At 56.4% G+C, this 68780-nt stretch overlaps 1 protein-coding gene across 1 annotated transcript; it reads right to left on the bottom strand.

The window, feature by feature from the left end:
- Window positions 1–16832: 16832 nt before the first annotated feature.
- On the bottom strand, window positions 16833–54114 carry LOC147600350 (axonemal central pair apparatus protein HYDIN-like). Its single transcript, XM_086751240.1, has 38 exons — window positions 54042–54114; window positions 50926–50989; window positions 50486–50744; window positions 48431–48574; window positions 47136–47279; window positions 45987–46300; window positions 44230–44377; window positions 43317–43526; window positions 42296–42433; window positions 40440–40617; window positions 40120–40250; window positions 38928–39061; window positions 38310–38446; window positions 37330–37457; window positions 37030–37221; window positions 36494–36643; window positions 35593–35832; window positions 35146–35314; window positions 34418–34603; window positions 33402–33578; window positions 32588–32764; window positions 31221–31414; window positions 30331–30483; window positions 29848–30031; window positions 29249–29390; window positions 27836–27986; window positions 26660–27073; window positions 26300–26527; window positions 25605–25817; window positions 25131–25333; window positions 24771–24953; window positions 24405–24524; window positions 23874–24033; window positions 23592–23768; window positions 23270–23464; window positions 22235–22342; window positions 21492–21896; window positions 16833–16865 (listed from the first exon to the last, which is right to left on the bottom strand). The coding sequence occupies exons 1-38, from the start codon at window positions 54112–54114 to the stop codon at window positions 16833–16835; spliced, it is 6756 nt and encodes a 2251-aa protein (XP_086607366.1).
- Between the last annotated feature and the right edge of the window lie 14666 nt (window positions 54115–68780).

Raw genomic sequence — 68780 nt, 5'->3', positions numbered from 1 at the left:
GAGTGCCCCTGCCCAGGGCTCTTGGGCAGGCTCTGGCACGGGGCTCAAGGGAGGTCAGTGCCTGCTGACTGTGGCTCAGATCCCTCATCTTCATCTCACGGCCAGAGATGCTTCTGCAGCTAAGGAAACAGAACTGCTTGGCTGGCCGTCACGAGCACAGCGGGAAACTCCAGTTGCATAAGATGGCAAACCAGAGCACTTCCAAACCAGGTCTCTGCAGATTAACTTCTGCTTCACAGGGAGCATCGCCGCTATTTCAGTAAGACTCCGTCCACGACACTGCAAACCCTGAGCCCTGGGCAAATCCCACGGGACGTCCAAGTGGCAAATACTTAAAAACAGCGCGTCGGCTATTCATCTTCCCCACGTTTCCTCTCAGACAAAAAGGCCTTGCCTCAAGAACTGGCCCTGAGAAGCACCGCAGTCATTAACGCGCTTCCCCTGGGAGCGTGTGCACTGCGATCCTGAGCACGGCCTGAGCTCATCCTCCGCCCACCATCCTTTCAGCTCAGAGTCAGATGTTACCTGTGGGCCAATCCGTTATTCCTTCTCTTCCCTACGCTGCTGCAGAGATGAGCCAGACACAGGGAAACACAGGGCTCCCAGGTCGGGTCAGCAGGGCAAGATATGACCTGCAGTTCTTCCCAGCCACTGCTTTCCGTCCGTCAGCCTCAGAGCAGCAGACAAAGGACAGCGCCTTCAGCCCCGTTTCACCAGGCAGACATTGCCATCTGGATACCACGGCCTGGTTATTTCCCTGCATGTTCTCATCCAGATGAAGACCCCGCAAGACCTGACAGAGGTTGCAGCAGCTTGAGGCAGGTCAGTCTTTCTGGCCGGGAGCTACATTAGCAGCACAGAGAAGCACCTTCACCTCTTCTCTTCAGGGCAGCAGTATTCCCCTGGGAACTCCTCCTGGCTCATGACATGGGGCAGGGTCACACAGCCAAAGGATCTGTAGGCACAAGGCAGGGCTTCACACAAGGGCAGTTGGGCCAGGACCTGGAGAATTCAGATGGCTCAACAGCACAAATCCAGGCCCAGAGGGGCCCTTCGGGGCCCATGAGCTTGGCAGAAGCGGCCGTTTCAGCCACAGGCACAGCTCTGTGTCCCCACAGACGCCGTGGCTGGCACTGCCCACACGCCAGCGCTCTCATTTCAAGGGACCCCACCTCCCTGGGGCTGAAGCAGCAGCAGCGGCCTCTGGCCTGGTCTGACACCAACCGACGGCGCTGCAGACGGAAAGGCTGGGGACGGATGGGCACACTGTGCGCTGCAGAGCACTGCGCCCAGCTGTTCTTGCAGGAGCACAGGCCAGCGGGTGAATTTGGCCTCAGCGCGCAAGAAATCCTCTTTCTTCTGCCGGCCAGGCCGCTGCGCTGCACAGCTCGGCCTCCATCTGATTGGCGGCCCGGGCTGTCACTCTCTGCAGGCACAGTGCCCGCCCTGCCCTGGGGCGATGCTTCCTGGGATTGGCTCTTTGCTCACTGTCAATCACGTGACTTGGCCCCGCCTACTCAAATGGCACTGGCTGTCCTGGGCCCACTGGCGCCCCCCTGACTTCTGGGCGGGCGTTGCCAGGCAACGGGCTGGGCCTCCCGCGTTTAGGCCCTCAGGGTGGAATTTGGGCCCCCAGAAAAGGCCGGGGGTCAGAGCAGACGGGTTGGGACCCGAATAGTGAGGATTTTGGCCCTAAAAGTGGGGCGGTGGGCACTGACAGGATGGGCTGGTGCTACAAATGGCGCTTTGGGCCCTGAAAACGAGGGGAACCTCTTGGTTCCGACCCGAGCTGGCTTTGGTGCCCAATGGCTCTCCGCCGTGCACCACCCAGAGCCCTCAGCTGCTCCTCTGGGACACGCCTGCCAGCCCCGCCACCAGCTTTCCTGCCCTCCTTTTGACACCGCGGGTATGGGACAGCGAAATAAATTGCTGTGGGTAATGAAAGACACATTGTCCCTTAAAAATGAGACTTTCCAGATCACGACTCGGGGAGGCTGTGCCAGCCCAGAGCACACAGGAGGTGCCCACCTCTGTGCACGGGGACAAACTTGGCAGGATGCGAGTGCTTTTTCGTGCTGTGGGCTGTCTCAGGAGGGGGCAGGTTGCCTAACGCGCCTCTCCCCTTCCTCCCCTCCGGGTTCTTGTGCTCCAGTGGGGCAACGGGGGCTTTGCTGCAAGGACACCCCGGGTCAGCGTGACGCGCGGATCAAACTCTACAACTCGGAGAGAGTTACAAAGCAGGCATGTTTATTCGGCGCCGGGTGCGTGGGGGATCGCTCCTCCAAAAGCACGCACACCGACAGCACATTTTATCCAAAATTTATCTGGTGCAGGTACACACATCCCTAGGATTGCACAATACAGACATACATGTGCCTGAGCGAGGCGGGGCTATTAAAAAACCACTTGCGTTAGCATTTCAGAGCTGTCTCTGGTGGTCGTTCCCTTCTCCAGGGGTCTGATCTTCCTGGAGATGAGCTTCAGTCGTTCACCCACGCTCTCCTTTCACTGGGGCATTTCAGCAGTTTCCGACTTCTGACCGAATCTGAACTGACATTCTGTCCTTTGCTAGACATATCAGTCCTTGACAAATACCAGTTTCTTGACAAATTCCAGTCCCTGACAAGCTGAAGTGAGTTTCAAGGCAAACAGGATTGCTAGGCATTGTCTAGCAGTCTCCTAAATCAAGCGATATTTCGCAGTCAGTCTCCTAAATCAAGCGATATTTCGCAGGCAGGCAGTCTCCCAAATCAAGCGCTATTTCGCAGGCAGTCTCCTAAATCAAGCGATATTTCGCAGGCAGTCTCCCAAATCAAGCGATATTTCGCAGGCAGTCTCTCAAATCAAGCGATATTTCGCAGGCAGTCTCCTAAATCAAGCGATATTTCGCAGGCAGTCTCCCAAATCAAGCGATATTTTGCAGGCAGTCTCCTAAATCAAGCGCTATTTCGCAGTCAGTCTCCCAAATCAAGCGCTATTTCGCAGGCAGTCAGTTCCCTGTGCCCGCCCCGGGCACCCTCCTGCGGCCAGAAGGAAGGACGGAGCCCTCGCTCTCCCCAGGGGGGCCGACCACGGCCCCTCCCTTCTGTCCCGGGGGCTCCCCAGCGCTGCCAGGCCCCGCGGGGCTGCAGGGCCCAGCGCAGGCCGAGGCGCCAGGGCCTCCTGGGGCTCAGGGCAGCTTCAGGCGTCTCTGGAGCGCAGGCGCAGCTGCCCCCGGGCTCCTGCAGATGCACTTGTTTGCCTATTTGAGGGGAGGGCCCGGGGCTCTCAGGGAGGGAGCGTGGCCGAGGATGCGGCTCTCGCCGCGGGGAGCCAGGGGGTACAAAACCCAAACGCCCGCTCAGGCTGGGAGGCCCACAGGAAAGGTGGGAACAGCCAGGAGAGCTGGGCCGCCTGCCGGGGCGGGGCGTGCCGGCGGCACCAATCACGGCTGGCGGGAGAGCAGCACGCGCACGATTGATAAGCTGCCTGACCCATCACTTGATGGGAGGGGCAAGGGGCACATCCCATGCAGCCAATCAGAGGACGCAGCGCCTCAGGTGAAGGGCGGGCACTGCAGCCCAGCAGCCTGACCCCCCCCGGGGGCCAATCAGAGGCAGCATCCACACAGGGAAGGGCAGGCCCAAACCAGGGCAGAGTGACAGCCAAGGATCCAATCAGAGGAAGACGAGGGCAGAGTGACAGACCTAGGGACCAATCAGAGCCAGAAAAGAGAAGAGTGACAGCCCAGCGAACCAATGAGAGGCAGAGGAGGGCAGAGTGACAGCCCAGCAGACCAATCAGAGCCAGCTTAGGGCAGAATGACAGCCCCGGGTACCAATCAGAGGCAGATGCGGGCAGAGTGACAGCCCAGGGCACCAATCAGAGCCAGCTAAGGGCAGAATGACAGCCCCGGGTACCAATCAGAGGCAGATGCGGGCAGAGTGACAGCCTAGGGCACCAGTCAGAGCCGGCACCCCCGCAGGTGCAGGCCCCGGGCTGTGGCCGCCCGCTCCCCGACGGTGGCTGCGTGCCCCAGGCCGGCGCTGGCTCCTCAGATCCCCGCGGCCAGGGCGGCTCTGGGCGGAGCCTGGGCTGTGGCGGCGGCGCCAGGCCCGGCTGTGGGTGCTGCTGCGCGGTGCCCGGCCCGGGGAGGGCTGCTCGTGTTGGGGGGGCTGCCTGCTCTGGCCAGGGGGGCGCAGCTCGGGCTGCTGATGGCTCAGGCCCACGTTTGGGCACGCGCCACGGGCTCTCTCCTCGCCCGCAGCGTCCGAAACCAGGACAGCGAGTGTGTCCGTGGGTTCCAGAGGGGACAGCCAGGACAGCCGCTGCTCCTTGGGCTGGATGCTGGGACAGCGGGGTTTGCTGCAGCGGGGCTGGAGCAGAAGGTACCGGCTTCTGGTGGCTTCCCCAGGGTGACCCTGACTCACCAGTGCGCTCAGTCAGTGCAGCAGAGCTCAGAAGCGGTTTGGCTCTGAGCGCGTGTCGCGGCTGAGACTGCCTATTTACGTTTCAGCCGCTGCCTTGACTCATCCCGTCGCTCTGTGCGGCTGTGAAGTGACCTGAACGGCTTCCTGAAGGAAAGAGTGGCAGCAGCGGTCTCCGCAGCGTGAGGGGAAAGAATGAAGCAGCAGTTAGCAATTCCTAGAGTGCGATGAAGCTTAAAATGAATAACGACTGGCCTGGCCTGGTGGCCTGGCGCTGGAGTGAAGCAGTCCTTGGAAATCTACAGCTCTGAAGCTGAATTCCTGTCATTTCCTTTAGGCACCGCCTGCGCTTACAGCCCACTTGTAGATTTGTGTTGTCCCCCGGAAAGTGCAGGAGGTTTTGAGGACCCCACTACTGGGCCTTTTCACAGCAGAGATTAAACTGAAGCTGGGCTGAAGATGTTTGAAATGGCCCGGACACGGCGTTTGGTTTGTTGAGTTGTTAACGCGGGTGCAGCAGGCGGTATGAATGGATGCACAGACACCTCCTTGCTGCAGGGTGAGCACCTCAAGTCCCAGAGGTGTCGGTCCTACTCTCAGGGCTACAGAAGAATTTTCCTGCTGCAAGGCTCAAGTGGCATCTGCTGTGCAATGGTCTGTGGTTCCATGGGAGCGGAAGATTTTTAAGAGCTCTTTCTAGTTTCCTTACCCCAAGTCTGGGCATTAAGGTTCTGACCAAGCGTCTGCATGCGGACCCACGGGGTTTCCTCCTAGGCTGGGGGCAGAGGTGGAGGGTCAGAGCTACTCGTGCGGCAGGGACTGCGTTAAGCCCCTCGCCTCCTGTTGCAGGAATGGCCGCAGACAGAGGTGCTAGGAAACAAACATCCAACCTGTAACGAGTTAAGAAAGAAGAAGAGGTCTGGGAGAGGGCTGGGGCTGAAGTGGGTGAGTGCAGGTGACGTGTTGTGGGGGATTCGTGCTCCTCTCATTCTCTGTCCAGGTACCAGCAGCGGTCAGGGGGGCGTGGGGCACCTTTCCCCCCGGCAGCCCCCCGGGTTCTGGCTGGCTTGTTGGGCACGTTGTTGCCATCCATTGCTTTTTGCTTGTTGCTGCCCGCTTGCTGCCTGCTGCTCCTTGCCTCCACCCCGTCCTTGTCTGGCTTCCCCTCCCACGGGGCTTTCGAGTGTTTTCCCACGTGGCACAGCCTCCTCTGCTTGGGTGAGCTGTTGTCCCACGGGGAGGTCTCTTGTGGCTTGGAGCCGCTGGCTGGCGCGGGGCGCTTGGCCTTCTTGCCGCCCGCCTGTCCTGCTGTGGGTGCCAGCTGGCAGGAGATGCTGGCCGGCAGCAGCGGCAAGCGAATTTGGGGCTTCCTCCGCAGCGCCTCCTCCAGCAGCTGGACCAGGCATGGCGGGTGATGCTGGGAGGAGCCGGGGGGCTGGGCAGGGGACTCAGCAGTGGGATGCGCAGGGGGCTTAGATGGGGACCCTCTGAAAGGTACTTCAGAGGAGCCTTCTGGGGACTGTCCCCAGCACTGTCCTCTGAAGTCTCGGCGGAAATCTCTGGAGACCTCTCTGGAGAGCTCTCCGCAGAAGTCTCTGGCCAGCTCTCCCGGGAAGTCTCCCAGGGGCTCAGTGGCAGCCAGCTGGGAAGGTCTGCCGCCAGCCCGCCCTGCTTCCCCTCAGGGTCCTGCGAGGGGGACGCCGCCACTCCCCAGAAGGGGTCGGTATCCCCCAGCATGGCTTTCGCCAGGCGGTCCCTGGGGCAGCCCCCCTCCAGCCTGGACTCCAAGAAGTCAGGGACTTGGTTGAAGGAGGTGCTGCTGGCCGGGCTGCCGGAGACATCGGGGAAGGTGGTTTTGCTGTCTGTCAGTGTCGCCTCCCGATCGGCAACACGGCTTAGGCGCCCGTCCATCTGCACACCTCCCTACGCAGGGACACAAGAGACGGACACATGGTGTCTAGCTCTGAATGCCAATTTACTGCTGCGTCACAAAGCCTTATATACCCCCCGCTACTCGTACACCCGACCACCCCCTGACCCTGTGATCCCTAGGTCCGCCCCCTGGTGCTCGCAGGCACCTCCCACCCGCCTGGCCCTGTATCCCGCATCTCCCCCCTCTTTATGCCCTGCGGTGTAACCCCATTACCGTTTCATAATCTCTACATTCTTGTTGCTAGTTCCCAATTGAGCAAATTGCCTTTATTAGAGCTGCTTGTATGTGAGAGTTATCTCGGGTTTTTGTGCCTCTGACTCTTCACGCTCTTTATTTGTGTCAACATCTACCGGAAGCATCATAGAATGAATGCCTACAACGTGTTTGCGGATCATACCTTCCAGGAATCGGAGAAGCATAGGCAAAAGGCAAATAGTGAGGAGGCCAATGATAACCCACGTCAGTATGGTATCAATGAGTCCTGTGAGCCAGGTCCAGCTCCAAGAGAATCCATTTAGGTACCTAATTTTTTGTGAGGTATCGCCCAGTTCCTGGCCCATTGCCGTAGCACGAGCTAAGAGATTTTCGACTGTGCCGTTAGCGCGAACACAGCAGTAGGAAGCCAGGGCTGGCGGCAGCGATGCAGAGCAACCAGAGCCCAATGCAGTAAGAGCATAATCAATAGCCTGTGTATGTGCATCTTTCCAGATTTGCAACGCTGTCGTGAGCACATCAATAACTTCTTTCGTACGGTTTGCGTTCTTTGCCACAATGCAGGCAAGGCTATCAACATTATTGGCGGTCCAGGCCGAAAGGAGAGGAGGCAGAAACATGGAGAGGAAAATACGGAGGCCGGACTTCGGCAGGTTGACGCGCTCTTGGCAGTCTGCCACGATGCTTGTTGTCTGTGTTGTAATCTCTCGCTTTTTTTCTGGCCGCCGTACGCTCGTCAGGCCAAAGTAACAGCCCAAGAGAACAGAGGCCGTAGGTTGTGTTCTTCGCTATCGTCTTGCAGCCAGTGCCGTTTGCACAGAATAGCCACCATGGCTCTGGGAGGCGGATGTTCTGTGGGGGTTGGTACCCAGGCACAAGCATAGAAGTCTCCACCTCACTGCCTTTGCTAGAGCTTTTCATCGGAAAAGACCATCTATGCACGCCGTCTGTCAGTAAAAAGTCTATAGGGCACTTCGACAGACCAGGCGGTCCTATCCAGAGCCATGGTACCGAGCGATTCTGGATCATGCCTTCCGTGATCCAAGGTGGTTGGAGCTCCGCGGCTGAAATGGGAGTAGCGTTCCTTAGCAGCTCAAAGGTGCCGCACAGATAACAGCCGCCCATGACACGTTTTTCTGACCTGGTCCATTTGCTGGCTGTACTGTTTACGTCACTGTGAAGTGTGATGTTGAAGCTGTTTGAATTTTCCCAGAGGACCGTGGCATTCCAGTTCGTTGAGAAATTGACCTGAACGTCCACCGTTGTGAAATTGTATTTCCAGTTCCAGAGGTTGACTCCTTTGGATATGTCAGCCAATGTGCATTTCTTGTAGCTGGCATCGCCTTAGATGCAGGTGCCATTAGGGGACGTGCGGAAACCTACTGCACAGGTGATGATTGGGTCAGCCAGGCCATGCATCAGAATACAGATGTCCGAGTGCCATTGCTCGGCATACCTCTGCCAATAACCCGCTTCCAGATCCCCACCACTTAAGAGCAGGAGTGGTATCATCTGAAACGACAGGAATATATGTTAGTAGCAAACAGCCTTGTTCATTATGAGTGGCTGTCGTGGTTTTGTTTAGTGAGGGGGGCCTAAGGTGGCAGCTTCTGTAGGAAACTGCTAGAAGTCGCTCCCCTTTGTTCAGTGGACTCAGCCGGGCCTAGGGCGGACCTGCTGCTGGCCAGGGCCGAGCCAATTGGTAGCAGAATGTTCCCTGATAACGCCTCTGCGATAACGTATTTAAGTAGGGGAAAACAGAACAAAAAGGGAGAAGAGAAGATGTGAAGAAGCTGAGCGGGGGGCAGAGAGGGGGAGGCGCAAGCCTTGTGGGCCTTGCAGGCCTCACCCTCTGGCCTCCCGCCAGGCAGCCGACTGGGCCCAACTCGGCCCGGCCTGGCTGCAAGAAGTGGAGAGGAGATGAGAAGTGAATAAGATGTAAAAAGATCCTGAAAGACATCTGCCAGCCTGTTGTGAGGAACGGCTGCAGACACCAAGGTCAGTGAAGAAGGAGGGGGGGGAGTAACGCGGGTCCTGGCCAAGATTCCCCTGCAGCCTGTGGTGACGACCATGGTGGAGCAGGTTGTCCCCCTGCAGCCCATGGAGGTCCACGGAGGAGCAGAGATCCACTTGGAGCCCATGAAGGACCCTATACCGGGGGAGGTGGATGCCTGAAGGTGGCTGTGGTCCGTGAAGGGCCTGCTGGGACAGCCGTTCTGGAGAGACTGCACCCGTGGAAGAGATGACCCACGCCGGAGCAGTTTCACAAAGGACTGTGGCATATGGGAGGGACCCCACAACGGAGCAGGGGAGGAATGTGCGGAGTTCTTCCCCCGACCATGAAGCAGTGGCGTAAAACAACGTGTGATGAAGTGACCGCAACCCCCATTCCCTCTTCCCCCCTATGCTGCTCGCGGGGGTGGGGGCGGGGCGAAGGTAGTAGAGATAATGTTAAGCTTGGGAAGAGGGAGGGGTGGAGGGAGGTTATCTTGTTCTCTGTCTCATTATCCGGCTGTTTGTAGTAATAAATGAATAGTTTTCCCCAAGTTGAGTCTGTTTTGCCCGTAACGGTAAGTTTAATGATTTCTCCCAGTCCTTATCTCAAACCTCGAGCCGTTTTTCTTATATCATCTCTCCCTGTTCTCTCGGAGGGTGGGGGGAGTGAGAGAGAAACTGCGTAGTCTGGTCCCACTCGGGGCTGAACTACGACAGTGGCGGTCACCCAGTGCCGGCTTAACCCATCGAGCAGGATACCACCGTGGCCCCGCAGGGGTCTGCACACAGGCATATCCTCGTCCTAGGACCAGCAGGGGAACAGGGTCTGTGGTCCACGACCCGTCCTCTTTGAGGACAAAGACCATGCCCATGGGAGCCCTCTCCGTCAACTGATGGTCTTGGGCACGGCGTTCTAGGTGACTGAGACTGTACAGGGCACGTAGCAGTACCGCATGGGGACAAAGTTCAGGTCCCGTCAGGTTTCCCCCCTCTTTAAGAGCCCGTAGCCGTGTCTTCAGGGTCTGATGTGCCCGCTCAACATAGGCCTGACCCGTGCTGTTTCCAGGAGTGCCAAACACGTGCCGGATTCCCCATGCAGTGCACCAATTCTCAAAGGTGGCACTGCGGTACCCGGGCCCATTATCCATTTTCAGTTCTTGTGGTGCTCCCAGAACCGCGATGGCCATGCGAAGAGCCTTTACACAAAGATGCGCTGTTTGCCCTGTCAAGGCGGACGCCCATATCACTCCACTGCAAGTGTCTACTGCTACATGCAGATGGCGAAAGCGGCCAAATTCTGGGTAATCTGTGACGTCCATCTGCCATATCTCATTGGGGTGTAATCCTCTTGGGTTAACTGCCGGGGCAAATGCCGGTGCCGTACGGCATCCTGGGCATGCCTGTACTATTTCCCGGGCAGCAGGCAGGGGGAGGCCAAACATGCGGTGTAAAGCAAGGGCCGACTGGTGGAACTGAGCATGCGACTGCTTGGCTACCTGCAAGTCACAAAGGGCCACATAACAGACTGCATCGGCCTGAGCATTCCCTGCTGTAATGTAACCTGGGAGTTGGGTGTGGCTGTTGACATGCATAATAAAGACAGGATGTCGCCGGCGCGACAAGGCATTGTATAGCAATACTGCCGTCTGTGTTCGGGGTTCAGTGCAGGAACAAGAGAGACGAGCAGAGCGAAGACAATACTGGCTATCGGTAACAAGGTTAAGGGGTTCATCCTGAAAAGCCTCCAAAGCTAAGCATACTGCTTTTAGCTCAAGCTGCTGCAATGAACAGGAAGGGTCTTCTTGTACCACAGATCTCCACTTGCCGCGGTCGAGCCAGGTAACAGCATAGCGTGCTGTTTTCCCTGCAGCGTCAGTGAACGCCGTGCGGCCTGCCACCGGTTGGTCTAAGACAGGCAGTATGGGCATCACCGTCGCCAGGGAGAACAGGTCTGCATAAGGTGTGCGTGGTGAGGCAGCGAAGCAGCCCTGATATCCCGCAAGAGCGGTTTGCACAGGCAAGGAGTATCGCAGCATGCTGTCTAAGGAGATCGGGTCTACCTCTACGGTGATTCGTTGAGGCTCTGACCCTGCAACAGCAAGCACCCGATCCCTAGCCCAGCGAAGCGCTAAGGCAAGTAGCGTATCCCACTGAGGCAAAGCAACTTTAGGTGCAGCGACATAGCCAAACAACAATGCGGCTTGAACCTCCCCCTGATGCAGCTCAATGACAGCTCCCGCCGCCTGTAGTAGGAGATGCGCTGGGATGCCCCGTGTGGCATCCCGCCACCGTAAGGCACTGCGTTGTAGGCGTTCAAAGAAAACAGCTAACAACTGTCGGTGTTTTGCTGTCAGTCTTCGTGGAGCTGCCAGATCCGTGTCACCTTTTAGGAGATCTGTCAATTCACGCATTTCCTGCGGACTTAAGGGAGCAAACTGCCGCAGCCACTGTATACCGCCCACCAGTGTTTGTAGCTGATGGAGGGAGGTCACAGTCGTTGTAGGTACTAAGAGCTTTTGTGGTTTTACTATGCGGGGAGAGAGCTCAGTACCCAAATATTTAAACGGTGGCACTGTCTGCGTCTTTTCTTCTCCTATTGCAAGGCCAAAACGGGCCAAAACCTGTCTGATTGTGGTCAACAGGGCCGGAGGCAGACAGGCACTTGCGAAGAGGAGGTCATCCATATAATGGATGATAACCACATCAGGATAACGCTCTCTCACCGGCTGCAAAGCAGCATGTACAAACATTTGACAAATAGTTGGGGAATTTTTCATGCCTTGTGGCAGCACCACCCATTCGAAGCGCTGAGCCGGCGTCTGGTTGTTCACGGCAGGAATGGTCATGGCAAACCGCTTCATCTCTTCCGGATGTAGAGGAATGCTGAAAAAACAGTCTTTCAGGTCAATCACAAGACATTGCCAATCTTGGGGTAACATTGATGGAAGAGGTAAGCCTGGTTGCAACGCCCCCATTGCCTCCATGGTGGCATTGACCCCTCTCAAGTCGTGGAGAAGTCGCCACTTACCAGATTTCTTTTTTATGACGAATACCGGGCTGTTCCAGGAGCTAGTTGATGGTATTAAATGCCCCTGCTGCACTTCTCTTTGTACAAGGTCCCATAGGGCAGTCAATTTTTCTTGGGGTAGAGGCCACTGAGGAATCCACAGAGGGTCATCCGATCGCCATTGCAGACGCCAACAAGGGATGTCCCCAGCGGCCCCCACGAAAACCCTGCGGAGGACCAAGATGTATGACAGTGCCAGCACCGACCATGGCGTCCTTGCCCAAAAGGGTGATCGGTATGCTCAGAACATAAGGACGCAATGGGCCGGAGGTGCGTGACACCCCGCCATCCTCCCACCGCAGGGTGAGGGGCAGAGCACTATGATGAGCCACGGATTTTCCTCCCACGCCCCCCACCGTTACTGATCCCGTGTCCAAAGGCCCATCTCGGGGCCAGTCAGTAGTTGAGATGGTAGTCACGTCAGCCCCAGTGTCTACCAAGAAGGTGATCGTAGCTTGAGCAGGTTTGTGGTGTCGTGAACCTACCAGAGAAACCTGAACCTGTACCTTGGGTCGAGTAGTCATGTCAAATGTCAGTGCAATCAAGGGTAAGGGTTTTTTCTCTTGAGTCTCTGTATGCAGGGATGTAACTGCCACCCTCTGTCCATCGGTTTTTTGTGGTGGTATTTCATACCCCTGTTCAAGAGCCGTATGTCCCGCCACCCATGCCCTGGCCTCAACTTGATTGGTGAGGGGCCCTAGTGTAGAGGAGCCACCCCCCACCTGGGCTGCCTTTGTTGCTATTCTTGCTCGGGTTCGGGCCCCGCCCACGGGCCCGTCCATGCGGCTGCTTGTGGGGTCCAGGCGTTTTGCCGGGCAGGCGACCCCTTGTTCCGTCCGGCCCCCCCATTTCCCTGATCACCTCGGAACCTCTGCGGACACTCTCGTGCTCGATGAGGGCCTCCACACACCCAGCAAACGATGTTTCCTCGTCCTTTCTTCTTTGGGCACTCCTTTACTCGGTGACCTGCTTTTCCACAATTAAAACAAGTACCCCCCCCCGCTGGAGCCAGTCAACTGCGCTGCAAAAGCTTGCAAGGCCTCAGCTAGTGGTGCTGTTTCCTACGTGCGACCAAATTCGCACCCTCGCTGGATGATATCCCTCACACTAGCCGTAGCCAGGAGCGCTGCAAGAGCTTGCGTGTACGCCGCTAAGCAGTTTGTACGCAAGCAGTCTCGCACTAGCACTTCCTGTGCAGCTGCTGGGAAAGAGGACCCTGCTATTGCAGTTTGCACTCTGTCTGCGAAGTGGCCGAAAGTCTCATTTGAGCCTTGTCTTATATGGAGATAACTCGGTGTCCCTGAGAGCACAGGATTCATACGCTCAAAGGCTTGTCGCCCGAGCCCAGCTGCAGCAATCAGCACAGGAAGTGGCAACTCAACTTGATCTTGCGGAGCGAGCCAGGGTCCCGTGCCTAGCAACATATCTATGTGGGCCCCATAAATGGGATGGTCTGGCTCATCTCTCGCCTGCAATAGCAGCTTTTCCCCTTCCTCTCGCAGCATCTGCTCCCAGATGGGGACTTGAGCAGGAGTAAGGCAAGCACGAGCGCATTGTCGCCAATCAAATATTAATGGGCCGCCCATGGCGATGGTGTCCAACAGCAGTTGTGCAGAGGGTCCCATGATACGCCCTTCTGTCACAGCTTTCCGCAACTGCATTAAAAGCTTGTAATCAAGCGGATTCCAAGCACGGTTTCCCCCTGGTTGGATCAGCACTGGATATGCCGTTCGCGCTGGCCCCTCCTCAGGCTGCAGCGTGCAATCAGCAAGCACGCACTCCCGTGCGGTGATCGTCCAGCGTTCTGCTGCTGCTCGCTTCCTGTCCTTATTCGGTGCCCCCTCTTTGCACACCAAGCGCTTCATTTCTTCTCGTAACTCCTCTACCTTTTCCTCAAGCCTTTTCTCTCTTCCCTCTTTCTCCTGTATTTCTTCCCTTGCTCGCTCTGGGAGCAGCGCCTTATCCTCTCGCCCTGCTATCGGTACCCCATATGGCGGGGGCACTGAAGAGGGGACTCGTCCCCTTGGCTCCGGAGCCGGTGCCCTCTAGAGGCGCCTCAGGAATCCGGACCAATCCCCCTCTTCCCAAACCCCAGTACGCACCACCACCCTCTCTTCCCCACATCTGACACTCAGACGGCGCTGAAGGGCCAGAGGGGAGCGTGTGGAGCGGCACTGTAAATGGCTCCAGTAACGGCTCTCCGGCTCCCCTCCCGCCATCTTCTTCCCCGCCGCCATTTTCTTTTCCCTCCACGACTTTAGCTGGGACGCAAACCTTCTCACAATTTGTTCCCCCACCCTGTCCCTCCCCGCACCCTTGTCCATTGCCCACCTTCTCGCTCGGTCGTCCTGCAACCGAGTGGGTGCTGGGGAGCGGTGCCTGGCGCCCGGACCCACTAACCCCTTTGGGCACGGCTCCTGCTGGTCCTTTGTTAGAGGGGTGGGAAGGGACATTCCTGGGCGGTTCCAAGCCTCAGGCCGCAGCAAAGCACATGCCGCCTGCCACGCACCCCTGCAGTCTTTTGCTTTCTCCAGCATGGCCCAGAGGGAGCCTAATGCCGGCGGAAGACCGGAGAGAGCCTCTTTGTTCCCAACACAGGCTCTCTGGAATAGTTCCTCTGCTGTTTGTTCGAGGGCCCCCTTACTCACACAGTGAGAAGGAGCGGCCGCTATACCTGTCCGCACCATCCAACGGAAGAGCGGGTCCAGGTCCTTCTTATGCACAGGGCTCTCCACCTGCTGCCCCACGCCTTTCAGCATACTCACCACTTGCTCCATCAAAGCCATATCGAGCAGCTGAAACAGAGATGCCTTACTGCGCGCCTCCCTCACCAATGCAGGCCTGCCTTATCACGTCGGGGTCACCAATTGTCACCTCTCGATCGGCAGCACGGCTTAGGTGCCTGTCCGTCTGCACAACTCCCTACGCAGGTACACAAGAGACGGACACATGGTGTCTAGCTCTGAATGCCAATTTACTGCTGCATCACAAAGCCTTATATACCCCCCGCTACTCGTACACCCGACCGCCCCCTGACCCTGTGATCCCTAGGTCCGCCCCCTGGTGCTCGCAGGCACCTCCCACCCGCCTGGCCCTGTATCCCGCAGTCAGCATCGCCGCCACCACTTGCTCCTTGTTGCAGCCACCTTCTGCCCTGCGCTCCAAGAGGTGGGGGAGCTTGTTGAGGGAGGTGGTCAAGCGGGGGACACTGGCAACATCGGGGACAGCGTCCTCAGCATTCCCCAGCCCCGCTGCCCCCACTCACTCCTTGAGGCAGCTGCCCTCCGCCACGTACTCAGAGAGGTCGAGGAGCTCAGCGAGGGCCTCGGCAGTCAAGCTGGTGACATTGGCAGTCAAGGCGGTGTCCTGGCCGTCCGCTCGCTGCGTCTCAACAGCTTGGTCCTGGGGGCAGTCGCCAACCACCACGTCCCCCGAGAAGTTGTGGTGCTCAGGAAGGAAAGCAGTGCTGGCGAGGCTGTTGGGGAAAAGCAGGACGTGAGGGACGGTGCCCTGGCTGTCCCCCAGCCCTGCCAGTGCCACTTGCTCCTGTGGGCAGCTGCACTCAGCCACATACTTGGAGAGGTCGGGGAGCTCCTTGAGGAAGGCGGTAAAGTCGGGGACATGAGGGATGGTGTCCTTGCTGTCCCCCAGGCCTGCCAGCACCACTCCTTCTTGATGGCAGCCGCCCTCCGCCCCGTACTGGGAGAGGTCTGGGAGCTCGTGGAGGAAAGCGGCCAAGCTGGGGCTGTCGGGGACACTGGGGACAGTGTCCTCAGGGTGCGCAGCGTGGGGTCGGCTGAGCGTGTTGTTGCTGGTGGCGTGCACTGGCTGCTCCAGAAAGGGCTGAGTGAGAGCGGCTGGCCCCTTCTCGGGCACATGAGCAGGCTTGCCCGGAACTTCCAGCGTGCTCAGTGCTGCAGGAAAAGCAAACACAGCCGAGCCAGCCGCGGGGCGATGCAAGCTTTCCTCGGCTTGGCCACCCGCCTGCAGGCTCCGTCACCCCGCAAAGCTCACCCTGGGGCTTTGCTGTGGTTCTGCCAGTGGGCAGAGCGAGGACAGGCTGGCGTGGGCTGGTGGCAGGGACGCTGTTCTTGGTGGTCTCCCCGTCCTCGCTGGAGGCCTGTGATGGCTTCTGGGTGCTGCCGGGCAGGGTGCGGAGCGCAGGGGGGCCCTGCACCCAATGCTGAGCTGCAGGGCGGCAGGGTGGCGGGGGCCCGTGGCAGGCAGCGATATGCAGCGGGCAGGAGCCTGTGGGGTAGAGGGGCTCCCCCTGCACCACAGCCCACAGCCCCAGCCCCGTCGGCTGGTGGGACACCAGTGTCCCCCTCACCACCTGCTGTTCCCAGCCATGGGCACGGGGACAGGAAGCAGGCATGGAGGGGAGCTGCACCACGGGAGGGAGCTGCCAGCTTTCGGGGAGCTGCTGCAACTTCCCCGCGGCCCCCAGGGGCCCTGGCACCCCGTGCCAGACGCTGGCCTGTGGCACCTGGTAGGTGACGGGGTGGACCTGGGCAGGCTTACAGGACCCCGGCAGCTCTGGAACAGAGGGCAGCACACAGGCGGGGACCGGCGGCGGCACGCCCGGAACCATGAAGCTCACACCGGGCACCTTGGGCGGCATCGACAGCTGGAGAGGGAGCTTCTCTGTGGGGGAAGCAAAGCGGGGCGATGGGGTGAGCTGTTGGCAGGTGGGTCCGACAGGGGGTTACCTGGAGGGCAGGAGCCCCAGGAGGAGCTGGAGCCTGCTGCTGTACCTGCCATGGCAGCTGGTCAGAGTCAGGTTTCTGGGGGACAACCAGCCTGCATCCCTATGGCGAACACTGCGCCAGCACCTGCTTCAGCCAGCCTTGCCAGGGTTTGACTTTTCCTACCACAGCAACTCCCCAGCTCAAGGATTTCCTGTCCCGCTGATGATTTCCTGTCCCCAGTGCTCATTTCCCATCCCCACAATGGATTCCCAACCCAGCCATGACTTCTCAGCCCTGTCACGGTTTCCTACTCCAACAGTCTCCCATCCCCACCATTTCCCACCCCAAGTGTGATTTTTGCGGGGAGGTGAATTTTCTGTCCAAGGGGAAGGGATGGGGCCAGCACCCGTGGCCTGGCCATGCCCACCTTTGTGTGCTGCTCCCTCCTGCCCTGGCAGTGGGGATGGGGCTGGTTTTGGCACTTTTGAGGTTTTGTGACCCTGTCCCTCTCTGCCCCAGTGGGGCAACTGCTATTCACAGCTGTGGTTGAACTGGTGCCGGTACTGTGCGGACACGATGGGAGCTGTCACAAAAATGCGACAGCTGGCCCGTGCCATCCAAGCAGAGAGGCTGGGGCGCAAAGTACGGCATCACAAGAGGAATTCTTGCAGTTGTGCATCTGAATGCGCGCCCACACTCTGCTTGTTCTGCAAAGCAACTCCAATTCTGTGGCATCGTCAGCCGATTCTTTCTTGATCCAGGCATCCCTGGAGTCGCTCTTGCTGCAGTTCCCTGTCTCTGCTGCCAGAGAAGGGCTCAGGCACCTGGGAGTTGTCCTTGTCTCTCTTCTGGTAGAGACCTGAAGCAGCTTGCCCCCAGAACAGACCTTCTTGTGCAGAGAAAGCCCTAAAAATGTAGAGCAAGTGCTTGGACCCTCTTGGACCCAGAGAATGAATTGTCTGGCTCCTCTGAGAACCTCGTGCTGCAAACATTTCTGAACCTAACAAGGATGTGTATCCTGAAGGATTGTTTGTCCTGGCCAGAGTAACAGGGTTGCTTAAAACTGGGACCCTCATGCAAACAAGTAGAGGAAGTTGTCGGTCCTTGGTTTTTACTTTTTTGGGCAGGCGAGTGTCTGCGTTCCTTCTTGTCCTCATCTCCCTGACCTTTACCGGTTTTCCATAAAATACGTCAGAATATAGATGTGGAGAGCTGACTGACCCTACTCTCTTCTTGCTGTCTGAAGCCCATCCTGACCTCCTGAGGCGTTTATTTAGCAGGCTGGAACAGTCTCATGCCCTAGCTGCAGCTCCCCGGCCATGCCTTGACCTGCAGCCGTTCCTCTCACAGAAATCCTTCACAACAGGCAGGCAGACGCCTCTCAGGGTCTCTTCACATCTCATTCCCATCTCATCTCCTCTCCGCTCCTTGCAGCCGGGCCGGGCCGAGTCAGGCCCAGACGCCGCCCGACGGGAGGCCAGAGGGTGAGGGGTGCAGGGCTCGTGCCTCCGCCTCCCTGCCCCCGCTCAGCTCCTTCACATCTTCTCTTCTCTTTTTTTTTTTTTTTTTTTTTTTCCCCTTCTTAAATACGTTATCGCAGAGGCGTTATCACGGAACATTCTGGTACCAATTGGCTAGGCCCTGGCCAGCAGCAGGTCCGCCCTAGGCCCGGCCGAGTCCACTGGACAAGGGGGAAACTTCTAGAAGCTTCTTAGAGCAGCTGCCAGCGTAGTCCCCCCTCACTAAACAAAACCAGAACAGAACGTGGCACAGCACGGGAAGAGAGAATTTGCTCAATACCTGCTCAGGCAGAGAGAGAGCTGAGTTGCTTTGTGCTCAGTGGTTTGGCTTGGCTTTCAACACCAACTATGGACACTCAAAAACGGGCAGGCAGGCTAGCATCTTAGGATCTATCCAAATTCAAATAAGGTTTATCATCACCAGCGGGCAGTGTCTAAGTTGACTGGAAGGACTGAAGAAGTCCGTTTTTAAGGTCTGTAGCAGCAAAACGCAGACATCCACATTTTCCCTTTCCTTTCTAACCTGCCATTCCCGATGTTTTAGGCGCTGTTTTTATACGGTTATATTGGGAACACAAACATTTCATAGAACTGTTTGTGAGTTTGAATACAATTCTGAGCATTGCCATTTCCCTGTCATTCAGTAAAACCACATGCAACGCTATTTCCACCAAAAGCAACCTGACAGTCCTTCTCACAGGCCCTTCCAACCCAACCCTCATGTCAAAGACCTTTGAATGAGACTTCCAAACTCCTTGCACCAACAGCCAATGCGGACAGTCTAGAGCATCTCTAAAATCAGCTTCACTGAACACTGCCTGCAGTGTAAAGACTTCCCCAACAAAGACCTTCCAGCTGGAAGGAAATTCAGGTATCTGAGCAGTATTTCTTGCGTCATCTCCTACGTCTGTGTCCTGGTTTCAGCAGGGATGGAGTTAATTTTCGTCTCAGTAGCTGGTGTGCTTTGGATTTAATCTGTGAAGACTGTTGGCAAAAACACTCTGATGATAGGAGCTGTTGTGAAGGAGACGACGGACACTCTCTGGCTTGCCAAGTCTCGTTAAAGTCTCGTTAACGTGCAGATGTGGGAAGCTGGGCAGAAGACAGACAGAATAACTGGCCCAAGCTGGCCAAAGAGAGTATTCCATGCCATGAACGTCATTCTCAGCATAGAAGTGGGGGTTGCCCATGGGAGGGGGCATCCATTCGGGCATTCCATTCTGGCATGCACCCTTGGCATCCATCTTCTTTCCACCTCTCTTGCTTGCTGGCATCGTTCCCTCTCCCTTGCTGGCTTGCTCTCCCCCTTTGCTTGCTGCTCGGTGTCCTTTCGTGATCGCTGCTCGGCTGTGTTGGTCATTCGGACATCGGGTGGTGAGAAATCCTACACTGTCCATTTTGTATATTTTGTAGATATTAATATCCTTATATTCTGTTATCCTTGTAGTTTTTAGTATTTCAGTAAACTGTTTTTATCTCAACCCACAAGTCTTCCTTTCTTCCCAGCTTCTCTCCCCCATCCCACTGGGCAGGGGGAGGGTGAGTGAGAAGCTGTGTGGTGACTTGGGCTAAACCACCACACTCTAGGACACAGAAGGGTTTCCCCCAGCTCCCGAATCTGGAGCTCGCTTCCAAAGCAGGAAGGCAATGAAAAAAACACTTGGCATGAATAATTGCAATCAAAATTCGTTAGCAAGCAGTCTCAAGATAGATCAGAAAGCCGAGCCACAGCCCATCAGCTGGAACCCTTGTCAGTGCAGCAGAGCCAACCCTGAGGAAAAAGGCACACAGCTTCTTCTGAAGAATACCAATCCGTGACGGCAAGCGCTGAGAATGAAAACGTTTGGGTAAGGATTAATAACAGGCTAGCAGATAAAAGTCCAGTGTGTGACAGGCTTGTCCTACCAGAGTGGCTGTCATGGCCAGGAGAAACTGCAGATCCTCCAGACAAAGCCCTTGCTGTTCAAGGAGCTTACAGCCACCGCACAAGGGGACCTGGACTGTCACACACGGTGACAAGGCCAAGGGAGCTGCGTGCAGGCCTCCCACGCGCGGCTTGGACCACGTTTGCAACTGAAGTCTCTCTCTGAACCAGGAAACAGCAACGGTAAAGACCGTCCAAGAAGGTGGGAACCCAGCACCACTCCCGCTGAACAGGCTGTTCCCGTGCCCCTGTAGCTGTCGCTCACCAAGGACGGACCCTCACGGCAAGACGAGGGAGCCGTGGCTCCGGAGAATGAACTCTCAAACCTCCCCAGACTTCTCCCTCCTCTGCCTCACACGTTTGTTCCATGTTTGGTACAGAAACCCAGAAACAGAAACATGTAAAACCTGCACTCATTTGCCGGCCAAATGAAAATATGCAATGGCCAGGCAAAACAACATCCCTTCATCTACTCAGAAAAATACAGATATCCTTCAAAACAAAAGCGCACTTGGATGAGCTGCACAGCAAAAGCTGTTCGGTCCTGGGGATTTCCACACACGCAAACAGGAACACACCCGTGTGCACAAGAAAGGCGGCACACAACTGGTGAACTGCTTGTTGGGGTGGCTGTGCCCCAAAGCCTTTTCTAAAGGACTGTTAGCAAGGAACGGCTGGCACACCCCGTCAGCTGCGTGTTCTGTTGGCCTCTCCTGGCTGGTGGAAAGGGTTCCTGCGCTTGAATGTCTCCTGAAGGTCCTGCTGGGTATAAGCGTCTACAGCCACCGGCTCATTCTGTTAGCAAATTTCATTCTTAAGAGCTGAAGCCAGCTCTGCTCCCATCAGGAGTCACAAGAGAGGGCTCGATGGCAATCCAAACTCTTGCCTAACGAGTGAGCACTGAACAGCCGCGGGCTGAGCGCAGCGCTGGCAGAAACGGCTCCGTTTGATCCTTCTGTCAGTGCCTGAAGGGCACAAAGAACTGGAACTCGGGAGATCAGCACGGCATTCGTGGGGATAGTTGCACAAATGAGATGGGAAAACCATTACCAGCCTTTGGCAAGGAAATTTGATCTCAGTCTTCACTCAGTAACGTGCTAAAAACCCCTGAAGAGACCGACACGCAAAGGCTACAAGTGATGTTGAGAGGCTGTGTTTTCAACTGGGAAAAGGGGGCAAGTGCTGACAAACAAACCCATTTCATACCACCCAGAACGGTAAGGCAAGGCACCCAGGATTGGCCCCGCTTCACCATGAAGGACTAACATGCTGAAAAGCAACCATAAATCAACGAGATCTCAAAAGACAGTTTTTCGGGATGGTCACAGGAAGCAATAGGGCTCTGGGGCTTCCGCTACCGGTCAACCCTTGCTGCCAGGGAGTCAAGGACTTGGTGTTATTCTGCATCCCAGCGCACCCAGCTCAGCTGCCAGAAATCAAGGTGTGTTTTTCTTTGCTCTGATTTTCTACATGGGCAATATTAATCTCTGGCCGCTAAGTCCCAAATTGTTTCTCTATTAGAATGCAACTCTGCAACATACTCTACTTTTACAACCACTAATTTGATGGATCCAGCTTAAATTAAGATGAATAGACACCAATGAGAACTCTTTTAATAGACTATGGGTGAGGGGCAGCTTTGTCCAGGGACCTCCCAAGGGGGCACAGGTCACTGGGGAGGGGGGAGGCCCCTGAGGTGGTAGACCCAGGAGATGCCTGCCCCTCCCCGGGCAGGAGAGCAGCACCTTGCTGGTGAAAGGGGCCTCGTCAGCGTACAGGCCGCCCTCCAAGGAGATGGTGATGGAGGCAGTCTTCCTGGCACGCCAGCTCTCAGGGCCCCTGATGGTGAAGGCCAGGTGCTCCACTGGGTCTGGAAAGGCCAGGGGCTGCGGGAAGAGGTTTTTGAAGGGGACGGAGGTAGTGGTGCCGCCGGCTGTGATGGTGAGGGGTCCCTGTGCCTTGGGCAGGAGGATGAGGCCGAAGAGGGATACGCCGGACTCCCCACCAAGCCGGATAGAGAGCTGCAGCCCGGCCCTGGCTCTGCACACTTGGTGGGGCTTGGAGGTCACCTCCATGCTCTTCTCTGACCTCCTCTGGCTGGCACGGGCCATGCTGATGGTTTTCGCTGACTGGAAGTTGGCCCAGTTGTTCTGCAGAGGAGAGAGAAGAGACAGTGGAGGGGCTGATCACCAAAGCAGAGCCAGCAGCTCGGGAAGGAACCGCTGGTCCCCTGCCATCATGCTGGCTGGGGTCCCTTTCCCTTGCCCATCACCCACCTGTACCCTCCCACCCCTCACACCACAGCCCTGGGGAGTGCTCGTGATGAATGGCCATAGGGGCTGCTGCCCAAACGTGCCCAGCAGGGACAACCCCGCACCCAAACGCTGGGGGACCTCAGCGCCCAGCTCTGGCAGCAGTGGAGAAGTGCTTTGGTTGCCCATCTGCAAAGGCACTGCCATGCACCCGCATTACTTTGTTTCGGGGGCACCCCCTGACCTTGAGAAACGCTGGTGCTCAGAGCAGGCTCGCAGGCCTCTGCAGAGATCTTGATGTTTTCGGTCTGAACGACCCCCAAGATGTCTTCTGCATCTGAAACCTGAGGTGACAAGAAACAAGCACTGCTTAGCCCCTTCTCCTCCATTCTTTTGCTAGACAATATCTGAGTCCTTGTCTCTACAGGCTGCTTCCCCCATGGCCTCCCCTGCGTGACAAGCGCTGTGAGCACACAAGTTTTCCTAACCTGTTCATCTCCCGGGCTGACCCAGCGGGGTTCTGCCGCAGTAAGAAACCCTGTCAGCCCAACTCTTCTCTCCGCCAGCAGCCGCGTGGCTGCTAAAGCACCCTGGGAAGCAAAGGGATCTTAAAGCCACCACAAGCGTGAGGTGTCCCAGAGCAGGGGGCATCGACAACCAACCCTCTCCTCTTCAATCACCCAGCGTCCTCACTGAAATGCATCCCCGAAACCATGGGGAACAGCCTCCCAGGGCGAGAGTTTGTCGCTCTCTGTCAAGAGCCCCAGACAGAGGCCAGGACGGGTGCAGCGAGCATGCCAAAGTCTGGACAACCCAAGGACAGCGTTCAACCTGGCACAGCAGCAAGGTGGTTGTAGCGCGGGCTCAGGGCGCAGCCTCATAACCCAGCCGTAAGCCCTGCAGAGGCAGCGGCTGGTTTTCTGGGGTGACGTGGATGCCCGGGGATGCAGCGCGTGTGCTGGCAAACCCAGCTGGAGGCAGCAGAAGCTGGGGTCGTAGCACCCCTGTCCCTGTCAGGCCCATCTCTTCCTGACTTCCCAATATACTTGCCCCATGGAGCTCAGCTACCAGGGCACCCGAGCAGTCACTTCGTCCCCAAGAGCCCCTTGCTGCTAAGGGCACGGCCCCCCAGCAGTGCAGGAAGGAAAGAATCTCTGGAAGCTCATCCTTTTGCCCTCTTTGCAGGGTACCCTTCAAGCAGCCTCCATCCCTAAGAGCACAGGGCTGATCACTCTGCCCTGCTCTGCCAGGGAGGGCACAGTCCCCCTCACCTCCAGCTGGATGGTCTTCAGAATGCTGAGAGCCTTTGTGGCCTTGAAACGCAGCTGCACAGCAAACTCCGTGTGGGGACCCACGATGCCGCTGTCTTCTGACACCGAGAAGTCCTCGCCCAGGTCTTCCAGCCCAATGAGCCGCCAGGCCACGGGCAGCGGTGTGCGGTTTTGCAGGGCCAGGGTCTCATTGTCCTTCCTGCAGACAAAAAGAGACACTCAGCACCAGCTGCTTGATGGGCATGTTAGTCTTGCAGTTGAATGGAACTTGGAGCAGCCCTGGCTGACAGCTCTCGTCCCCGGCGAGGGGCTGTGGGGTGACTGACCTGGGCAGAAGCAGCGTGTTGAACGACAGCTCCTTGGGGCTGACCCCCAGCTCCACCTGCACCCCCTGGCAGCACAGGCGGAAGACCACCGGCTCTGGGTTCCCCTGAACGCAGCAGATGAGCTTGTCTTCCACCAGGCCGGCTGAAGTGGGGTACGCCCAAACGCTCAGCTCCTAGCCCCGTCCCCGCAAGAACAAACACACAAGAGCATTCAGTCAGCAAGAGAAACAGCTCCTGGGCACTGCCACCGCTGCCTGTCCTACCTGCCTGTCTCCTACCTGCTTCTCGTTCGGTTGCAGCCTCATGCTGGGAGGCTCTAAAAGGAACGTGCTCTCCTGGAGATCGCGCTCAAAGGAGAAATGCACCTCTGCTTCCAAGGGGCTGACGTTCAGGATGGTTATCTTCTCGCAGTTGCTGGGATAGCGCAGCTCCTTGTACCTGTCCACAAAAGGGGAAAAGGCTGCAGAGGAGATGCCAGGACCACAGCCTTGATCACATCTTGAGGAAAGCACCGTGTCCGGGCAGCGGCAGGCTGCACTGGAAGACCATGTTCCCACGAGCAGGCTAAGAAAAAGGATCACTTTGGGCACATTGCATGGAATATGGGTTCATCCTTGCGTTGCTTTGATGTCTGCCCCTATACTTGGTGCCTGCATGCCAGAGGTGTGACGATGCAGTCACGCACTCAAAGAGCGTTTTACAAAATCTAAGTGGAAAGGCACCTGGAAAAATAACAGTATGCCAGGCACATGGCTTCTTCCGCCTTCTGTGTGAGCATCAGCTGCTAACTCAGGGCTGGGAGCACGTACCCGTCTCTTGGCTTCCCACACAGCAGCGGTCCAAAGTGGAAAACACCCGTGTCCATGACATACTTCTTGGAGATGATGTCCTCATCCTCCTTGCTCTCCCTCTGGTGGGGAAACACCAGCCTGGGGAGAGAAACAGGGAATGAGGAGCTGTGAGATGCTCCTAGGTAGGAAACCTGGTCAGAAAGCCATAACCCTTCTGGGTGGCTGAGGTACCAGGACTGGTTCCCAGCTCCAAGCACGGGAAGATGCTGGGCTGCTCAGGCAGCACGCTGTGCCCAAGCCAGAAGGTCACAGGGGTACAAGGGGCAGCCCTGGCTCTGAGTTCAGGGGGAGCCATGCGTGAGGGCTCCCACGCGCCAGCCTTACCGCGGGTCCTGGCTGATGGCGGGATACAGGCAGGTGCCCCTGCAGGGCAGCTGGTACAGACGCTTTGTCCCCAGGATCTCAAAATGCAGCGTCTGCTCAAACTGGCCCAGTTCCGTGGAGCTGAAGTGGACCTTCAGTTGCACCTCACCGTGGGCAGGCACTATCCACCGACAGCTGCTCAGCCTGGCAATTAAAAAGGAGATTTCAAACACTGGGAAGAAGCAAATGAGGAACGGAGGGTTGTGGACTTGCCATGCCATGGAGGCACCGGCCGAGGGTGCCTGCAGAGCTGGAGATGAGGGACCTTGTCTGGCGAGATGGCTGCGAAGCAGAGGGGTCACCTCCTGCCTCACAGCTCGCCTGACAGGTCTCCCTGGGGATGGAACCGTGTCCACATCACTTTGGTCCAACCTGGGAGGACATGTGGGTGCTCCTGTGTCCGGCCTCTGGAGATCTCTGCTGCCCCGGCTGGAGCTGCGCTTCTTCCTCAGAGTCTCCAGGCTACCCACAGCTTTCTCCTTCCTCGACCGCCCCCTTGTTGGAGTGACCTGTTTCTTGGAGGTCTTAACAGCAAGGGGAGAGAGAGAAGAGAGAGAGAGGTCAGACCTGCCTGGAGACATCCCACCCTGGAAAGAAAGCTGTGGCTCTTTTCTCTCATGATAAAGAACCATCCTATTTCTCAGCAGAGAGACAGCACAGCTGTCTCTTTTGGACAGACAGAAGGGACGCCTGCGGACACGTGGCCCCGTCATGATTTGACCGCCCTTCCACAGTGATTCTTTTCCATCTCGCCTGCCCCCGTGCCCCCATGCAGCCTGGCCCCTGCCCTGAAACCTTCACTGCGGGCACAGCGGGGGCATCCACGACACTTACAGTCGCCGCCTGTTCTCCTTCCGCAACAGCACCTTCTGGCACAACAAGCTGGAAGTGCTGGAGGGCTTCTCCTGCTGCAGGGGCCGTTCGCTTCTCCGGGTAGCGGATCACGGAGTACAAAGCAGGAGGGGGAATGGGAGGCCCAGAGGGACCCAGTCCCAGCTCATCCAAGATCTAAAGCAGAAGAGAAAACTCTCTTTATACTCCCGTCACCTTCAACCTCCCACTTCCTTAAAGGCACTGAGCTTTTGGCAATGGGGTTTTTAAAATTATTATTTCTAGGGAGTACAGTGCTTTTTTACGCCCAGTGGGGTGGGCAGGCTCCAGAGCAGTGCCAGGACCTACAGCTGAGACCTAGAGAGAAATCTCTCCTCTGAGTGACTCAGCTGAAGGCAACACCGACCATGAGCTGCCCTGCCCTGGAACCATCTGGAATGATTTCCACACTGGGAAACTGAACGGACAGGATGCTTGAAGAGAGAGCACTTCCGCTTTGCACCCGTCTGAGGGATGGTGAGAACCTCTCCAGCCACGGGGCTGCTCCGGAGCCGTTGTGGAACAGTGGCCTGGACAAGGCTCTGTGCCCTTGTCCGTGGGACGCAATGCACCAGGGCAGAGCATGGCAGGCTCAGCACCTGAGCTTCACAGGGCTTTACCTGCTCTGCCACTGGCAGCTTGCTGCTCTCCAGGATCTTCCTGGTCACATCTTCTGAGCTCAGTGCTTCGATGGTCAAGCAGGGCACCCTGCCACGCTGGCCTCTGCATGACCCTTCTGCACCTTCCCCTTCCAGCTCAGATAACGCGGAGTCCTCAAGAGCCTCCAGATTTTTTAGCCGCTCCTTCTTCGTGCGCTTCTTCTCCACGCGCTCTTTCTTGGAGCAATCCTTCTCCAGGCGCTCTTTCTTCACACCCTCTTTCTCCAGGCGCTCTTTCTTGGTGCTCTCCTTCTCCATGCGCTCTTTCTTCACAGACTCCTCCAGGCGCTCTTTCTTCCTGCACTCCTTTTCCAGTGTCACCTGATGCTCTTTCCCTCTGTTTTGCTGGCTCCCGTGGCTCAAGGCAGGCTGGCGCCGGGCTTCTGCTTTGTGCCGCACCTCCGCTTGGTTCAGAGGGGACAGCAGGATACCCTGAACCCTGTCCCAGAATGACAAGATATGCGCCACATACTTCTGCGATGCCTCATAGATCTTAAACCTCAGGGCCAAGTTCTCGCTGTCACTCAGAGCCCCCTGTTCTGCGTCTGAGTGTTGCACACGCACGGCTGGGCAGGCATCCATCAGGGAAACCTTGCTCTGCTTTCTCTTCTCTTCCTTGTCACTCCCAACAGCGCCTGAGTGCTTCTTTACAGATCCTCTCTTGTCTACCCCTTTGGTGGCATCCAACTGGTTGCTGGTGGAAATGCTGGTGTTGCTGGCGGATGCGTTCGTGTTCTGGGCAGGAGGAGCAGGAAAAAGCAGTGAGCATTTCAAAGCACCAACTCAGATGCTGCAGGGCAGTGATGATCTTTGCAACAGCACCCCAAGCCTCGCCTGAGACCTGTGCTGGGTGCTCCACAAATCCCAATCCAGAACACAGCTGGTACCCAGGGTAGCTCAACTGAAACCAAACTCCCCAGTGCCAGACTGATGGGGAGTCCTGCCCACCAGATGAAAAGTAGAAAAGCTTCTCCGAACCAAACCAGGAAATTAAAACACCTCCGTACTCCTGTGCAGTCCTCTGGGCTCCATTCTGGTATGCTGAGCGTCCCTGTGCCTGGCTGACACTTGAGGAAGTCTGGTTGAATACCTAAGGCCTGGCGGGATCTCCTGCCAGGCATGTAGCAAAAGACACCCCATCCCAGACGGATCATGGCCCAGAGGTGTAAGTCATGTGCAGAGTGGGGAGAAATGCTGGACTAAAACTATCTAGGGCTTCACAGTGAATGTCTGGAGTTATGTGAAGCCAAGACTCAAAGGCAGCATGATCCCACAAATGCAGCTCCCCAGCAAACCCATGGGAAAACATCCCTGGCGAAGCAGCAGCATGAGCAAACACCGGCTCTTGTTTCCCAGCACAACCCCACGTGTTACTCACTCAGGCCCATTCCTGGGCCCAGCGCCGCGTGTGGCTGCTGGCTTCTCGGGGAATGGTACAGCTCCGTGGGAAGAAGCTCCCCAGGGCTTTTACTCATCTCTACAAACACAGCCACCCACCTGTCTGACTCCAGGCTGCATTTTCTTCCCTGAAGCGTTAACTTGGTCTTTTCCAAGCTCGCTCCTACTCCTCTTGGAATTCTCCAGCTCTTGTTCCTCCTTCAGGGGTTCCAGCTCCTGACGGTGCTTTTCGTCAGGCTGCTCCATCGCCCTTCAGGAAGCCAAACAGAAAACAGCCCTGTGAGTCACCACCAGAAATGTGGGCTCGCTGCAATCCCAGCTGGCCCTGCACGCCATTCATTGACCCTGAGGCCAGACAGAACTCTTAGGCCATCGCCATGGACTTCCCTCAACCTGGGGAGCCTGGGAACATCCAAAGGGCGGCAAGGTGAGAGGGGTCCTCCAGGGCCAGCCAAATCTAGGCTTTGCTGTCCTAAAGTCTAAATTGTGCTGCTTCTCCAATCAGGTCCACCTGGACCCCTCCAGCACACTGCCAAGGACGGATCCACCATCTCTGCGCACTGATGCCAGAAGCCCTCTCTTGCTCTCCCAGTTTCAACCAGCTCACAAATCACTAACGCCTCCTTATCCCTGCGCCAACACCTACGAGGCTTATCCAGCCCTTCTCCCTGGGCATAGCCTGCTCCTTACTGAGGACACTCACATCAGTCAGAAAGCAAAGGTAACTCCCCTCCTGCAAAACAGGCTCTCATCAACCAGGCTTCCTGCTGGAACCCAGCCGTCACCACGGGAAACTTGTGCCGTCTCTCCTGGAAATCAACATTGGAAGCAGCCCTAGCCATCTCCTCCCAGAGCAACAAACTGGGGCCTGTGCTGACAGAAAAGCTGAAACGCATGCTCACTTGAAGCAGGTCCCCCTCCCAGTTTGACACTTCCCCTGTGCATCCTCCTGGACAGGGCTGCTTTGCTGGATCACAGCTTCTCCCAGGCTCCCCTGCTGCTGCAGGCGAAGGGGAGCCGAAGAGACACCAGCTTCTATGGCTGGCGGCGCTCAGTCAGGAAAACCCTGGGAGATCAGCGTTGCACGGGCTTCACCTACAGCAGGACTGTTCTCTACACCAAGGCAGCACAGCTGCACCTCACACCAGCCCACACCACAGCCCCTCTGGTTTGGTGAGGAAGGGGGATGAAGAAGATGGCCATCCACAGCATTAACTCAGAGACACTTGTGGGTGCAGCGGCAAGGCAAGCACAGAGCCCAGCTGCCTGCAGCCAGCGTCTACGCCAGAGGGCTCACTGCTGAATCGGAGAGAAGATGTTCTCTTCTCTCCCAGCGCAAAGTCCCTCCCCTGTCGGGAGCCAGGGAGGTGGAACTGGCCATCCTTGTGCGGCTTGGAATAGACACTTTTGGCGTTTGCTCTGAAAGCCCTCTTAGCTCAACCAAGGTCTCTGGAGCAGGGAAGGCCCTGAGGGACACTGTCCTGGGGAGTTGTCCATGGAAGGCTTACAGACCTCCTCCTCCTCTCACGCCGGGCTTGTAGGAGCCTCTGATTAAATTGAGTTTTCTCTTCCTCCATGAGGGCATCGTACTCCTCCTCATCCATCTCCCAGAGACGTGCTTCCTCCCTCCTGGCAGCTTCTTCCCGCTCCCGTTCTTCAGCACAGACCAGAGGTGAAACCATTAGCCACTGCAAGTTCTGGAGGAGCTGCAAGGATTCACAGCTCTGTCCCGACCCAGCCTATCATCCTGCCAGGCCATCCTGGGGAGCTCATATCCCTGCTCCAGCGTTCAGAGAATCCCCCAAACTGTCGCCTGTACCTTGCCTGGCTCACGTGCACCAGCGCTGTGGACAGCTGGAGGGTGGGTAGGTACTGAGCCACAACAGCTTGCACTTGTGCCCAAGCTTTAATGGCAGAGACCAAGGGGAATCTTACAGCCTCAGCTCTGCTGTGTTTAAGCAACTGTGAGCTGAGTGCTGGCTACACTGAGGCAAAAGGCGGAAGGATTCATAAAACCGTTTCTTACAAGCTCTGCTGGTGACACAGATACACACGGGTAAGGTTGAGGGCTTGAGAGAAGATTGGAAAGGCGCGGAGATGAAGATTCTTACCTTCCTGCTCTTTCGCGGCTGTCTCCCTGGCTTTCAAAGAAGCATAATCCCGGAACAGGTTCACAAAATAGATGTGAGGCCGATTTCCCACAGCTTTGAGCAGGCAGAGGAGCGCAGATGCCGTGCTGCATGCAAAGCAGGTCTCCAGGCCATCAAACACCACTCCCTGGAAGCAGTCGCTCAGCTGTGAATCAAGTGGCAAAGGAAGAGAAAGTCAGCGATGGCACGCGTTGGGCTCTCAGCTACTCAGTCAGCCCAAACGGCAAAGGGCAGCGCGTCGTCGTTCCAAGAGCATCGGCTCAGACAAGCTCTGATCTTTCCCTGCGCTCTGCTGGCTTCTAGCATCTGCAGCTTGACCCAGGCGTGCCTGCACGCAGCCCAGGACTTCTCCAACAGCAGATACAGATCCCCTCCTCTGCAAACTGTACCTCACCGCCTGTCTCTCTGTAGCAGGAACGTATCATTTGCCCCCACCCCACGTACCTGCAGCCTTTCCGAGAGGATGGCCACCAGCAAGTCCTCAGGCAGCACGCAGCTCATCAAGCCCAGCTCTCCCGCTGCGCTGTCACTGATGCTCAGCCATCGCTGCGCAGGAACGCAGGGAAGGGCTGAGCTGAGCTCAGAACTCAATGAGCCCTGCAACATTGAACACCACGAGAGAAATAAACCACCTTGGAACCCCCTGAACATTTCCAGCTGCTGGGCTTGCAGCTCAGGTCTCTCGCTCGCAAGACAATAGACCCAAAGGGCAGGCCAGCAGCTCCAGGGGACAACCCTGGGGGTCACATCCCTTGGCCACAAGAGACCCAAGCTTGCAAGCCCCTGGCACAGCGTCCCACAGCTTTGCTCACCACCTGCAGCCACTTTGCCAACAAACCATACGACTCAGTCGAGTTTTTCTGGCAGAACACAGGTTTTTGTTCCCACCCCACGCCATCCCCAACCTGCCCAGCTGCCTCTCTGCACTATCGTTCCCCACACCAGGCTCTGGGTGACACAGAGCCCCGCCACGGTAAGCAGCCCCTGCACTTTTAACAAGGCCTGTAGCGACAGGAAAACACGTAACGGTTTTACACTCAAAGAGGGGACATTCAAACTAGACAGAAGGAAGACATTTTTCATGATGAGAGTGCTGGAACATCGGAACAGGTTGTCCAGAGAGGTGGTGGATGCCCCATCCCTGGAATCATTCAAGGCCAGGTTGGACGGGGCTCTGAGCAACCTGATGTGGTTGGAGATGTCCCTGCTCCCTGCAGGGGGTTGGGCTGGGTGGCCTTTAAAGGTCCCCTCCCGCCCAAACCCCTCTAAGATTCTATGATTCTCAAAGGCAACAGAAAGGTGCCATGCACTAAGCTGTGCCGATCACGCTTCACCCGGGAGCCTGTCAGGTCCATTACATGCTGTTTCTGGGACAGGCGCTCCTTTTTCTTTGTCTTGGCCGCTGCAGAGCTTTGGGAACCGACAGACTGCAGGCTGACTTTGTTGGCAGAGGGCGACTGGCTCCTGTCTGGGCTGCGCTTGCCATGGGCCCGGAACTGCCGGCGGCGGGAGGCATCTGCGTTTTGACCTGTGGAGGGGACAAACGGCTCAGTGGGGCTGGCGACGGGCGCTGTGGGGAGCAAGCAGGCACCTCGCACCTCCATGAGCACAGCCTTGTGCCCTGGTAGGGACACAGCACTTGTCCCCCAGCCTGCCTGGCACTGGCAGCACTGCTCCCAGAAGCAGCTCCCTCCCTGCTTCTCTTATTAGCACGAGAAAGCACACCACCTGAAACTAGATTGGAAAGCTAGAGAGCTTTTAATTCACAGCCCTGTGTCCGTCCCAACAAACGTGCACACAAGTAACACCTTTTCCACAGTCACTCCCCCTATGGGTCAAGCCAAGGATTTGTCCTCCAGGACTATTGTTTCTGTACCTTGCCCCCATCCTACATTCTCAGATAGAGACCGTAACACGCAGCCCTGCCCCAGCTGCATCACCCATCTCTGCTGGAGCTAAATCCTCCACATGGGATAACCCCACCGGGGACCCAGGCCCTTCTTCCTTCCACCAGCTCCCAACCCAGCCAAGTTCAAAGCTGAGCAACGCAAAACTGCCCCCACCACAGACAGGGTCTGGCCTCACCCTGCAGAGCTTGGGGCACCAGCTGCCCAATAAAGTTTCCTTAAAGTCTCCGGTCTCACAACGGAGAACAGCACAACTGGCACCAGCTGCCTAACCTGACAGCCTGTATAGGAACATCTCTGGAGAAAAGAGCTCATCTGCAGCATCTCTCTCATCTGAAACTGCCCCAGAAGGTGATCCTTCCCTTCCTCTCATGTTTGTGAAGCCACACTCAAAGTCAGTCGTCTAATGCTTCATGAGCCACTTTAGAGACCTTTTTCCTTCTTAAAGTGGGCAGCAGTTCTGCCTGACGGCCCTGAGGAGCAAGCTGGATTCAGCTTTGAGGAAACAGGAGAACTCTCAGTAAGACACAAACAAGTGTGCTTCACTGCTCCTAGAGAAAGGAACCCGTGCCAAGAAGCTCAGGAGCAGGAAAAGTGCCCCTGCCGGATCCCGGAAAATAGAGAATTTTTTTAATACCCAGAGATGTTTGAAGAAACGGCTTTGCATTTCTACACGCTGCAGCCATGTTCCCCAAGAGACCCAAGGGCTGTCAAGCTGCTTCTCTGGAGCAAGGGAGGTGGATGGTCATGGTGGGTTTCTGAAGCGCTGCTGGGGGTCCAGCGTTTCTCCTTACCCGCACGCTCTGTCTCCTTGCGGCTCTTCTGCTCGATGGCAGCCCTGATGCACAGCTCCTGGGCACACAGCCCTGCTGAGCTGCTCCTCTTCGAGATGGCTTCCTCCACCACGGCATCGATGGACAAGCAGGCAGCGCCATAGTATTTGGACAGTGCGACCGCTGCCGTGGTCTTGCCTTGAGAGAGAGGAAGACTGCTTGGTGACACTTGCACATGAGGCATTGTCAGGGACAGGCTCTGGAAATGCCCCAAAAAGTATTTCACATTTTCAAGGGCAGGGGGAAAGCACGTGCCCCTTAAGGAGAGACCATGAGGGAGGCAGCCTGAGCATGGTTAGAAATGTGGATCATCTCCACCTCATCTTCAGCTGAGGACTTTGTCCCTTGTGGTGACCTCGACCCTGGGCCAGAACACTGCTTCCAGCCCTGTCCCACCACCACTCAGACTATTATTCGCTAGCCTGTGCTGCTCGCTGCTGTCTCAGGCAACCTCTGGGCACACTTTGAGGGTCAGTGTGGGCTAGGGACTGCTCCCACGAGGCAACATGGACCCGAGGCAATGTGGTCCCACAAAGCAACAGGAACATGGCCACACTGCTTGCAGGAATGAGAGCCCAGCTCCTAGCAGGGACACAAGATGAGCCACACCACCTGCATCAGCTAGGCGAAGGCCTGAGGCTGCTTCATGTACCAGCAGAGCTGTGGCTCACCTTGCTTCACTTCACTTGGTCAACCAAGCACCGTGGTCCACCAGGAGATATATGTCTCTCCTGCTGCCCCCCATCCTGGCAGCCACGGCCTGCCGCTCACGTACCTGTCAGGGGTGCCCCATGGACGATGACGACGATCCCTCTCCGGTTTCGGGCTGCGCGCCCTTCTGCAGAGAGATCGATGCCAAGGTGGCGGGCAATGGCCTTAGTGACAGGGCTGTTGTCCAGTTCTCCCGCTGCCTCCTTGCTGCTGGCGGTGCTTTGCTGATGCTCTCCTGTGCAGAAGCAGGTAGAAAAGTCGGTCTCCTGCCTACCTGTCATCCTGATCATCCTCCCATCCCCTCAGGTCCTGGGAGAGGAGACTGCTGAAACCAACGTCACACCCAAGATCTCACCATGCCCTTCCTTTAGACTTGTGCAGATCAGGGTCTGCCCTAGATGCTGGTGAAGGTGCCTCTTCAGGGTACAGGAAATGGGGTGGCAGAATGGGGTGGCAGAAAGAGAACAAAGCAAGCAGCCAGCAATGCCTGAAAGGCCTGGGCCAAATCTTTCATGAACTGTCGTCATGGGAGATTGGTCTCAGGTCATGCTGAGTAAGGGGACACAGGCAGAACCAGGCATCTTACTCAGTCCCAAGGCAGATCGCAAGCTGAGGATCAAGCCATTATCCAAAAGCCGGATGCTTGAGGAATATTACTAGCAGGACATCTGGCCGGGCTCTGAATTCACCAGAACAGCATTTACAAAGAGTTCCCACCTTTGACCTCAGGAGGTCACCAAAAGACAACTCAGCTTGCAATGCCACGTAGGACAGCGAGCGCCCTGCCCTGCCCTGCCTAGCAAAGGGAACAGCATCATCCTGATCCCAGCAGCTCCTGGGGGCAAACATGCTCATGTGGCAAAGCTGGGGAAAACCTCCCTGGCCTCTCCCTTGTCCCTGCCCCAGACTCCTCCCGGGATCCTGCAGACTTCCCAGAGAAGAGCGCATTCCGGGCCTACAGGAGTGAAGGTGGCCCCAGGCTGCAGGGAAGTGATGGAGCTGACACTCAAGTCCTCCACTGAGACCCCTTTGCCACAATGGACATAAACCAGGTGACGAGCTTAGGGTTGTTATCTGTCCCGCATCTTTTCTCAACGCCTTCCTCCTCCTCTTCTCCACATTCAGCTTTAGAGTCTACCTTGTTGGACTGGCTTTCATCAAAAATGGAGGAGGGAACGACCGAGCTGTGGGATGAGATGGTGTGAATGATCCCAGCAGAGTGCTTCCCTCCTTGAGCTGACAGAGACCGGACACTTTCAAAGTTTGCTCAGCAGGAAGGACACAGGGAGGGAAGAAGAGAGTGAACATGCTCAGGCATCTGCTCTTTGCCATTTGACACTTTGCACAGCCACATGCAAAAGACACAAAATTGCCCAAGGAGGGAGACTCCCAAGGCACAGGGAAGTCTGTCCAGGCTCTGGCTGCCCTCAGGGGAATTTTGAGCTTGTGCTTTTGTTGCTGGGAAGAAACAAATCGGACATAGCCAGTGGTATTAGACCTGGTCCGACTGTCTGAAGAACTCATCCCATCCTACTCTTTGTGGATGAGGGACACAAGGGGACATCCTGACTACTGCCCCAGTCCACGGCAGGCAGATACGAGCTTGCTTTGGCTGCACTCAGGGCTGGCAGAGGATGCGTGTTACAAGCCACAGATTTCCACCTGGAAATTCCTCCACCAAGCTAGGGAATGGGAAGCTGCTAAAAGCATGGGCTTTCCATGGACAACGAGGTCATGGGGAGCTCAGGGTGTGTGGGCTGAGCTCCCTGCTGTGGCCACACTCAGGAGAGCCAATGCCAATCCCTCACCGTTGTCCTGGCCTGCTGGTTCCCCAGTCCTGGACTGTGCCTGCTCCTCTTCCAGCCTCTTCTGGTCCTCATAGTACTCCAGCACCTCTGGGGGCAGCTTCTCACCCGGGGCACGTGGTGGCAGCAACAAGGTGTTGTGGCGATCGTAATCCTTCAGCGTCCGCAGGATCTGTGTGCATAGGGAAAAAAAAACGTAGGTGGGATGTGATTCTTGACCTTCATCACACGAATAGACTCCCCAGCCAACCCATCTTCTCCCTCATTCCTTCCTCCCAACGGCACGGACTATCCAAGCCCCTACACACCTGCCAGCAGAGGTGGCCAACCCTGAAATGCCACCAGGCTTTGCCCTGGGGACTGCCTCCACCCCCCTGGCACGAGCCTGGGAAGGCTGGAGCGCTAGGAAGCGACGGGAGTGTGCCCATGGGACCAGACCTTCCCTCTCACCTGCTCCTCAGCAAGGTACTGCTGGTCGAACTCCAGGGAGTAAAACTCGATGGGGAAATCGCACGGGTTCTTCACCACCACTGTCCCCTCTGCCCCGCGGCTGCACGGCAGCGATGGTCCCAGCTCCAGCACCGAGGGGCTGAACTCCAGCTGTGGCTGCAGCCCATGCCCCGACATCTGCAGCTCGAGCTGCTGGCTGCTCTGGCAAATGTTAATCTTCACCTTGCTTCTGTAGGATTTCTGCAAAGAGAGAAGCACAGAAAGCTCCTCCATGAAGCCCCAGGTGACAGGGCCTCCCATTCAAGCCTTCCCCAAGGTCAGACTGCCTGGGAACATGCAGACAGGCTGGGCCAGGGCCATGGGGACTGCTGGCAGCACAGCACTGCAGGTGACTGTCCTGCCGTGCCCAGGAGGGTGTCTGGCGGCTGTTTTGTCTGCTGGTACCAGCAGCGGGATTAGCCTCGATGGGCCCTTCCAGCGTTATCCCCTGTGAGCACGCCACGTGCTCTGCACCAGGGCAATGCAGCCTGCAAATACGTCCTGGCAAGGGGGAAGATGATGGGAAAGAGGCAGAGTTCCCCATCATGCACCCACAGGTAGCCACACTGCAGTGCCCTGATGCTCGCTGTGCAAGCTCCCCATGGGGATTTCAAAGCCCCTCTCAGAAGGCTGTGCTGCAAGGGAAACCGAGGCACAGTGGGGACGGGGCTTGCAGAAAGCTCCATGCGGAGGTAGACCTCATCTCCTCCTCCCCACGCTGGGCTCTCGTTACCACACTGCCCTGACAGACCTCCTGGGGGTGAGTGAGCAGGATGAGTCCTGGTGTGCAGGGGAACCGCATATTTGTTTATCAGATGGACCTAAATTGGTCTATCAGGTGTTTCTGCCTCGCCAATCTCACCTCTTCCACAGGTGAAAACCTGACTTGCACGTGGCATCGCTGTCCTGGAGCGAGGACTCCAGCTGGGGGCAGCACCTCAAAGACACAGGGCTTGGCCTTCAACTCCTGGAGCAGCTTCCGATGCATGCGCACCGACAAACGTTTGTCCACCTGAGCACAGAAACCAATCGTGTGAGGTCTCCTTGGTCTGTGAGGACAGACTCTCGGTTCCTGCAGTGCTCTGAGATACTGTCATGGTGCTGCGAGCACCCACGTCCAAACCAGCCACAGCCACCACTGGCCTAGAACTGGAGGGAAAATGTGCAGGCAGGGTGCGCAGATGCACTGTCAGAAGAGGAGCAATGGGTGAAGCTGGCAAAGAAGTGAAGCATCAGCTAGTGAACAGGTGCAGGCAAACCAGATTTGCTCTGTACCTCTAAAGCTTCCTCAGGTGGGCTGTAGCCCAAGGGCTCAGGCAGCCACAGGCGCAGAAAGGGCAAGAGGGGCAAAGAAAGCCCAACCACGACGTTACGCGTTCCACGGAGTCTGTGCTTTACCTTCTTAACAGGCTCACTCCTGGTGGTGAACCATTTGCAGGGGACCTGGAGTGGATTGTGGAGCTGGATGGTTTCTTCCTGGCACTGTCCGCACTGGACAGTGGAGAACTCCACTGTATCCTTGGAGAGGCAGAGGGACGGCACAGCAACGTTGGCACGGAGACGGACGTGAAATGTGGGGCCCCCTGTTAGCTAGTGAAGGACAGAGCATCCCGCTGAAAGCCCAGGTGACATCTGCTGCTGTCCCAAGCTGCCACCTGCCCTGAAAGGTGGTGAGGGAGGTGAGGAAGCATGCGGTACCTTGATGGGCAGGAGCACGTCCACCTCTCCCAGCGGCAGCTTGGCACTTTGTGGGTCGAAGCGCACCTCTAAAGTCTCTGTCTCCCAGCAGGGCAGACGTTTCACACGGGCAGGCTCCACACTGAAACCTTGAACAGATGAAAATAAAGCAGCTGAGAGGCACAACCCACATCAATGTGTCACAAGCGTGTTAAGGCCATACGAGTGTCCTGGCTGCTGGCTCTCTGAAGGACCCCTTGGCTTCTCCGGAGAAGCCTGCCACTCTTTCTCCCTTCTCACCACACACGGACAAAGGGTTTTCACAGCCAGAATCCAAGGTCCACACGGTAAAAAGGAAATCTATCATTTCAGGACCTCCAGCAATTTCTTCTTCAGGCATCCCACGGAAGGATGCACAGACCTCTCCAAAGGGGAATTTCCAACTAAGATCCCTCCATGCCATGGTGCTCCCTGGAAAACAACTTAGAGGAGACACCTGACCACCCCTCAGACACAGCGAGTCACCGTTGGATGGCAGGGCAGCCTTACCTCAAAGGCCTGCTTGAGCCTGTTTCCATACAACACAGGACCTCACAGGCCACGTTCTCAATAAAGGCTGAACACAAGCCTTTATCTTTATGAACTCTAAGCAAAGCACTTCCAAACCCCAAAGAGTCCGTCTGCTTGTAACACAAGCCCAGAGTGCACAAAGAAACTCAGATGACGCTCCTGGCAGTCAAGAGCAGAGGATGCTGAGAGGTGACCACGCTGATCAGCCCATCCAGCCCCCAGGGAAGTGTTAGGGCAGTCACAGGCAGGCCAGGTCTCTGGGTCCTGCTGGCCAGGAGAAGTCAGGCTCCAAAGCAGCAGGTAGAGAGGGTCGCAAGGAGGAAGAACTAGACAAAGAAGCACTCAAAAAACTCCCCATGGCCAGCAGCTGAAGCTACTTTGTCAGACAAGGCTCCTTCAAGCCCACGAGAAGTCTCTCCAGCACTGGTTACCTGTGTCACGCAGGACCTGTCCATCGGCGTGGAAGGACACAGGGAAGTGGCCAGTGTTGGTGATCTTCACGCTGTGCGTGTGGATGTCACCAGGAATGACAGAGCCAAGGTCCAGGATGTACTCGGGCAGCTGAGCCCTGAAAGGACAAGTAAGGACAGTTCTTAAACCACAGCCTGGCTACGTTTCCAAGTGGGTGGACGATGCAAAAAATGTGGGTATTTCTGTGTCCACTGCTGTAGAAACTCAGCTCTAGTCAGTGAATCCCAAGGCCTGACTATCTGGTAGTAAGACTTTGGCAAGTCCCAGGGAGTGTAGGTTCTAGGCTTCCTCAACTAGCAAAGGGACCTTAAAATAAAGTTACTTTAAAATGGATACTGGTCACCGCTCGTGTGCTATGAAAAGCCACTGCAGACAAGTTCACTGGACCTCCACTGGTCTCCGTGGAACTGCTGAGCCAGGGGTACAGCCCAAGCCTGAATTTGCTTCAGGACCCTGAAATAGGATTTGCCCCCACCGCTCTGCAACCAGATCTGTCCCCAAAACAGCAGCAGCAGGGCTGCGCCTCTGGCTGTTACCCTCGGGGTGCCTGGAGATAGGCTATGGGAGTCCCCACTGACTTGAGAAGGCTCTGACGAGCACGCTGGTCAAAGGCTGTCTCCTCCGGGGGATGGGAGGCAAGAGCTTTCTGCTGTGCCAGGGCGTGTTCCTCTACCAGCATCTGCTCCATCTGCATCTGCAGCCGAGTGTCCAACTGATGACAAGGAAAGACAGTGGCTGGTTAGCAAAGGTCCTTCCCAAGGCACAACCCTGTCTCTGAAACAGGATCCCAGCCTGCTCTTGTGGAGAGGGGTGATGGGGTCCTCCTGGCTCACTGCTCAGTGTCTGTGACACCTCCTGCTCTCTTAGCCAGGACCTTATCTCTAGGGAAATGAACTCCAGCGCCTTCGCCTGCCCGTCACTGTTACAAAAGCTGATCTCGTCAGAGAGACAGACGGACAAGCCAGGAACCTTCCAGTGCTCCGAGTGCCTGCGCCCAGCCGGTGCCAAAGCAGCTTGGACAAAAGCTCTCTTGAAAAGGGAACCTTTTGTTGGGCCGGTGCCACTTGGAGCTGAGCACCGACAGCACAACCCCAGGGCACAAGTCAGGCTGCTGCGATTAACTCTGTAAACCTGGCAGGGCTTGGGTTCAGAGAATCCTAGAATCCTGGAATGGTTTGGGTTGGAAAGGAACTTCAGAAATCATCCAGTCCAACCCCCTGCAGCGAGCAGGGACATCTCCAACCAGATCAGCTTGCTCAGAGCCCTGTCCAGCCTGACCTTGAACGTCTCCAGGGATGGGGCATCCACCACCTCTCTGGGCAACCTGGGCCACTGCTTCAACACTCTCATCATAAAAAAAATTCTCCTTATTCCTGGTGTGAATCTGGCCTCTTGTAGTTAAAAACAATGACCCCTTGTCCTGTCATGCTGCAGGCCCTGTTAAACAGATTGTCCCCATTGTTGTGAGCCACAGACACCCCAGCCATGACCTGCAGCGCCAGCACAAAGAACCATCAATTCGATGCCTTGAGCAGGGTCTTCAGGATCCCTCCCTGGGGCAGTCAGGAAGCTGGTGCATCTATGGGAGGGACAATGCCCCGAGGTGGGCAGCCCATGGGCAATGCTGAGTTGATGCATGACCATGGGCAGGTGTGGGCAGGGAGGTCCCAAGTGCCAGCAGGACCCCAGGAAGCCTGCTGTGGGGTGCAAGGGGCCCAAAGGACACAGGGGGAGCACCCTGTGCCAAAGAGGGAAGCAGTTGTTCCTCACCAGACTCTGCGAGTTGTCCATGGGTGGCTCCGCTGCCGCAGCCTCCCTCAGAACAACTGCTTCGTCCCTCTGGCTGTCTTTTTCCACCTTTTCTTTCGCCTCTTTGAGCAGCTTCTCATATTTTTCATTTCCTGAAGGAAGAGAACATCCACAAATACAAGTGTGGGCACAGCGCCATTCCCATTCAAGCTGGGAAGCCCCATTCCCCTAACGCTGGCCTCTCCCAGAAACACATTCCTCAAGCAAGATGCCCTAGGGACATATAACATGGGGGAAAAAAACCCCAGGGCCTTCCTGGGGAGCAGACGGGCAGTGCTTACCTTTGACGTTCCTGGGCAGGTCCAAGCAGATCCTGGGAAAGCTCCCCTCTCCTTTCAGGGAAATTTCTTCTGGCTCCAGGTGAGCCACTCGGATCTGGAAAGTCCTGCAGAAGCCTCCAGGCACTCCCGGCAGGTAATAGACTTTGAGAACTTTCCGCGTGCCAGGTCCAACGTAACCCTGCAGAGCGCGGGAGAAGAGGGAGGGAATGCACCAAAGAGGCTTTGGTGGAGGGATGGCTCAGACGATAGACATGCTGCCAAGAGAAGGCATGTTCTCCAGGCTCAGAAAGGGTCAGACAACATGGCCTTCTGGCCTTCTTCTGTCCCAAAGCTCACATCTCCTGCACCAGGATGCACTGTGTCCTTCAGAGGGCTCCTAAGGCTGCATTCCCACAGCACTGCCTGCCCTTTGCTCAGCGTGAGCACAGCTCTTCTGCTCACGAGGTGTGCCCTCTGCCAGCCAGAGCCAAGCTGAGGGAAGAAAGGCTCTTTTGCCAGCCGCTACGCAAGATGAGGGAAGTGCCCGCACTCTCAGACGGGCCGGCAGCTCCTGTCCCAGCACGTCAGTGGTGCCCAGGCTGGTGTTGAGCGCCGACGTATTCACAGATCCCAACCAAACGTCTCCTGCCTGTGTGGTTGCACCCAGGGTGCTCGAGTCTCTCCAGACTCACAGTGATCTGCAAACGTACATCTCTGGAGAAGCAGGAGCCCAGTGCAGGAGGAGATCCAGGGAAGAAGGTGCTGCCAGGAAGGCCACCTCCTCTCTGGGCTTCCAGAAGGGCTGTCGGAGTCCCGGGCTGGGCTGACGCCAGCCAGGTCAGGAGCAACTACAAGCAGACAGCACCACTGCTCGAGGTGACAGGACATGGTCTCAGCTTTTGCAGCTCGCCCTCTGCACACTGGGCTGGACCCTCAGCTCCCGGCTCCCCTCCACGCTGCAGGGAGAAGCTGCTGAGCGGGACACATCCTGCCACTTGGTCTCCTGTGCCCTTACTGCAGCACACAACACAGCTGCAGCGAAAGCCAGCCCTGCCAAGCTGCCCGGGCCCATGAAGCAACTACAGCAACCACTGCCCGGGCCCAAGCAGAGCTGTGCTTTCGGGAGCTCGCGGGAAGGGGGCATCAGCGTCTCAGCCCTTTTCGGAGACAGGCATGAGGAAATGTGAAAGCCATTTGGCTTCCTCTTCCCATTGCACAAAGGGACATAGATAGGAACACTGCTTCAGCTCAAAGACACCCACGCAGAACGGAGAAGCTGGGATGGTGGGGTGCTGCAAACTCCTCTCCTTGCTATTCCACAGCCCCGCTCCTCCCTGGCCCCCCTCACTGCCCCACAAAGCTGCTGCAGAGCAGCAAAGCTGGAGCAGTGAGGGACCAGTACAGGGGCTGTCACCATTTCTGGCAAAGGACCTTCACGCCCAAACAAGAAAGTATTTCAGTCTCCCCTGCTTAGTGCTGGCAGGGGGCAGGCAGGGTTTGTGCAGGCTCGGACCAGGAATAAGTCCTGTCCAATCACACAACCGGGGGAAGGCGACCCTCAGCAGAGTCTGCGCCATCCGGCTCCAGCGCCAGCATGAGCAGAGAGCTCAGCAGCTGGGGGCCAGAGAGCTCCCCAAGCACTCGTGCCTCCCGCCGGTGGGTGCTGTGTGACAGCAGGGCCACCCGCCAGCAGCGGCCGTTAAGGAACTCTCTCAGGCCCGCACCTGCTTGACCCTCTCTGCCCCCCAGCAGCAATTGCTTACAGCCCTGTCTCTCCTGGCTGCTTCTGTGGGTCTTGTCTTTTTTCCCTTTTTTCCCTCTCACCCTCTCCTGGGCAACCTGAGACAGGCCCAGGGTTCATCGCTTGTGCTACTCACCGTGCTGGGCACAACCAGGGGCACGCCGGGCAGCGGGCTGTCTGCAGTGGCCGTGCTGGGGCTTAGCACCGCGTAGGTGATTCCCACCTTGCCATTGTTCTGCAGGGTGAGCTCTGCTTCCGCGACTTTGTGAAACGGCTGAAGAGAGGGCAGAGGAGCGGGAAGTTACACACACCAGTCTGCTGCTGGGAGTCTCCTGCTGCTTGCATTGGGATGAGAGCAAATGAACACAACGCAAGAGAGAAGCAGGGACTGCAGAGAAGATACGGGCACTTGACTCTCCCAGGTCAGGCTGGGGAGCCCACAGCCACAGGGTAGCTCTTAGCCCTGCACAGGAACAGAGAGTGATGGCGGCATGCAGAGGGGCAATACCAACCATAGACAGATCAGTAATCAAGAAACCAAAGAGGATGCCAGCCCTCTGCACTTCAAGGTGTCATCTAACAGCTGGCTGAAAGAAAGGAGGAGGCACCAAGACATTTCAGAAGAACAGGCACCCGCACGCAAGTATTTGCAGAGCTTGCAGTGACAGCGACAAAGGGAGATGGACGTGCAACATGTACAGGGCCAACAGCTGGAAATATCTGGGGGGTTTTGAGCTGAAAAGAAGCAAAGCAGGGATCATTGTGGGACATTCTCTCCAGCTACAGTGACGGGAAGCCCAAGTTCACTTCCTCCCTGGTTTACTGTGTTGGTTAATCAAGAGCATGGAAAGAGAGCATCTCCTTGGACCTCAGGCTTTAGGAGCGGATCAGTGGATGGATGTCTTGGGGCATGTCCCCCTGGAGATCACCTCTGGGATCCTGCCTGCCCCAGGAGGCAGCATGAGTGACCTTGAAGAGGAGGAACTGCCAATTTTGGGGGAGCAGGTGTGGAGATGGCCATCAAAACCCAGCCTGGATGCAGGACGTATCACTCAAAAAGTAGCTGGGAAGGGGAGAGAGCCCTGGACCGAGGTGGGCAGCAACGCGCCGGTGGTGGTTTCGTGACAAGGACCTCTGCCAAGAGAAGTGCACGGTACCTGCAGCCCGTAGTCAATCTCCATGACGTCTAGGTGGTAGCTGATGAGCGAAGCCTCCCCACTCAACGCCATCTTGTAGGTCGGGCCTCCCTCCACCCTGCACAGCGCCATGGCGCGGGCAACAATGTTGGCGTGGCCAAAGAAAGTGAAGGTGACTCGCTGGCTCTCGCCTGGCTGCAGCACACCGTGCAGCGGCAGGATGTCGAAAACCTGGAAGCGAGGGAGGAGAGATCAAGATGTCGAGCACTGAAATGGGTGCAGAAGGGGAGCCGTGGCTTGGAGAAAAGGACAGACATGGCTGGAGGGACCTCTCCCTCAAACACAGGCAAAATCATCCTCATCTCAGCCTGCATCCATTCCACTTTCCAGCACAGTAACCACGGGAAAATTTTTCTCCCTTGCTCACTCATTAAGGCATTCATTAATACACTACACTGAAGTACTTTGGAGGTCTCCTGGCAGCAACAAATTCTCTCTGCTGCCTTTAGAAACAGGTTTTACTGCCTTTAGAGAAACACAAAGACTTGGAGGTGAGAGCCCTAGGAGCCCCTAGGAAGACTCCAGCCCAGCTCCTCTGACTCCTGATGCTTTGCACTCTCTCTCTGATTTGCATGCTGCTCTCTCTCAAGACGCTACAGCAAAATCTACTGCAGAAATTTCCTGCTGACCACTCGATTAGAGACAAGATGGATAATGCCCTCCATGGGTGCAGCAGAGGTAATGCCCTCCATCAATCCTATGACACGTCCCGCACAGCCTCTCCAGTGACCAGTCGCTGCAGTAGTGCTGTGGGATGTGCTTGGAGGGGTGCAAAGCTGCTCTGTGAGCAGCATCGAGAGCCACCCGTGGGAGCGGGAGCTGCGTAACTGCTTGCCACACTGGAAATGCAGGAGAGAGACACATTCCTACTTACATCCTCCGCTCTCAAGGCGAGGGGCTCTGCCTCCCCCAGCTGCCTCAGTTCCTTCATCCTCACCGGGCTCTGAGTCTTGATCCTCGCCACGCTGCCCGGGGATGACGCGCCTCGCTGCTGGAATAGCGCTGGTGCGGGCAGCTGGTAACTGGTTGCAAGGAGAAGTGGAAGAGGACAGAGGTGAACGCCTTGTGGGGAGGTAAGAAGCGCAGCAAGAAAAGACACATGAACTGTGCAAAAAGGTGACACTGAGACACAAAGGGGCAGATCTGGACAGCGATGAGCTACAACAGACCCCCCAGTGCCCTCCTGAAAGCACCCACCCCTGCAGACCGTGCCTTCCACACCCAGAGGGCCTAAGTGAGAGAATCTGCAGCTCTACTGGATATTTCTCCTGAAATTTCCCTTGACAATTACCCACAGCTGTAGGTCCGTCCAAGCAAGCAGCAGTGCTGGTAGCGTTCTCTAAGTGCGATCAGGCCGGAGCAGGGATGGAGCCTGCTTGTACTTAAACTAGCCTAGTCTAATTCAGCAGGAGATGGCAGAGGCCTCCAAGCAGAGCTTACAGCCCTGCTCCTCCTTCCCTGCCCACCTCCCTCCACCTGCTCTTGCAGACTTCCCTCTGCCTTTTAGGGTCTGTTCTTGAAGGCGCCCTGCATCAAGAAGGGCCACACTGAAGACTTGTTGTTACTTGGTAAGGCTCAGCTGTGAACGGGCTACCCCAGTTCCCAGGACTTCTCCCCCAAGCCCTGCTCGGAGCAACAGCTCATTTCCAGTTCCAACAGCTCGTCTCCTCCGGGCCAGATCCCAGTTCCCTCAACAAAACTGTTTCGTGGTGATCTCTTGTATTTGGAATAGCAGCACTTCCATGTCCAATGGTAAACTTGGCTTTGTTTCCTACAGCGTTACAGCAACATCGTTTGCTGCTGTAATTAAAACTGTCCAGACCAGACGTTTGCCCTGTGCAGAGAGGCCACAGCGGGAGGAACTGCTAGCAATGTGTTGAGAGATGGGCTCCAGCGCAACTGGAAGACTGGTCCTGGGCTTGGAACCCACAGGCCAGCGCTGGACAGCCCTGCTCGCCAGGGATGCTCAGACAAGTCCTCCCGCCAACATCTACAGCTGTACCCGAAGCCACAGCAGAACCTGCCGTTTGCTGTGAAACACTCAAGAGCTGGTTCGTGAAGGTGACGTGCACGTTAACAGATGGAAACTCACTTCACCAAGGTGCTGTTTGCCTCAGGCCACCAAGCTCTGAGAAAGCAGCTTTCCACGCCAGCTTTCCTTCCCAGGGGAACCAGTACAGAGGCTACAGCCAAACAGCAGCAAGAGGCTGGGACAGCAGCACAGCGTGCTGGTGGCAGTGCCGTTGTAGCTTCTTAGTACGAGACGACAACAAACAGAGTTGGCAGGGAAGGAAAAGAGGCCACATGATACATCTGCTTGTCCAAGTGCCTAAGCATGGCTTTGTAGCTCCAGAAATAAAGCAGGATTCTAGCTTACGGCTCTGCAAAACGTGCTGGTAGTATCCTACAGCCCCAGCTTGGCTGGAGAACATTGTCTCCTTCCCAGCATCAAACTGGTGAAGATCACCTGTTTGCTGAGCATCTCCCCTGACCACAGCTGGCAGGTGTTATTTCCACAAGGCAAAGTGGAATGCAATTTGTCAGGTCCCAGGCAAACAGCCTTGGTCTTTGCCAAGGACAGGCAGGACATCAGGAAGAAGAGCTTCAAGGAGAGGGCAGAGGTGCACATACCTCCTCCGGCTCACGTGGCTGTTTGGCAGGAGCATCCAGTGGTACCGGACAGGAAGCGGGCTGCAGTTGGTCATCTCGACGTAACGCTCCTCTTCGGTGTCATTCAAGATGCCGCCAAAGTCCAGGGCCGTGGTCTGGATGCGGAGACTGGGAAAGTAGACCTCTCCCCTAACGGGGACCAGCTCCACATGCGGGTGCTCTAGAAACTGTATCTTCAGAGTCTTCTCTGCTACCCGGCTATTCAAATCCTTTTCATAAGCAGGGTTAAAGCCGATGAAGAGATGAAGCTCCTCCCCTACCTCCAGCTTCATGGGCTGCAAGGAGATGAAAAGCATTCACCACCAGCTGATGAAGTCCCAAGGTCTGAGGGCATAAAACGTGTCAATGCTCAAAGTGTGACCCCTGCGTGGGCTTCAGGTCATGCTTCATTTTCTGGACAGTGTGCACCTGACCGCAAGCACCACAGCAGTCTTCTCTGAGACTGCCTCAGGCTCACATCTCTGTGCTCTGCATCGATAGCAATACAAGGGGGAAAGAAATATTGTTCTACGGTACTCGGAACCCACCAAAGCTGTATGCTGAGTACATCACCAAAGCAGCACTCTGGCAAGCCAGGGCCTTTTCCCCTGACTCTAGAAAAACTCCTTTATCCTCACACTCAACACAAACACAACAGCACTGCGTCCTCACCCTTGCCGGGGCTAGTCACCAGCACGGCACAGAAGTGGTGGCCGTGCCTACAACAACACGTGTTTAGCAGGGTCCACGTCCCACACCTTCCACTAACAGCAGGGCAGGCACCAGGCTGAAGGCAGAGCTGCCCTCCAAGAGAGCAAGCAGCTCCAGAAGTGGTCTGAGGATGGCGGCTGGAGAGCTGGGACGGCTTCCAAGAGACGCCTTTACTACCCGGCTTGCCCAGACCTAGTTGCCTGCTGCCTTCTCTCCATGTCTTAGAGCCAGGTGTGTTTCCCCAATTCAGATGATATTCAGTTTCCTTCAGCAGCTCGTTTCAAATCTGATTTAGTTCAGGCCAGTCTACTGCTGACTCTAAAGTATCAACTTCTCTACTGGAGGGCCTCCCACCAGAAACGCGCCACCACACTCCTCCCTCTCCAACACCCACCAGCAGGAAGGTCCACGGCTGCTCACCTGGACATCTGCAGGGAGGGGCTGCCGGTGCGCATCGCAGATGAAGAAGGGTTGCTCTAAGGCCAGGACAAGGCTGACTGGCAGGGAGGAGTCGTTTTTTAAAGAAAGAGACTTGTACTGAAGGCAAAGGACATCACTGGGTTGCTACAGAAACAGAAGACAAGGGGAAAAAATCAAGTTCAAGTGGCCATGGACCTCCTTCCCTTTCTGACGCATTGCAACTTTTTCAACCCCAGACATGCATACATCTCTATTTACGATTTTCATTAGTTTGTATCCTTCCAAAAGTTTTTCCTCTAAGACTATCAGATGCTCTCCATGTTCAGAAACTGCAGCATCCCGTGTGGGGACAGCGGAGGGAATAGGATTTACCCTGTAGTGGAGAGCCTGCAGTAGCCTGAGGTTAGTTTGGAACATTTACACGCACACACAGTCAGCGAGAAACCTCAGCTGCCCGGTAGCAACCTGTCTCCTGAGGCCCCTGCTACAGGGGGCATTGCTCTGGGTTTCCTGCATGGTTTATAGAAACCAGACAGTGTCTGGGAAACTAGTGCTGTGCGTGCTGATATCAAACAGCTGCAGTGCCATAGCCCTCCATAAATCGGAGCGCGTGGCGTCAAGCACACCACAGGCAGACATCAGGGAGAGCTGAAAAGCTTCTAATTAAATCTGCCAGCTCACAGGATTTTGTGCTTCTCAGGATGCCTGGGAACCAGAGGAGACATCTGAAAACACAGAAACTAAACACTGAAATATCTTATCTTTGTCAGACACCTCATGGGAGAGGGAAAGTTCACGCAGGAGTTGGGATCCAGAGACTAAAGGGCACCTGCTTTGGGTTGTTCTCAGCGCTGCAGCTGAAGTCGTCTGCAGGTCCTTTGAAGAAGGTGAGTGTTGGGGAAATGCGAAGAGCTAGCATCCATACCAACGTCAGAGAAGGCAAAGAGAGACAAGAGATGACAGGTTTTGCTCATCACCCTGAGGAGCTGACAGCAATCTCAGTTTTCCTCTGCTTCCCTACAGGACTGCTGTTCAGACTTCACCGTGCCTTGGAGGATCCTCAAGAACCTCCCTTCACACTGACTGCAGAACCTTGTGTCTCTCTGGATGTGGCCATGATCCCCTTCAGCGCAGCAGCTGTCATCTCAGTTTTACTTGGCTGAAGTTAAAAAAAAGTCCCGTCTCTGACTTGGAGAAGCTCTTTCATTTCCTCCTTGAGCACAAGCACACGCACCCCACAGGCTTTCAGGCCTCGGCCACGCTATTAAATGCCAGGATGCAGTCCCGAGACTTACCTTCTCCACCCGGAAAGTGATTGCCCTGGAGGACATTTGCAGGACGGGAGCAATGAACTCGCACGTGACGTCCATGTGCATTATCTGCCTCTTCCTTCCCTCCCTTCCCACGATGGCGTGACACAGCAGCCGCTCCTTCACCACCTGTGTGCAAGAGTCGCAGGTCACCCGGCGGGTGCTAGCACGGCATCCAGAACACACCCTGCATTTACCATCACCCAGCCACGGACCGTACTGCTGCCATGAAGTGACAGCCACTGGTCTCCTCAAGAGCCCCCTTTTCTTTTGATGCTGCTTCCTATTTATTCTGCACGCCAGTGTCCATAATGCTACACCCCAACGTCCACAAAAGGCACCTGTGAGTCACCTGCTGCCTACAGCCGTAATAATCCCTGCCACAAAGGATTATTGCTTTGATGTGCCCCCTTGCTAAGCACAATACGTACGGAGAGCTGTTGGAGCTGATTAAAAATATAGAACCATATGAAGGGAAGGAGGTGCTGGAAGGGCCAACGCCAGCAGACCCTGCCTTGGAAGCTTAGTGGAAAGGATCCATGGAAAAACCCAAGGAGCCAGCCTGCTTTCAGGTCAAGAGGGGATCACTCGTGTACTCTGCCCTCCTAAAGCACCCCAGGAAAGAGAGGTCTTGCCCTTCACAAGAAAAGCCTCTGCTTAAGCCAGATGCTCTTACATTCAAGACTTTTTCCTCATTTCCCATGGTTTCACTTCTCCAATTCCTCCTTTCATTTCTCACTCTTCCTTCTTGTACAACACCACAACCCAACTCCTCCTCTGAGCCTACAGCCTTCCAAATCATCTGTGTCGCACGGGCAAGGCAGGGAGTTGGGCTTCTGACCAGCCTGAGGAGTATTAAGTTCTCAAGACCCAAGGAAGGTGGAAAGCCCACTCCCAGAGTCTTGGCTTTGACTGCAGGAGCCACAAAGCCACAGCTGTGCCCACAGATGCCCTTTCAGCTTTCCAGGCAAGACACCCTCACCAGTGCCCTGAGCACTTTATTTCCTTTCTGGTACCTTTGTCTCCTCTTCAGCTAAACCTGTGGGCTCAGAGCTGCACTGGGACAGTCTCATCACAGTCAGCGAGGGGAGTAATCAAGTCTTCTTCAAGCTACCACTGAGGCAACGCTTTCAAACAACCTTCAAACCACTCATACCAGCAGGAGCTTAATGCAGATTTAGTTCCCATTCGCTTAAACATCTGTGCCCAGGAATGCTGCAGGCAGGGAATGCGCAGCAGGGTTAGCCGGCAGCTTCTCTGCAGAGCTGGATTTCCCCTGGAAAGAAGGGGCCTGGGAGGAGAACAGCCAGCAATCCTGCTGACATTTCCCTCTCTGAGCTGCCATCCAAGGGTGCCGCAAGACCTGGCTGCCCTTGGGACAGCGGGGCTGGCTGCGAGACTGGGGCAGGCAGTTATGGAAACACTGACAAAAGTCAAGCTGTCAAATACAGTGATCCCTGGGAACAGTTTCCCACGTGGGGACCGTCACTGTGATCACCAGAGCTGGCACAATGTGCTTGTTTTTCTCCTCCAGGACTTAGAGCTAGAGCAGCCCTCTGTCCATCTTTGTCTACAGAGGAAAAAAATGTCGTTCCCAGACACTCCCTCCCTTCACCGGTGTTTTGTTTTATTCGCTGCTTCCCCCAGAAGCTTTGCATTTTTTTTTGCATTTTTCTTTACTTTCTGCCTGTGCTCCTAGTCAAAGTGTAGCATCTTTTCTCTGCCTTTCCCTTCCACCTCAGCACGTGACACCTCGTAACCTGCCGTTTGCCCCTGAGCTAGTAATGCTTCCTTCTGCCCATCTTTTGCTAGCAGCAAGGTGGGTTTATGGTAGCTACAGAAACATGAAAAAGCCTTAACAACTGATGGTGGCCAGCAAGGAAAGCAACTGGTACCGCCATGGTGGCAGCTTGCTTGTGCCACTACAACAGTTCCTTGAAAGCACTTGCTCATTTTCTCAGGGAAATGTCAAGGGGCTGCAGAAGAAGTCCCAGCGCAGGTGATCTGATGGGAAAGGCTCAGCCCTCGGGGCAACCTCACCTGGGGAGTGCTGGAGAAGCCTTCCAGCACCATCTCCATGCTCTGGCCTGGCATCAGCTCCATCCTCAGAGGATGGAGCTTAAACACAGGGCAGGCAGGCTTGCGGCTCTGCAAGGAAGCTTTGCCCTTGGTGTCTGTGATGGCAGGCAGACGGTCACACCGGTGAGATGGGGCAAAACCTTCCATTGTCCCACAGAGATGATGAGTGTGTCCTCCTTTCTTCATTGTCTTGAAAGAGTAACAGCAGCACGGAACCAAGCTAGAAGAGAAGCAGAGATGGAAAATGTCATGGGAGCTGCCATTTCCAAGGAGTCCCTCAGCCTCAGCACCCCCACGGCCTTAGCGCACTGCACACTGCGCAATAAAGCCACCTCCAAAAAGGCTGACCCAGCTCAGAGCTTCAGCAAAAGCCAGACCTTGGCTGCCCCTAAGTTCATCACCATCCACTAGCTGGTCTGTTTGCCTCACGGAAGAAAAGCTGCGTGAAGAACATCATCTCAGTTGCTGTGGACAGAGCAACACCAGCCCTTGGCGCTTGAGACCCAGAGCATTTTTCCAAGGTGCTTCCTGCAGGTCTCGCTGCTTCGGATGCTGAGCTGGCCTGTCCTGGCTGCAAGTGGATGGCGGAACAGCTTGGCTGCCGTTTCACCTTCCCCTTGGGAGCTGCTGCCTCAGCTGGCTTCCTCTGAAGATGCTATTTGGGAGCTGCAGGGTTTGCAGCCTCATCTGCCCACCTGGATGCTGGGCTGGCCCCCGTGGTGGGGTCCCTGCCCTGGCACCAATGTTATCCACATCGGCCCCCCATCCCTTAGGGAACAGCCAACCGCCACTGCCCCACACCTACCGCCCTTTGCCTCAACAGTGCAGCTGCTTTGAGCTTTAGGAAGACGCACTGTGAGAACACAGGATCAACAGACGTTTCCCCGAGATTAACGCTGCAGTGACATTGTAAGATAAATAACTACAGCTAGACAGAAAGCAAAATGAATATGCAATGGAAATGGATTCCTTCGTGTACAAGAAACACTCACTGTGTCTTTTAATAGATTCACCTCAATAACCCGGTTTTGCCCACCCAAGGGATGCCCATCCTCAGGAGAAGGTTATTTCCCCCTCCAGTCTCTCTTCTGGAGCGCGCGCCAAGGGAAGCTACTTTATCGCTGCTGGCTCCCCAACAAGGGTGGCCAGGTTTGCACAAAGGCTCAAGGGCAGAGGAAGCCAGGACTGCTCAAATCCCACCGCAGCAGCCACGTGGCTGGGCGATACTGCTGAGAGCATGAAGAACAGCTCTGCAAAACCGGTTGATCAAAAGCACCAAAGTCTTCTTTCCCAAGAGTTAGGTAGCGCTTCTCAACAGCCCCTGAAGGACTGAAGCACTCACTTCTGTTTCTGGAAGACGACAACCAAAGCAAAACCTGTCAGCAGAGCTCTGCCTGCTCCCCCAGAGAGACCACAGCCACTGAGCCTCCTGAAACCACCCAAACAGCAGCACCAGATGCAGTTTTGTCTCAAAGGCCAGGGATCCACACAACCCCAGGAAGGCAGACAAGAGAAGTGGCCTCAGCGACCACGTAGGATCCCACCAACCCTCTTCTCTTGTCTCTGCATCCCGTGCGGAGCCCATCACTAGCCTCAGAGGCACCCACTGCTCTGCCATCAGCCAAGGGCTACCCAGCCAACATCTTCATACCCAGCTGGCAGCTGGCAGGTTTTCATTGACATTAATGTACAACTTCTCCTGGGATTCATGCTGACACAGGGGAGCTCGCTTGAAAAGGAGACCTGATGGCTCTGCTCCGGAGGTGAATCTGCAAGGCTGCTAACTGGCAAAGCTCATTTATCAAAGCTTGCCAACGAGCCGCGCAGGACGTTGCACCCGAGAAACTCTTACAGAGGAATGGTGCTAGGCTGTCTGGATGGAGCCAGGCGTTGCATTCCCCAGGGGGACCCAGCGCAGACCACCATGCCCTGCCAGGCCAACGGCCCACTCCACAGCAGCACGATTTCCCTTTTGTTATTACCTTTTATTCCAGTTCCTCTGTGCTTTCTCCCTGCGGCACTGTCACCCTGCAATTCAGTGCAAAAGCTCCAGCACAGCTGAGAGAATGACCAGGAGCCTGGTGTTAAACCTTCCTGCTCGCTCTTTAAACAAACGCCGACGCTCAGCTGACACTGAGGTGGACCAAGCTCCCTTCCAAGAGGCTGCTGGAGATCCACAGCTCCACATGCTGTCATGTACAGCTATGGCTCCTGCCTTAAGGCCTTACACTACGACTGTCTCTTCTCCCAGCATTTCCCTCTGCTCTCCTGCCTTCCCAACTTGCACCAGCTCTGCCTTTTTATTCACTCTTGGCCGGGCATCTGGCCCACATTTCATTTTGGTTCACAATGCATCAGAGCTCCCACGCAGCTGGCGACTTTGGAAGGGAAGAGCAGAACCCAAAGGACTATGAGTGGATCCCCAGGGCAGCAGCCAGCAGCCAGACGCGCGGTCAGAGCTGACTGTGCATGGCTGAATCCAGAGCAGCAGGTGAGCGAAGCCGTACCACTCCTGAGGGGCTCCTGTCAAGAGCCCATTCCAAGTTCCTGGAAATCACAGGAAGACTCCTGTGGGGATCAGATTGTCTGAGAAATCTGCACCCTCCTGGAGCAGTCCAGCCTTGCTGTTTTCCCTAGGTGTACGCAGGAACCGCTCCCCAGAAAATCACCCACGGGTTTAAAACGCAAGGGGAGTCGCGGTGAGTCAGCTTTGCAGTCCCTTCCAGCTGGGCCAGCTGTTGCACTTCTCATCATAAGCCTTCACCGCATTTCATAGACAGAGCAAGCACAAATAATCTCACCCCTCATTGACAGGCTGAGCCAGAACATGCAAAAGGCCACGTGCAAGATGAGGAGGGCAACAGCAGCAGCCGCGAGGCAGGCAGCCTCTGTCCCCTCCACATTTAACCCACAGCCTGGATGCAGTCACAAGGGCATCCCATGGGAAGAAAGGAAGAAGTTTTGGCAGTTTGTCTTTTGGGGAGCAAAGCTTGCTCCCTGTCCAGCTCTGCGGGGGAAGAAGGGGCTCCAGCTCCCAGGCCCTGACACGGAAAGTGCTGCCGCCCCCAGGTGCCTCTCAGGCAGCAGCAGAGCCCCCACTCTGCTCCACAGGCCACCTCACCCCTCAAATCCTCCCCCAGAAAAGCAGCTTGGTCGCAGGGGAAGGGATCCCACAGGATGGGGAGCACAACCTGCTCCCAGGAGAGCTTTGTCAGGCCCGAGGTGGCCCTGGCCCAGGCGCAGCCCTGCCTCTCTCCCCCCTCTCACACAAGGGGTGCCCCCACACCGCTGCGTGGGACAGGGGGTGTCAGCCCTCCGCGAGCTCCCCCACAGCCCTGGGTCTCTGCCCAGCTGCGCTCCCCAGCCCCTCCTCCCGACCCTCAGCAGCCTGGGCTCAGCGGCACCGACGGCTGCCCTCCCTCTTTCAGAGGGGACAAGACGCAGCCACGTCAGCACGGGGGTGCTCACCAGCATCCCTCACCTTTCCCACGCCGCGGGGACACCGAGGCACACTCACCCGCTTGATCCCAGCTCTCAGCCGGACTGTTGCCCTCGTTCCCGTAGCAACAAGGGCATCCCAACACCGCCATGGCGACAGCAGGGACACAGAGGGGAGGAGGCGGCTTTGGAACACCATGGCGGACACGGAGGCAGAGGGGACGGGGACGCTAGCGCCCACCCACTCCCGCAGGAGCAGCGCACGCCATCAGCAGGGATTTCTGACCCGCTCCTTGCTGCCCCAGCGCCACAGAAACCAGCCACTCTTCCCTCCTTTGCTGGGGCACGCACACCAGGGCGCCTGGCTAGCAGGGCCTCATCTCACAGCAGCAACAGCAGCTCAGGGAAAGCACACAATGGCCACTGCAGGCATCTCTGACATTGCCGCCAGCACAGCCTCCCCGCTCCAGCACAGCCACATCCCTCGGGGTGTTACCCTGAAACACAGCAGCGGCCAGAGAAACTCATGGCAGCACCCAAAGGCTTCCTCCCAGCTCTATCACCTGTGCCAGGGCTCAGACCAAGCCAGCTAGCCTGCAGGACTGACCGTGAGCAGAGCCACACACCACCTGCAAACACCCACTCTGGCCCAATATGCCAAAGCCAAGTCCCACACAGCCCACAGAGGTGCCAGCGCTGCCCTCAGAAGGGGCCAGCTGCTCTTCTCTCCGGCACGCTTGGTGATAACTTGGACCCTGCTTCAGCCCGCTGCCCTGCTCTGCTGGCACCTCGCACCTCCCAGCCTGCCCGTGGCAGGGCTCTGGGCACAGGCTGACACCCACGCGCACAGCCCAGCACAGCCGGCCCTGTCGCTCTCACAAAGCACCCCGAGAAGCACAGCCTGACACACACAGCTCTCCACTCTCTCCTGAACCCAGGCTCCCCCTGACTCCCTCACCCAGGAGCTCCACACGGCCTCCGCGCTCCATCGCTCTGCGCACCGGGGCTCCCTTCAAACGGATGCGTTTCACCCGAGTGCCCCTGCCCAGGGCTCTTGGGCAGGCTCTGGCACGGGGCTCAAGGGAGGTCAGTGCCTGCTGACTGTGGCTCAGATCCCTCATCTTCATCTCACGGCCAGAGATGCTTCTGCAGCTAAGGAAACAGAACTGCTTGGCTGGCCGTCACGAGCACAGCGGGAAACTCCAGTTGCATAAGATGGCAAACCAGAGCACTTCCAAACCAGGTCTCTGCAGATTAACTTCTGCTTCACAGGGAGCATCGCCGCTATTTCAGTAAGACTCCATCTATAGGATAGCAGAAGCGGGGCGGTAGGGAGGCGGGACAAAAATTGGGAAAGCCAAACAGGGGCGAGAGGGGGCGGGCTAGGGAGGTCACGGGGTTCCGGGGCAGTCGGGTGTCTAGGTGGCGTGTGGTACATAAGGCTGTGTGACGCAGCAATAAATCAGCATTTGGAGCTAGATGCAATGTGTCCGTCTCTGCGTGTCCCTGTCCTGGGAGGGCAGATGAGACGGGTCTGAGCCCTAGTATTCGGGACCTCCTGAGGAGAGCAGCCCACAGAAGAACGCTACAAGTGGTGACCCCGACGTGATAAAGGCCCGGCTGGGTGAAGGGGTCTTTGAGGTAGCTGTGTGCCACAAGAGAAGAAGGACGGTTCCAGAGGAAGAAAGGAAGGGTTCTCGAAGTGGGTAGCGCGCGCTCTTCGGCAACGCGTGTGGCACCCGGGATAACCATGGCATCCATGGAGGCGGTGGTGAGCACGTTAAAGACATTAGCATCTCGTGCAGGCACGGAGGTGCATGGGAAACAGACGCGCGCGCTACTCCAGTGGATGATGCGGCGTGGTCTGGCTTCGAGTCCAGGGGGTGCCTGGACCGGAGCGTATTAGAAAAGGCGGGGGAGGAGTTGTTTCAATCGGCTTGTGCGGGAAACAAGGAGGCTGCAGGGCTAATCTCGGCATGGGGAGCTGTGCGAGATACCTTTAAGGCGCCAAGAGAGCACCGCGACACGCTAGCTGCCGCGGTCGTGGACCTCGCTGACCCGGGGGAAGGGACGGGAACACCCGCGGAAGGAAAGGAGAGCAAGAAGGGCGAGTCGGAGGACAAGTCGGGGAAAGGGGGGGTGGTCGAGGAAAACCCCGGAGAGCAGGAGACACTGTTAGCGCCGGCTGAAAAGGAAAAACACGCTCAGTATAGGGGTTCAACAAAAATAACTCTGTCGGGGGAATAGCAGGATTCCCAGGGTGGACGCACCCCGTCGCGGAGGGAAGGGGGATGGGGGGAGGCCCATTCCCCACTCCGTTCCCCACGCCGCCATTCTCCTCTTGGAGTCAGAGTCAGAAGGAGGGAACAAATCAGCCGTTAGACGCCTCGGCGCCACCGGCGTATTTGGGCCGGGGGGGGGAACAGGCGGATAAAAAGGGGGAACAACAGGAGCGAGAAGCGGGTGGGGGACAGGACTTGGTGAGGAAAATGATAGATCTTATGGGGCAACCGAGCGAGATGGTGGAAAAGGCCGAACAGGCAGCCCAGAGTGTCCAGCAAGCGGCTCAGAGAGCAGAAGCAGCAGAGGGGGTAAAGTTGGGGGAATTAGGGGATCTTGCAGAAAATTGGCGTTTGCGAGCGCGGGAATGCATTTTGGCGGGCTGCAGACTGGAAGCGGGGGGAGGGGACCTTCCCTTGTTATACCCGATTACCATGGGCCCGGGGGGGCCGGTGTGGAATCCTATAGATTATAAAATTCTGGTTCAGCTGCGAAAAGAGATAAAGGAGGGGGGCATACAAGGGGGGCCGGCTCAACTGCTCCTAGATAGGGTATTCCAAAACTGTCCGAGTGCTTTTGACTGCAGACAGATGGCCAGAGCAATATTCTCCCCGGCACAATGTATGCTTTGGGAAAACGCCTTCCAAGCAGCTTGTGAGGGCGCTTTCTTAGAGGCACAGCATAATCCTGCGCACCCCGCGTGTGGGGCCACGAAGGAGCAGCTAGCGGGGAGGGGGGCCTTCACAGACCCGCAGGTCCTGTGCCATCTGCCGGTGGGTACTTTGATGGCGACGGCGACTGCCGCTCGCAAGGCTTTGGACAAAATGGGAGCGCTTATAAGTAGTTGCCCTGCGTATACCCTGATGAAACAAAAACCGACGGAAAGTTTTGGGGCTTTCGTTGATCGGCTGTCTGCGGCTATAGAGGCGAGTAATTTAGATGATGGGGCAAAAACACAGTGCTAAAAGATCCCGTAGGAACAAACTGCATGCAGAGTTTTAAACAGGCACCGGCTCGTCTCCCATGGGAGGCAAGTCTCGGGGAATTGTTACAAGCTGGGGTAGATTTCGAAAAGCTACAAGAGGCAGCGCCGTTGGCGGCAGCCATCTCTGCAGCCTCTCAGCAGGGGGAGGAGGACCAAAGTGCTTTGGGTGTGGGGGAGAAGGACACCTGCAAAGAGAACGCCCCAACAAGGAAAGGTCGGGGTGCGATCGCCTGCCCGCTGCGGGGTCTGCGGGGGGCAGGGCCATCTGGCCCGGAGCTGCAAACAACGAAAGCAGGCCTCGGCGGTGGGGAAAGGTGCAGAGGGAAGGAATATCGTGGCAGGAAACGGGAGCCGCAGCCAACCGCGGGCCCAGGTGGCTGCGACAAGATCACGGGCCCAGAACCGAGACCAAGCTACGACTCTGACGGCACCGCTCATTCCCTGGAGGGGACCCTGGCCGGGGCCCAACCAAGAGGAAAACTAACATGTGCCCCTATCACGGTCGCGCCCGGTGAAATTCGACTCGCGCGAATAACCTCTCCCATGGAGCCTGGATCAGTGGTATATGGGGCGGGAGCACACGCTTGGGGGGTGGACATCCCTCCTCAAATAACGAATGGACACACGGTGGTAGTAGAATCAGTAGGGCTAGAAGGGGAAATACCGGGAGAGTGCCCGTTAGTAGGCCTAGCAATGCAGGTGAAAGGCGCCCGACCCATGGTATTCCTACAGCTGACGTGCTCAGCGGGGCCTTGTAAGGATCCAACAACACGCGTTGCAGCAATGATCGACACGGGTGTGGACATCACCACGGTACCGGACAGTGTTTGGCCAAAACACTGGCCCCTGAGCACAGCACGACAGCTGGGAGGGTAGGCGGGATGGCGATTGCTAGGCAATCAGAGGTAATGATTACAATTCAGATAGAAGGAGAAAAGGGACAGGGCCGATGTCGGCCGTACGTCCTCCCGAGTTTGTCCATTTCGTTGGTGGGAAGGGATGTCCTCTCACAAATGCAAACACAAATTGTCACTGGGGAACATTTTTGTTAGGGGCCACTGGAGTGAGTTGCCAGCGGATGAAATGGGTTTCCGATAAGCCGGTCTGCGTGGACCAGTGGCCCCTCACAAAAGAGAAGCTGGCAGCTTTGCACGAATTAGTGGACAGAGAAGTAAAAGCAGGACATTTAGTCCCTACCACGAGTCCATGGAACTGCCCGGTGTTCCTTATAAAGAAAAAGTCAGGTCAGTGGCGATTTTTGCATGACCTGAGAGCGGTAGCGCTGTGTTAGAAGCCATGGGCCCTTTACAACCTGGTCTTCCCTGGCCTTCCATGTTACCGGATAATTGGCACACCCTAGTAATCGATCTAAAAGATTGTTTTTCCAGTATTCCGTTGCACCCAGATGACGCTCCAGGATTTGCGATGAGCATCCCCACTACCAATAATGCGGCACCCGCAAAAAGGTATCACTGGGTGGTGCTCCCACAAGGGATGACAAATTCACCCACCTTATGCCAGTTATACATTGCTGCGATACTAGAGCCGCTCCGCCAGAAACATCCAGAGTGGGCTGTGTATCATTACATGGATGACATCCTGACAGCAGCCGACCCTTGGCCTAGCACTCTGCGTGCTGAGGTTGTAGGGACCTTGGAGTCAGCAGGACTCCAAGTAGCCCCCGGAAAAAGACAAGAGGGATGTCCCACGAACTACTTGAGGGCCCGCATTCAACAACGCTTTATCTCTCCGCAAAAGATAGTAATAGAAGACCCTAAAGTGCATACCTTAAATGACATGCAAAAACTGGTGGGGGCAATCCAATGGCTGCGGCAATTCGCCCTCTTTTCACCCGAAGAGATGAAGCCGTTCACAGACGAACTGGCAGGGACTCAAGATCTTGCAGCCCCGCATAGCTCGGCATAAAAACCTGCTGTCCACCTTGTTCCGCTGACTACAGGAAGGCGGACTACGGCGGTGGGACCCGCAAAAGGAGATGGGACACCACATCATTCTGCAAAAAGAGGGAGCAATCGTACTCATATTTCAGGGTTTGCCGGAAGCACCCCTGATGTATGGGTATGTGGGAATTCCAAGAGTGGCGTTACCCCAGTGGTCAGCAGTACTGGCCGGAGCCATCTCCTGGGGCTGGCAAAAGATCACACAATTATGCGGGGAGGAACCTCAGAAAATCCAGGTAGAAATGGAGGCAACATCCCTCCACCATGTTATACAACATAGTACGGCAGTGCAAGCCGCCTTAGCCAACTGTCCTGGCCTGCTAATCGGCTCTGCGCCCACAAAAGTAGGCACAATCCTGGCGGTGGTTCGTGTCTTACCAAAAATATTCATTGCAACTCGGCCGGTAAATGGGCCGACAGTATTTACAGACGCCGCAGGAAAAACAGCAAAGTATGGGGTCGTTTGGTTGCAGAGGAAGCAATGGCAACAACGTGTGGTACATTCACCTGAAACCCCCTCAGTACAGCAGCTGGAACTCGCGGCAGTGTGCGCAGCGCTCCAGCAGTTCGCTGCCTGCCCGGTCAATACAGTGACAGATAGCCAATACTGCTTTTGCATGGCACAACTGTGTAAAGACTGCTGTGGGGCTCGCACCCCCACGGCGCTACGACTGTATCAGGCGCTGAGTGAACGTGCATGCCCCGTGTTTATCATGCACTGCAATAGTCACACCTCCTTACCTGGGTTTATAACAAAAGGAAACCGCAGAGCCCACAAAGCCTGCGCCATGGCCGTGGGAATCTCGTCCTTAGATCTCGCACGCGCCTCGCATGCTCAATTCCACCAGAGCGCAATTGCATTGCAAAATTTGTTCCATATTCCTTTAGCGCAAGCACGGCACATCATTCAAGAATGCGAGGCCTTGCACGTCACTCCCCACTTTCCCTTCAGGAGTAAATCCCCGTGGCTTAAAACTGGGAGATCTCTGGCAAGGAGATGTCACGGAATACCCCATATTTGGTCGCTTTCGTTACCTTCATGTAGTGGTAGATACCTGCCGTGGAGCCATTTGGGCAACGGCTGAAACAGGGAAAACAGCAAGACGTTGGAGAAGGAGTTGCAGAAGGTCCAGAGGAGGGCCACAAAGATGATAAAAGGGCTGGAGCACCTCTCTTATGAGGACAGGCTGAGAGAGTTGGGGCTGTTCAGCCTGGAGAAGAGGAGGCTCCGGGGAGACCTGAGAGCGGTCTTCCAGTACCTCAAGGGGGCCTACAAGAAAGATGGGGAAAGGCTGTTCAGTAGGGCCTGTTGCGATAGGACAAGGAGTAATGGTTTTACAATAGAGGGGGGTAGATTTAGATTAGAAATTAGGAAAAAATTTTTTACAATGCGAGTTATAGAACACTGGAACAGGTTGCCCAGAGAGGTGGTGATGCCCCATCCCTGGAAACGTTCAAGGCCAGGCTGGATGAGACTCTGAGCAGCCTGATCTAGTCGGGGATGTCCCTGCTCCTTGCAGGGGGGTTGGACTAGAAGACCTTTGAAGGTCCCTTCCAACCCTAACCATTCTATGATTCTATGATTCTATGACATTGTGTTTGAGGCCTCCGCGCGGCATTCGCGGTACTGGGAGTTCCAGTAGAAGTAAAAACCGATAACGGCCCCAGCTACCGCAGTCAGACCTTTGCTGCATTTTTGGCCAGGTGGGGGATACGACACTCTTTCGGTATCCCAGGTAATAGCCAGGGACAAGCAATAGTAGCAAGAGCCCATCGAACACTCAAACAGCATCTACAATGCCTTAAAGAGGGGGGAGGATTAGAGAGGGAGGAGGGGTGTCCTCACGCAATGCTACATAGAGCACTGTCCTCGTTAAATCATCTGGAGGGACGCATTAAAGACCACTTTGGTGGCCCACAGCACCCTATAGGGATAGTGCAGGTAAGAGACCCCCTCTCAGGAATGTGGGACAAGAAGCCAGTGCCTTTGCTGGTAATGGGACGCGCTTATGGTTGCGTACAAACAGCATCAGGACCGAAACGGTATCCGGCCAGATGCATCCGGCCAGCTCTTGTGAATGCAACACCCAGCGACTAAGAAAACCTGTGAACGCATTTGTAAAAGCCCTAATAATGAAAGCCAAGAGTGTGTTTTGTCTTGACAGGTGAGCAGCCAACGCCTTCTGCTGGGACTGCCAGCAATCATGATCGTCCCAACAACAGCGACAAATTTCTGGGAGGAGTTTGCATCGTACACTCATGAGCATTAGGTTTGCCTGGCGCTGAAAAGCGTGGGAGCACCTTTCACCACTTGTGCCATCGGGGTACGCTTTAGCAACATCTCAGACCGACTAGGCAACGCAAGTCAATGGCTTACTTCACCACAGATACAAGTACGGAATATCAGAATGTCGGAGAGTGGAAATATGTCTGACCGGTACAGCAAAGACAAAAATGTCAAATGGTTCGCTAGCGTTTGGAAGATGAAAAACGAAAACTGCAATCATAACGACATATGTATATTCAAAGACTCGGATCGCTGGATTCAGAGGACTAAAGGCTGGATCGATAGGAGTGGATGGACTGATTATAGACAATTCAGTGGATTCGCTACGGCTGCCTTAATCCTCAGTGGGAAAGAGGTGCCAACAGGAGAAAACATCAGATGGCAGACCCTAGGGACGATGCGCCCAAAAGGTTCCACGGTGGGCTGGCTATGGTTCAACAGCACATAAGCGAAAACAACTCTCCCCATCAGTGAAGACGCCCGTTGGGAAGACATTGGCCCCAATGATTTAGAGTTTCTCGGCAGAATTGAGGGAATCTACAAAAACAGACGCTGTGCCACCATAATACAACTGACACTAACTAACGATCGGCCATTAAGACTGCCGGAAGGGATGTTCCTCATTTGTGGATCAGGCATGGTGTATCCGACCATTCCGCTGAGGCCTCGGGGCGGACCCTGCAGCAGCGGTTTCCTGGCCATAGCCCCAACAACCATAAGGGCGACCAAAAGCGCCGCAAGCAACAGAACAAGACGAGAAAGCATTCCATTAGACCCAACTTGCAACGACCAGATAAGCCTGACCGGAACGACACAGATGGTCTTCGAGACATTCTTCACGTGGCCGCAAATTGTGCGTAACACGGGCAGTCTGAAAAACTCAGCGTGCTGGGCTTTGAAAAATGCCAATCGCACGGCCAGTGCGGTGAGCGCGCTAGCGGATGTCCTGGAAGGGCACGGCGAGGCGCTCATGACTCTAAAACTAGCTATGGACTATACACTGTCCAGACTGGGTATCGGTTGTGAAGACACAACAGAAGAAATAAAAAGAGAATACTGCTGCCTGGACTTTGACAAGAACGCCTCGACAGCCATCGAAAAGGTGCGGGAACAAGCAAAACAGATAGCAGAGTCAGGCAACAAAGCAAGAATCCAAAAAGACTGGGGGTGGTTCTCAGGGCTGTTCAGCCTGCCTGGGTGGTTGTCAAACGTAACATCTATGGGCTTGACGATTTTAGTAATCACCTTAACAGCAATGTGTTTACTGCCATTACTCTTAAAAATGCTGATGCGCGTGGTGGAAGGAGTCGCTATTAAAGTAGCTATGACCACTTATGCTATGGCAAATTATCAACCGCTACAGCAGAAGGACCAAGCATAAAGAGGGGGGAAATACAGGATAGCAGAAGCGGGGCGGTAGGGAGGCGGAACTAAAAGGGGGAAAGCCAAACAGGGGCGAGAGGGGGCGGGTTAGGGAGGTCGTGGGTTTTTGGGGCGGTCGGGTGTACAGGTGGCACGCGGTATATAAGGCTGTGTGACGCAGCAATAAATCAGCATTCGGAGCTAGATGCAATGTGTCCGTCTCTGCGAGTCCCTGTTCTGGGAGGGCAGACGAGATGGGTCTGAGCCCTAGTATTCGGGACCTCCTGAGGAGAGGAGCCCAGAGAAGAACGCTACAGGTATCAGATTGTCTCCACACAGGACACATCTCACTCCACAGCAAATGCTTTGGCATGACACTTACCCTGGCCTGCAAAGGAGAGCTCAGATGCAATGACCAATCCTGTACTCCCTGGGGGTTACAGCACACGAACCTCTGCTCTGCTGACACGCAAGGATTTGTTAATCTACCAGGGAACTGCACAGCCATGCTGGGACAAGGGGCACTGCCAGCACCCTGAAAAACCACCCTCTCTCCCGTTCTGAACTGTCTCTTGGCTTCTGCAGCATCAACTCGACGTGCACAGCACAGCCTGCACGACGCACACATCCTGACCAGCTGCCTTCACCAGCCAGGACCCTGAGAGCTCAGGCATCAGCCCCGTTGTCTGAAATGGTCCTGTGAACCTCCACCCAAGCCAAGCTGGATCAGCCTCCAGCTTCAGAACCTTCCCAGTGAAACAGTTCTGCCTGTTCATGCCCAGCTCTCACAAAGGCCTTTCAGCCTCTGGAAGAACAGAACCACGCATTGCATCCAAAGGTGCCAGACTGACGACAGGGAACCCACCGGAAGCAGAGGCAGGAATACCACCCCCCAGCCCCACCTTGGCTGCCTCCAGCCTCGCACCCAGTTCTCCAGCACACACACACTACTGGCTGCCAGGACAGGAAAAATCTTGGATGTACGGGATTACTGCTGTACTGCTACAGCACTGGCTGTAAGCCCCAGGTGTTACAGAGCACACTTTGGCTTCACCGAGTCCTTTCCCACCCTTCAGTCGGGGGGCAAGGCTGGACAACCGGGTACGAGCAATCTGCACCCTCCTGGAGCAGTCCAGCCTTGCTGTTTTCCCTAGGTGTACGCAGGAACTGCTTCCCAGAAAATCACCCATGGGTTTAAAACGCAAGGGGAGTCGCGGTGAGTCAGCTTTGCAGTCCCTTCCAGCTGGGCCAGCTGTTGCACTTCTCATCATAAGCCTTCACCGCATTTTATAGACAGAGCAAGCACAAATAATCTCACCCCTCATTGACAGGCTGAGCCAGAACATGCAAAAGGCCACGTGCAAGATGAGGAGGGCAACAGCAGCAGCCGCGAGGCAGGCAGCCTCTGTCCCCTCCACGTTTAACCCACAGCCTGGATGCAGTCACATCAGCATCCCATGGGAAGAAAGGAAGAAGTTTTGGCAGTTTCTCTTTTGGGGAGCAAAGCTTGCTCCCTGTCCAGCTCTGCGGGGGAAGAAGGGGCTCCAGCTCCCAGGCCCTGACACGGAAAGCGCTGCCGCCCCCAGGTGCCTCTCAGGCAGCAGCAGAGCCCCCACTCTGCTCCACAGGCCACCTCACCCCTCAAATCCTCCCCCAGAAAAGCAGCTTGGTCGCAGGGGAAGGGATCCCACAGGAGGGGAGCACAACCTGCTCCCAGGAGAGCTTTGTCAGGCCCGAGGTGGCCCTGGCCCAGGCGCAGCCCTGCCTCTCTCCCCCCTCTCACACAAGGGGTGCCCCCACACCGCTGCGTGGGACAGGGGATGTCAGCCCTCTGCGAGCTCCCCCACAGCCCTGGGTCTCTGCCCAGCCGCGCTCCCCAGCCCCTCCTCCCGACCCTCAGCAGCCTGGGCTCAGCGGCACCGACGGCTGCCCTCCCTCTTTCAGAGGGGACAAGACGCAGCCACGTCAGCACGGGGGTGCTCACCAGCATCCCTCACCTTTCCCACGCCGCGGGGACACCGAGGCACACTCACCCGCTTGATCCCAGCTGTCAGCCGGACTGTTGCCCTCGTTCCCGTAGCAACAAGGGCATCCCAACACCGCCATGGCGACAGCAGGGACAGAGAGGGGAGGAGGTGGCTTCGGAACAACATGGCGGACACGGAGGCAGAGGGGACGGGGACGCTCAGCGCCCACCCACTCCCGCAGGAGCAGCGCACGCCATCAGCAGGGATCTCTGACCCGCTCCTTGCTGCCCCAGCGCCACAGAAACCAGCCGCACTTCCCTCCTTTGCTGGGGCAGGCACACCAGGGCGCCTGGCTAGCAGGGCCTCATCTCACAGCAGCAACAGCAGCTCAGGGAAAGCACACAATGGCCACTGCAGGCATCTCTGACATTGCCGCCAGCACAGCCTCCCCGCTCCAGCACAGCCACATCCCTCGGGGTGTTACCCTGAAACACAGCAGCGGCCAGAGAAACTCATGGCAGCACCCAAAGGCTTCCTCCCAGCTCTATCACCTGTGCCAGGGCTCAGACCAAGCCAGCTAGCCTGCAGGACTGACCGTGAGCAGAGCCACACACCACCTGCAAACACCCACTCTGGCCCAATATGCCAAAAGCCAAGTCCCACACAGCCCACAGAGGTGCCAGCGCTGCCCTCAGAAGGGGCCAGCTGCTCTTCTCTCCGGCACGCTTGGTGATAACTTGGACCCTGCTTCAGCCCGCTGCCCTGCTCTGCTGGCACCTCGCACCTCCCAGCCTGCCCGTGGCAGGGCTCTGGGCACAGGCTGACACCCACGCGCACAGCCCAGCACAGCCGGCCCTGTCGCTCTCACGAAGCACCCCGAGAAGCACAGCCTGACACACACAGCTCTCCACTCTCTCCTGAACCCAGGCTCCCCCTGACTCCCTCACCCAGGAGCTCCACACGGCCTCCGCGCTCCATCGCTCTGCGCACCAGGGCTCCCTTCAAACGGATGCGTTTCACCCGAGTGCCCCTGCCCAGGGCTCTTGGGCAGGCTCTGGCACGGGGCTCAAGGGAGGTCAGTGCCTGCTGACTGTGGCTCAGATCCCTCATCTTCATCTCACGGCCAGAGATGCTTCTGCAGCTAAGGAAACAGAACTGCTTGGCTGGCCGTCACGAGCACAGCGGGAAACTCCAGTTGCATAAGATGGCAAACCAGAGCACTTCCAAACCAGGTCTCTGCAGATTAACTTCTGCTTCACAGGGAGCATCGCCGCTATTTCAGTAAGACTCCGTCCACGACACTGCAAACCCTGAGCCCTGGGCAAATCCCACGGGACGTCCAAGTGGCAAATACTTAAAAACAGCGCGTCGGCTATTCATCTTCCCCACGTTTCCTCTCAGACAAAAAGGCCTTGCCTCAAGAACTGGCCCTGAGAAGCACCGCAGTCATTAACGCGCTTCCCCTGGGAGCGTGTGCACTGCGATCCTGAGCACGGCCTGAGCTCATCCTCCGCCCACCATCCTTTCAGCTCAGAGTCAGATGTTACCTGTGGGCCAATCCCTTTTTCCTTCTCTTCCCTACGCTGCTGCAGAGATGAGCCAGACACAGGGAAACACAGGGCTCCCAGGTCGGGTCAGCAGGGCAAGATATGACCTGCAGTTCTTCCCAGCCACTGCTTTCCGTCCGTCAGCCTCAGAGCAGCAGACAAAGGACAGCGCCTTCAGCCCCGTTTCACCAGGCAGACATTGCCATCTGGATACCACGGCCTGGTTATTTCCCTGCATGTTCTCATCCAGATGAAGACCCCTCAAGACCTGACAGAGGTTGCAGCAGCTTGAGGCAGGTCAGTCTTTCTGGCCGGGAGCTACATTAGCAGCAGAGAGAAGCACCTTCACCTCTTCTCTTCAGGGCAGCAGTATTCCCCTGGGAACTCCTCCTGGCTCATGACATGGGGCAGGGTCACACAGCCAAAGGATCTGTAGGCACAAGGCAGGGCTTCACACAAGGGCAGTTGGGCCAGGACCTGGAGAATTCAGATGGCTCAACAGCACAAATCCAGGCCCAGAGGGGCCCTTCGGGGCCCATGAGCTTGGCAGAAGCGGCCGTTTCAGCCACAGGCACAGCTCTGTGTCCCCACAGACGCCGTGGCTGGCACTGCCCACACGCCAGCACTCTCATTTCAAGGGACCCCACCTCCCTGGGGCTGAAGCAGCAGCAGCGGCCTGTGGCCTGGTCTGACACCAACCGACGGCGCTGCAGACGGAAAGGCTGGGGACGGATGGGCACACTGTGCGCTGCAGAGCACTGCGCCCAGCTGTTCTTGCAGGAGCACAGGCCAGCGGGTGAATTTGGCCTCAGCGCGCAAGAAATCCTCTTTCTTCTGCCGGCCAGGCCGCTGCGCTGCACAGCTCGGCCTCCATCTGATTGGCGGCCCGGGCTGTCACTCTCTGCAGGCACAGTGCCCGCCCTGCCCTGGGGCGATGCTTCCTGGGATTGGCTCTTTGCTCACTGTCAATCACGTGACTTGGCCCCGCCTACTCAAATGGCACTGGCTGTCCTGGGCCCACTGGCGCCCCCCTGACTTCTGGGCGGGCGTTGCCAGGCAACGGGCTGGGCCTCCCGCGTTTAGGCCCTCAGGGTGGAATTTGGGCCCCCAGAAAAGGCCGGGGGTCAGAGCAGACGGGTTGGGACCCGAATAGTGAGGATTTTGGCCCTAAAAGTGGGGCGGTGGGCACTGACAGGATGGGCTGGTGCTACAAATGGCGCTTTGGGCCCTGAAAACGAGGGGAACCTCTTGGTTCCGACCCGAGCTGGCTTTGGTGCCCAATGGCTCCGCGCCGTGCACCACCCAGAGCCCTCAGCTGCTCCTCTGGGACACGCCTGCCAGCCCCGCCACCAGCTTTCCTGCCCTCCTTTTGACACCGCGGGTACGGGACAGCGAAATAAATTGCTGTGGGTAATGAAAGACACATTGTCCCTTAAAAATGAGACTTTCCAGATCACGACTCGGGGAGGCTGTGCCAGCCCAGAGCACACAGGAGGTGCCCACCTCTGTGCACGGGGACAAACTTGGCAGGATGCGAGTGCTTTTTCGTGCTGTGGGCTGTCTCAGGAGGGGGCAGGTTGCCTAACGCGCCTCTCCCCTTCCTCCCCTCCAGGTTCTTGTGCTCCAGTGGGGCAACGGGGGCTTTGCTGCAAGGACACCCCGGGTCAGCGTGACGCGCGGATCAAACTCTACAAGTCGGAGTGAGTTACAAAGCAGGCATGTTTATTCGGCGCCGGGTGCGTGGGGGATCGCTCCTCCAAAAGCACGCACACCGACAGCACATTTTATCCAAAATTTATCTGGTGCAGGTACACACATCCATAGGATTGCACAATACAGACATACATGTGCCTGAGCGAGGCGGGGCTATTAAAAAACCACTTGCGTTAGCATTTCAGAGCTGTCTCTGGTGGTCGTTCCCTTCTCCAGGGGTCTGATCTTCCTGGAGATGAGCTTCAGTCGTTCACCCACGCTCTCCTTTCACTGGGGCATTTCAGCAGTTTCCGACTTCTGACCGAATCTGAACTGACATTCTGTCCTTTGCTAGACATATCAGTCCTTGACAAATACCAGTTTCTTGACAAATTCCAGTCCCTGACAAGCTGAAGTGAGTTTCAAGGCAAACAGGATTGCTAGGCATTGTCTAGCAGTCTCCTAAACCAAGCGCTATTTCGCAGTCAGTCTCCTAAATCAAGCGATATTTCGCAAGCTGTCAGTCTCCCAAATCAAGCGATATTTCGCAGTCAGTCTCCCAAATCAAGCGATATTTCGCAGGCAGTCTCCCAAATCAAGCGATATTTCGCAAGCTGTCAGTCTCCCAAATCAAGCGCTATTTCGCAGTCAGTCTCCCAAATCAAGCGATATTTCGCAAGCTGTCAGTCTCCCAAATCAAGCGATATTTCGCAGTCAGTCTCCTAAATCAAGCGATA

This window comes from Chlamydotis macqueenii, chromosome 6, assembly GCF_036417535.1.
Source record: "Chlamydotis macqueenii isolate bChlMac1 chromosome 6, bChlMac1.mat, whole genome shotgun sequence".
Lineage (NCBI taxonomy): Eukaryota > Metazoa > Chordata > Aves > Otidiformes > Otididae > Chlamydotis > Chlamydotis macqueenii.
This window is presented reverse-complemented; position numbering and strand designations above follow the sequence as displayed.

Excerpts from the sequence above, each read along its gene's own strand:
- LOC147600350 (XM_086751240.1), bottom strand. The coding sequence starts at position 54,114 with ATGGCGGTGTTGGGATGCCCTTGTTGCTACGGGAACGAGGGCAACAGT. Across the intron at positions 50,990-54,041 it reads TGAGAGCTGGGATCAAGCGG|CAACTGAGATGATGTTCTTC; the intron begins GTGAGTGTGCCT and ends CTCTGTCCACAG. Across the intron at positions 37,458-38,309 it reads ACAGGTCCTGCGTGACACAG|GTTTCAGTGTGGAGCCTGCC; the intron begins GTAACCAGTGCT and ends CATCTGTTCAAG.